At 44.7% G+C, this 72,089-nt stretch overlaps 1 protein-coding gene across 4 annotated transcripts; it reads right to left on the reverse strand.

Annotated features, from left to right (window-relative positions):
- Positions 1 to 853: 853 nt before the first annotated feature.
- LIPE (lipase E, hormone sensitive type) lies at positions 854 to 47,116 on the reverse strand. Of its 4 annotated transcripts, none has more exons than XM_066607160.1 (10): positions 46,994 to 47,116; positions 20,719 to 21,257; positions 16,485 to 16,575; positions 13,674 to 13,819; positions 11,672 to 11,857; positions 9,776 to 10,070; positions 7,436 to 7,663; positions 7,003 to 7,161; positions 6,359 to 6,915; positions 854 to 4,749 (listed from the first exon to the last, which is right to left on the reverse strand). In XM_066607160.1, exons 1-10 carry the CDS (start codon positions 47,043 to 47,045, stop codon positions 4,459 to 4,461), a joined length of 2,544 nt encoding a protein of 847 aa, XP_066463257.1. In that variant the 5' UTR covers positions 47,046 to 47,116; the 3' UTR covers positions 854 to 4,458. The 4 variants fall into 4 exon arrangements, with proteins under 4 accessions (XP_066463257.1, XP_066463258.1, XP_066463260.1 ...); XM_066607161.1 differs by lacking the exon at positions 46,994 to 47,116 and adding an exon at positions 44,351 to 44,501; XM_066607163.1 differs by lacking the exon at positions 46,994 to 47,116 and adding an exon at positions 34,141 to 34,153.
- Between the last annotated feature and the right edge of the window lie 24,973 nt (positions 47,117 to 72,089).

Raw genomic sequence — 72,089 nt, forward strand, 5'->3', positions numbered from 1 at the left:
CTTGTTATACCTTCTCCTGTGAAAAGAGAATTACTTCTGTATTTGTGTAGGAGACCAAGAATGGCGGTGTGGTTTTGCACAACAAATCAGTAGTAATTCAGTACAATACAAAGTGGATGGGGTTTTGAAAACATTGACACTTGTAGTGTAAATTGAGGAAAGGGATCCTTGTAATCTGATCCCTTTTCCTCACTGATGGTGCAGTTACTTCTACATTGTAATCATTGTGCTGCAATGGAAACTACCCTTCGCACCGACTAGAGGCTGCGCTTCTGAGCAATGTTGGTCAGTGGTGGAACTGCGGTGTAAAGCATTGGGAACATTCAGACTCCTGACAGACAACAATGTAGATAGGGTGGAGCCTCTGATCACAGTCCCATCTTAAAGGGAACCTGTCTGTAACTTCATGTTGCCCTCTTTGTAGGCAGCATAAAGTAGGGACAGACATGCTGATTTCAGCAGCCTGTCATTAATGGAGTGATGTGCAGTGTTTTTTAACGACTTACATGCATTTATTAGGTGCTGCTAGCGCTGCCCACCTGTCCCGGTTGGCACTTTTTATCAGTAAGGAGTCTAAAAGTTTTTAAAACCCCTTGCATCCCATCTGTGACAGGCAGCTGAATTCAGTGTCAGTCCCTACTTTACTGAATGCTGCCCTCAGTGACCATTTCTCTCTATAAATGCACTGAAGACTTAAAGGGGTGTTTTCATCTTGGCTTTTCAGAACAGAGATGGGAAACCATGCCGTGGTTACTGCCAACCCGGGTGGCACCTATAGAAAGAGCGGATGAGTTCTGTTCTTACCTGCTACTGCCCTTTATGTAATAAACCAATGAAGACGGTCCGGGACACATTCTGTACACATTAATTTTATTCACAGGTAAAAACCAACCACAGAAAAATAAGATTTTCCCCTTGGATAAGAGGCAGTGCCGGACCAGTGTACATGTTATATACACACATATATACGGTATCATACAGACATCCTATGTGGAGTGGTTAGAGGACATGTTCAGACAATGTGACTACTCACACGTCTTCATGTACAACTAGAAGGAAATGTACATGTACATAAAAATTGACAAGCACAGATATTTACACTGCTGCGTAAGCCTGTATATATACACGTAGAGGCTGCGTTTTACAGGAACTTATAAGAAAATTAGATTTTTCTGTAAGTATATACAAGGGAGTATGAATATACAAAATTACACATGTAGTATATACACTGACTATACAGTACGAGTACATAGCTGGTGAGTTACAGATCATATAAAACGGTGCTCGTGGGTTACAGTATTATACACCTGACCTTAAAGGGAAAGCGTCCCACTAGAACTATTTGTAAAGGAGTTCTTCAGCAGCGATCTCCAGTATGCAGCTCTACAAGCCTGTGCTGGCAGTCGGGGCATGCTAGGAGTTGTAATTCTGCAAAAAGCTGTATACTGAGGATTATTGCCCTAGAGGTATCATTTTTGCAAGTGCCAGAATTGGCTTGGGTGGTTGCCTACGCCTGTACAGGACATATACTAGGGATGCCCAATCCTTATTATTTCCTGTAATCTAGCAACAAATGGCAATGAAATACTGATAGGAACACAGATAAAAATAAGACGCTGCGTACTTACAACACGTAATCACTATGGGCAATTCCAGAGCACACTTCGTAATAGAAGCTGAGGTAAAAGGCCCTGTGAATTGCTGCATTGATTTTGTATTCTGCACCTAAAAAGTGAACGGGTCCTTAGATGTGCTTTAAAAAAAAAACTAAAAAAAAAAAAATGGAGGCGATCACATTGGTCTGGACCAACAAACGTGTAGACCATACAGAGAAATAGTCACTGTGCTGATGTGGAGTTCCAGCTTCCAGGTCCGACTGTATTCTGCTCACTAGCGTACAGGTGAGCTATAATAAACCATGATAATAAAAGCTCTCTGTGTGACATGACAGCAGACCAGAAACGCCTGCTCACCTCTGCGGATCCGACTCCTAACATTTTGCAACGAAAAGGCTGAGAACCCACATGAAGTTTGCTCACCTCCGAAACCCATGAAAACAGGACCAAATTGTTGTGTTCAGGCTGAGGCTACACCCAGACTGCAGTACAAGATGGCCCATAGGTGGAAATGTGGCAGAAGAATCTGTCCAGCCAAAGACCGCCTGCACTATAGAGTAGCACCTACAAAAAAGGAGGTATACATATATCCCTTTCTCTGTGGAATGGAGTGAGGGAGCTAGAAATTTGCAGCCATTGCAAGAAAAATGTGTTATCATGTAATTTGTTCACTTGCAACAAACACTTAAAGGGTTCCATACGGCGGGCACCGGGGCTGCAGCGATGGACGGGCAGTGGCTTGTATAGGCGAGTATTCAATTTTAAGCCCTTTTAAATTTTTAGGTCCCAGAAAACCCGCTTAAAGTGCTTGTCCGGGACTTTTTTTGATCTTCTGTCTATTGATCACCTGTACTCAGGTGATCAATAGACAGGATTACAGGGGTCTACTTCTTGGATCCCCACTGATCAGTTGATTACTGGCACTGCTGTCACTACAAACCGTGCCATGCTACTTGTGATGGTATTGTATGGTCATTCCCATTGAACTCAGTAAGAGGTGTGCCTGCAATACCAGCCCAGGGTGCTGCACTATGGTCAGCGTGATCTGCATCCTGCGCTGTCTGTAGTGACAGCAGCACCCATATTTAGCTGATCAGCAGGGATCCGAGCCGCAGACACCCATGGTCATCTATTAATGACATGTCCTAAAAACAGGTATTCAATAGAGAAAAAAAAAAGGATTGGACAAGCAGTTTTAAGTTACATGTAAATTGTGGTAACAGAGTGCCACCCCGGTGCCAAACACCAACAGGAATTATCAGACATAACAGCAGCATTTCCAGGTATATAAAACTATAGAATGACTTCTCTTCTAATAAGTAGTATGAAATGTATAAATCCACATAAGGAATGTAAAATGACATCTGCACAAAGCGGAGGTCGCCGCCCCTGTAATTAACCTCATTAAAAGCCTCGGACATGAACATCACTCTCCTGTAGTTTGCAATTAGTCATCCGTGCAGACAGTGCAAGTTAAGGGGGTATGCGCTCTACAGGGCTGCTACACTATAATACAACAGAGGCCCACAAACCGGGCCTAATACTTCCCACAACTGAAATCTGTTGCAGTTGGATGCAGTCTGGGTAATCCTCTGTGATACATTGTATCTGCAGTGCTACATTGTATAATAGGAGAGATTTGTGCTGGTGATATACTGTATGTATCTTACAGAAGATTGTCCAGATTGCTACACTGCAACAAATCCTGAGATGTGTGAGCAATAGGTTGCATCAAGGGGTTGGCCTACACCAAGGGCCCAACAGGTGTACTTAGCTATCTCCATCAGTACCATAGACTGTGAATGAATCAGCAGTACATGTATGAGACCATAGCTTCACTTAAATAGGAGCTCTAGTTGCCGTCAGCCATCCTAAATTTATCACCATGTGGCTATGTGATAAATGTTCTTCAGGTTTCATTTATTTTACATGGAGACAATGGAAAATGAAAATCACCACAGACAGTTCTGGAGGGGCTTATCTCCTGGGAGGGGGCCTCCAAAAGTTACGCTTGATCCATTTTTCTCCCACCTTCATGCGCATGGGGTCAAATCTGGGGAAAAGTGGTGGCCCCTGTAGACATACAAGAGTCATCCAGCCCCAATGCAATCAGATTTGGATGGTCTGTTATCTAATGCGTATGGGGGCCCTTGGACCGATGCATAGGAGATATCTGGTAAATCTAACAAACATGTTGCTGGACTCTTGCAGCTCCTTGATCCTGGATTTCTAGTAGAGCAGTAGCACCGATTTCTACTTCTTCATTTTAGGCAACAAGAAGAGCTGAAGAGTAAGGGGAAAGTCTAGAATACAAAGGTAGGCAGTATAAGAGAACACGTGATATAAGGGCTTGGTTTGTATGTTATATGAAATGGATGGAACCTTCAGACATTCTACAATACAATGTAACAATACGGAGGTAAATAGCGGTTTCTATAGTGATCCAGGGAGTGACCACTAATCTTATTGAAATGATAGGAATTCATTAGTAAAATGACTCCCAGGACGGTAAATTCTCTCATATAGCCATTGTGTCCATTGTAGCAGAAAACAGATTTTTACAATGAACGAATTGGGCCTTATATAAACATTATTGGTTATTTTGTACCTCTTTGGCCAAGGCCTGTAATGAGGATGTGTTGGTATAGAATACAGTGCAGTATCTTCTGCTCCCCTCATCTATATCTATTGCACACTTGGCATTACCCACTGGGCTCCATTGTGGTTTGGATGCTGTAGCCAATCCACACTTCACCCATGCTGCTGGTAATTCCGTATTACGATGGGAATGATGAGTGAAGCAGGTTAGTTATTTCACTTTATGAAGATGGGTATTATAGTTTCAAGCACCAATCTCTCGCTCGGTTACCGGGCTCTTCCCTAGGGTCCTCTCCAGTTTGCGGTGTTTTCTGGGAGCAGCCGCCGGTGGAGCTGGAGGCTCTTCTCGTAGGATTTGCCGGATGCGCTGTATGCACACGTTTGTGGCATTTCTTGTCTCTTGAGAAAGCTGTGCGAGGGTCAGGAAGCCATGAGGAAGGTCGTCAACAACTTTAAGTGTAACTGGACGGTTGAGGGAACGCAGCCTCTTGGCAAACATCACAGAGTCATCCAGCATTGGATCTAGGGCACAAGCCTGTGTAGAGAAAACAAGCGGGCTTAATTAGCGACATCGTGGGCTTATTAGGATGTTTTTGTAAAACAGGATTACAAGAAGCTGAGGCATATTCTACCACGCTACAGTGTTCTTGTTAGGCTACTTATTAGCTGGCATGAACTAATCGGCTTTTTATTATAGTGAGGGGCTTACAGCATCATTGTTCTAAGGGCTACAATGTTAGATCTACAGTACTGTGCCAACGTTTCAGACCGGCATGGGAAAAATGCTGCAAAGGATGCTTTCCAAACAAGAAGTGTTAATAGTTTATTTCTGTCAATTAATATAATGCAAAGTGAATGAACAAAAGAGAAATCTAAATCAAATCAATATTTGGTGTGACCACTCTGTCTTTAAGAGAGCAGCAATTCTAGGTAGACTTGCATAATGTCAGGGATCCTGTAGGACTATAGTCAGCTGTGTGATTAACTAGTTATAATAATCATCATTTTCATATATTAACTGAAGCAGAAACAGCTGTGTAGGAGGCTTATAACTGGGTGAGGAACAGCCAAACTCTGCTACAAAGGTGAGGTTGTGGAAGACAGTTTCATGTCACAGGTCATACACCATGGCAAGATAGAAGGTAGTTATACTGCATCAGCAATGTCTGTCACGGGTTAAGATTTCAAAGCAGTCTGAGATTTCAAGATGAGCCATTCAAGATCTTTAAAAAGAAAAAAACGGCAACATGGAGGACCACAGACGCAGTGGCTGACCAAGGAAACAGTGCAGCGGATGATGACATGTCATGTTTACTTCCCTTTGAAAACAAAGGCAAGTGACTCAACTATGCATAAAAACATAGTAAATAAAGTGCAGACAAATGGCAGCAGGGGCTTTGGAATATGGCTGTAACAGAAGGCAGTTTGTTCACCGAAGGGCTGCAGAGCGGTACAATAATGATGAGTGTCTGCAGGCAAGAGTGAAGCTTGGTGGAGTTTCCTTGCAAATCTGGGGCTGCATTTCAGCAATTGGTATTGGGAATTTGGTCAGGATTAATGATGTCCTTAATGCTGATCAATGCAGGCTGATACTAATTCATCATGTAATACCATCAGGGAGGCGTCTGATTGGCTCCAAATATATTCTGCAGCAAGACAACGACCACAAACATCCAGCCAATGTCAGTAAGAACTATCTTCAGCATAAACAAATACAAGGAGTCCTGGAAGCGATGATACGGCCCCATAGAGCTCTAATCTCAACATTATCAAGTCTATCTGGGATTATATGAAGAGACAGAAGGATTTGAGCGAGCCAACATCCACAGATCATCTGTAGTTAGTTCTCCAAGATGTTTGGAACAACCTGCTAAGTACCTTCAAAAACTGTGTGCAAGCGTACCTAGAAGAACTGATACTGTTTTGAAGGTAAAGGGCGGTCACACCAAATATTGATGCGATTTAGATTTCTCTTTTGTTTATTCACCTTGCATTCTGTTAATTAACAAAAATAAACTATTAACACTTCTATTTCTGAAAGCGTTCTTAATTTGCAGCACATTTTCCACACCTGCCTATAACTTTCGCACAGTATTCTATATGTGAATACAGGATCTGCAGATGCTATTGGTTGTCTTACTCACCACTATGTGAATGGGAGGGAGACCTTGCAGCATACTGTCGGGTGCCAGGAGTGGTGACATGTACGGATTGTGTACAATAGCAGAAGTCTGTAGAGTCATATTAGCCACCCCATTCTGGGAGCGCAGGGGCTGGAATCCTTCAGGGAACCCCAGTGAGTAAGGGTTGGAGAGCTGAGAGGGTTTATCCTCGGCTAAGGGCACAGGAGGAATGTTCTCCTTGGAGTGTGTTGCAGGTTCTCGGTCGCAGGAGTTCTCGCTTTCGCTCTCACTCTCGGTCAGAAAAAAATTGACCTGTTCCTGCTGGCTGGATGGAGACAGCAGCTCGTACGTGGACTGGAAAGAGCAGGAAGATGGCGACTGCGGAGTCCTTCCTGTGCAGCTGTCTGATCTGGCCTGTGCCCCTCCTTGTCCATTAGTCATGCTGTGCTGCCCTGTGCTCAGCTCACTGTACTGATGGCGGCTGAGATCCTTGAAGGTCTTGCTCTTCGTTGACACCCGTCTGTTTATCATTTCCTCGTCAGCCAGCGCTACCTCCGATACACTTTTCCTTATGGTTTCTGAAATATTGAGATTCAACAATACTTACATGCACAACTCAGCTTCCCTCAACCCAACGATGTCCCTCAACAGGTCAAATCACTTACCAGTACCAGACTTCTCCTTGCTACCCTCCATTAGATTACTTAGCCAGGAGGCGGCACCCTGTCGGATGTCTCTAAGGAACAATGCAGTTCCTCGCTTTACTTGACTGACAGCGCTCTGTTTTTCAAACGCTCGTTCCTCTACTGGGAACCGCTCAGTGCCTGTAGGAGACAAGATATTTAGGGGGAGCTCTGACATCCATGTATAAGAGGACCTTCAGTTCAGGTTGGTGATACGCACTTCCTCTCCTTGGGAGAGTGTGGAGAGAAAATGACACTATGAGGTTTTTGGACCCTTGAGGCTTTATGGTGATGTAAACCAATGGCTATGACAAAGGGGTCCATTTTGATTTTTGCTTTAGGGTCCTCTTATACCCTAACGCAGAGTACACTTTAAAAAAATGTATACTGTAACAGATTGGTAGTTGAGTAGTACCTGCATAGGCGCTTAGACACTTTGACAGGACACTGAGGGGCAGCAGCGGGTCCATCAGGGTAAGCAGACGGGAGGGCGATGCTGTAGCTTGCAGTAATGTGGCTGGGTAGGCAGCCATAATACCATCTGGTAATCTAATACCGACAGAGGCTGCGCGGAGCGACACCGTGATACACAGGTTACCACCAGCGCTGTCACCAGCCAGACATATTCTCTCTCCTGTAGAACCTAGAAGGAAAGATAAGACACATGTAAAACCAACAACCCTTGTCAAACCTTTCTCTTGACATTCTTTCTTTTTTATACTGCAGCATTGTACACTTATATGTGCATCAAGCAGTAACTCCAGGGAGGTATGAGAAGGTATCATGTTACTATTAGAGATGAGCGAGCGTACTCGCTAAGGCAAACTACTCGAGCGAGTAGTGCCTTATGCGAGTACCTGCCCGCTCATCTCAAAAGATTCGGGTGTTGGCGGGGGAGAGCAGGGTGGGTTGCGGGAGTGAACAGGGGGGGGAAGTGAGAGAGAGATCTTCCCCCGTTCCTCGTCGCTCCTGGCCGGCACCCGAATCTTTTGAGACGAGCAGGCAGGTACTCGCATAAGGCACTACTCACTCATCTCTAGTTACTATACATAGAGAGCAATGGTATAGTAGTTATCTTCTTGTACACAGGGGGCACTATTATAGTAGTTGTATTCTTCTACGTAGGGGTAATACTGACCCCTTAAGCAGAAGGGTGTTATAGTCCTAAAGGACCAGACACTTTAGGGATTTTGCCCAGGTTGTAGTTTTACTGCCCTATTTTTCTTTCTTCAGCTATCAAAATTATTTTTGCTGCGTTTTTTTCTCCCATGACACATCAGGGCTATTGTTTAATATCTTTTTGACTTTTTTTCCATTTTTTTTATTGGGGATAAAAAGCTAAAAAAGTAGTTTGTGTTTCTTTTACATTTATAGTTGTTTATTGTTAAAATTAGCATATTTATGCTAAAAAGTACAGGAATGGGTTCCTCGTTTTTTTTTTTTTTGGAGGTTTTGATATATAATTTGTATACTTTTGGATTACAGGGTGATGCTTCTGGTTGGCAGTGGGTTGTTTTTTTTTTCTATGTATATTTTATTCTGTCATTATTTTACCATCTATTATTTTACTATCCATGACGTCATATAAGACCTCTGGGGGTCATTCACATTGTCTTTTTTTTATTTCATACTTTTCTACTGTAGCTGGAGCATCCATAGAAACCCCAGTTACAGTGAAAAACCTCCCCCTAGTGTGAAAGTAGTCAATAACAGAGCTGATGGGGGTCTGCTAGGAGGGCACCCAGTGGTCATATGATTGCCGGGTCGCAAAGTGCAAGTAATACTTTCACTTTCAACCTTTAGTTCATAACACTTGTTGAGTGCTATGTAGCATGGAAAGGAGAAGGCAGAAGCGGTTAAAATCCGCTTCTCCCTTCTCCTCTGGGTCCTCAACTGTGTCTGACAGCTGAGAACCCAACCTGCTCCTGCTTGATTGCAGGAGCAGAGCCTTTAATGCCGCACTGTACTTCTGCTATCGGTTGGGATTAAAGACGTATATTTCCCACACTTGGTCCTTAAGGGGTTATGTTGCTGTACTCTTCTATATAAGCTACATTTTATGCACCAGGGGAGAGTAGTATATTAGTTATAGAATTGTCTATAGGGGACAGTATTATAGTAGTTATATTTTTGTACATATACGGGAGTAGTATAAGGCTATGTTCACACAGTGGAATCCGCTGCAGTATTTTGTGCGGACCTGCACATTAATTTAATCCTACTGACAGGCAAAATCTACATGCTGAATTCCGCCGGGTTTTCGTGTGAAAAAGTGCCATGTTACGGGTTGATGACAATCTGCACGGAAACACGTCAGATTTTGCCCAATGACAGAGGTAAGTCTGTGTGCAGAATAGCTACAGATTCCTATTGTGGTTTTACAGGCGGATTCCGTGTGAACATAACGGTGTAGTAGTTGTACACAGGGAACATATTATGAACTCGTTTAGGAAAGGAACTCAACTTCGCTTACAAGGACACAGGATGACTGTTCTTGAAGCATGACAACTTTTTTCTTGGGAAAGAAATTTAAAAAATAGATAAATGTCTTCATTTCACTGAGGAATGTTCATTACTGACAGAGCTCGTTAGTGACTGAAGTTGCATAGACAGACACTGTTTGAAGTGCTGCTATTTAAGCCACTGAAAAAGACAGGAACATCCACAGGCAACATATACGGTGTATGTCAGGGGTCTGAGATCTCTGTACCACTATGAACAAATATAACAAGCTAATAAAGAGGGTTATACCAACCCAGAAGTCGACAGTGTTTCAGTGCCCAACAGTAAGCGTAGAAGCATTCTTCTAGGGCCCTCGGGAAAGGAGCCTCAGGAGCAAGGGAGTAATCCACTGACAATATAGGTGCGTCCAGTTCCTGAGCCCATGTCCTCAGGTAGGGTTCATGAGACTTGGAGGTCTGAGCTACAAAGCCCCCACCATGGAAATGAATAATCAGGTCAGGGGACAGCGGGGCTGGGCGAGATCTGAGACGAAGGTCAAGGCTCAGCGGTCCCTCCGGTTTTGTGAAAGCATTCAGTTCTTCACTCTCCTGAAACAAAGATGGATATTTGTAATGGAAGGAAGCCGAGGAGAACACAACTAGACACTTATGCCTGACATCTCTTATAGGGGTTCTCTAAGATTTGTTTCTGCATTCATAATTTATTACTTTCAACTCTACCTTATGTACAACTGTTTCATGGGGTCTTATAAATGTTCACAGTATAAGCGTGCAATCACATGACTTGTGGTCTCAGAGCAATTGGTTATGTAAATAGGTGATGGGGGAGATATAGGATAGGTCATTAATAGTGTAGTCCCAGAAAACCCCTTTAAGAGAGAAAATGGCCTAGTCTAAACCTGGTAAAATAATATAGGCACAATGCAGGAGCGAATGTCAAGGACCTCTACAGTTTACAGAGCAAGTTTCTCTCATGTGAACAGATGAGTGATATAGAGTAGGTAATACTCAGCACGACTTACCTGCAGAATAGGAGAGAAGTAAAATTGTGAAGCACTCAAACAAATGAATGCATGAGTATAGATTAGTGTGCAACAACTTTTCTATTTGACCCAAATGCCTCTGACTAGAGACTTTCTTGCCAGATAAGTTCTACTGGTTGCAGAACTTTACCTTCACTGATTGGCAGCAACTCAACTAAAGCTGGTTATATATGCTACAAGAGTCATGAGGGGTGTTGTGCCTCCTTAAGGAGAGCACCCAAAAGGTATGTGGAAATACCTAGGGGGTGAGTGGGTTGGAATGGTATAGTCTCTCCCCAAGGAGAGACTATACCATGCAATTTCCGCTGGGTAATTTATGCAAATAAGGCAGATGAAAAAATACCTCTACAGCACCATCCATTGGATGGCAGAATTCCCTCAGATCAATGTGTCCTTTTAAGAGGTCTTAACAATGATTATGAATAGGTAATCAAGTCAGAAAATCATACACAGACAGCTGAGAGGCAAACCCCCCTGAAACAGCTGTCTGTGCATGGTTTTCTGTCTTGGTTTTCTATGCCCAATCATTGTTAAGACTTGTTAAAAAGTCACATTGATTTGAAGGAATGCTGCCATCCAATAGGTGGCACTACAGAGGTATTTGCATATATGCTACAATATACTACAGATTGGCTGAGGAATGCAATATTTATCACTGACCAATTTTAATTTGCTTTAAGTAGCCATTTTAGTCATTATTTTTCCTGTTGTATTGTTATCCACTTTGAAATGAGATCTGTCACCAGATTTCACAATTACTGTGACTCAAATAGAGCAGTCCTATCAGGTCCAAGAGAGCTAATTACATTTTAAGCAAGCAGTTCAGTATTGTGAAATCTGATATCAGATGTTCTAGGTTTCTGGCCTGACTCAAGAGATTATTATACAGATAAAATTCAAAGACCTGTAAGATTTTCATCAGTAGACTACCATACAATATTTGGCATATAAACTACAACTCCCATAGTGCTCCATTTCATAGCAGCCCGACTAAACAGTGTGCCCAAGTACAGCTGGAAGCCCGGAGAAAAGTTTAAAAAATATATATATATAAGAATAAGGCAGAAAAATCACTAAGTCACTTAAAATGTTATGTGTGTATTTTTCAGAAGGTTGCAATGCACACCAAGAGCAGCAGTCACATACCTGTCCTTCCCGCAGCTGATACGATATGAGGCGCATATGAACCGGGCCAGGTCCAGTGTGAGCTACAGGTGGGTTGATGGTAAGAATGCGCTGTGGATCAGCAGACAGTGGCATCTCCAATGCTATAGGGGGCACAGTGAAGGTCTTGTTGATGCGTACCGTGGTGGATGCTATGCCAACTATAGACTGCGTGGAAAGAGAACACAGAAGCAAGAATAAGAGTTTCTGGTTTTATGCAAATAAAACTGAACCATGGTATAATGAGAGAGTCTCTAACTTTCTAGTATACACTGCACTTTACCATTTTCAAGATCCCTGCTTGCTATCAGTGAATGAGAACCTTCTTGCTATACCCAGAGGTGAAGGGCACATTCACACTTGCGTCTAGGGTCCGGTGTAAATTCCACTGTTTGGCTCCATCCTCGGAGCTGAACAATGAAAATAACATCACCACCAGATCCGTGTAGGGCCTGACAGACTTCAGTGACTATAATAGCAGCAGTCACATAATAGTCTGGCTTCCAGCATGCGAGTCTAAATTTTCCTAGATGAAATGGTGCCATGCTATTTTGTCCATTACTTTTTGCCATATCTGTGTGAATGTAGCCTAAGACTTGAGCAGATTTAATATTTCTCACAACTGAAAGTTTGCTACGGTTCTATCCGGTCTATACATTTCTCTGGGAGCTGAACAATCTAAAAGCCCAGACTGATTCATGTTAAAGAAAGATGCAAGGATAAAAAGAGGGAGCGGAGCATAGATGTATGTGAGATTTTCAAAATCTATAAACCCATATTTTGGAATTTTATCTTTTTTCTCCTCCCTCTATTCCATATATGGGAGTGAGATTGCTCAAATCCTGATTAAATTTGAGAGGTGCAGCCAGGCCACAAAACATCACACCTTCCCAGGAGCACTAAACACAGAACACACTAGTGCTGGTTGTGTGTCCCCACCTAAAATACTGAGGAAAGGGCACAACAGCCCCGAGATGAATCTATTCTGTGCTGGATTTATTCTTAATAAAAACAGAGGAGTCAAGCTTAGAAATACGTCTTGTGCCTCTTTAAGAAAAGGGATTGCACCTAAAAACACTTTTTTCCTACGTGTATTCTATGATACATGTTAAAGGGCCACTCTGGTACAAATATATTTCTTCATCACTGTACCCTTTACCCGAATGCCTGTCTCCTATGTATACTGCAATCACTTCCATTAAGTCCAGCCACCTGTTTGATACTTATCAGACATCATCTTGACGCTAAGATTTCTCCCTGCTTTCTCTTTCATTATTCTGTGCTATCAATCCCATGATGCATCAGCACCACATCTGACGAACAGCTAGAGAGAGACTATACCAGCTCTACCTACTGGGTGGACACTGCCACTACCATCTGTATTCTGTATTTACTTAAATAAGCTATAGACCATAAGTACAAGGTCAGGAGGATGAGCTGTGATCTCCTTCATTATAACTGTGTGAGAAAAGCCTCTAATCATCAGCAGTAACTGTGAAAGGACTGTCTGTATCCCCCTCTGAAGAGCTTGTGTGGTAGGGTCTATCAGGTAGGGGTTATGCTGTTTGAAAAACTGACTAATTTGAGAGCACATAAACCCAAGTAAATCTGAGCTTGTCAGAATGAGACCACATGACCACATGAGGAGAAAAACTCCAGGAGTTTCAGATAGAAAGGAATAACTAACTAAGGTAATACTAGCCGACTTACCGACTGGAAAGCTAGCTACATAATGAATGAAAAAAAAAATTCACTGGTGGCCCTTTAATATTGTAGCAAACTACTTAGACAAGGAAGAGATTTATTATGTATAAAACTCAGGTCAGATTGTCTATTCTGGATACAATTGTTAAGAAGAACCCAGGAGGTTTAATTATGATGTGAATGGATGCGCTCTAATGAGTCTTATCATAAAAGGTCTCACCTTCCAGGCGGGGCAGATTTTTATTAAGGTACCCATGTAGAAACTTTGCTCATTACTTACCGTCAACATTTCCATCTCTGTGATGTTCCAGAACGTTTTCCAAAAGTTTACATCCAGGTTCTGTGTGATCCTCTCAAACTCCGCTCCTCGAAGCTCAGGATCGATGGCGTACCTCCCACTTACAAAGAAAGAGCTGGCGGCTACACCTGCAGGAGATGCGGAGAGGAGTCACTTGAAGTAACTACCATAAAGACAAAGAATCTAAAGCACCAGTTGAGTATGGCGGTAGCTGTGTACCGGTACGGACATACCACACTTACCGTAGTAGGTTGATAGTGCTCCCTCAGCTGTCAAGTGAGAGCATTACAAGGAGGAAGAGGGGAAACTGTCACATTACAGTAAAGACAAAGTGTCTCCTTACACAGGCATGCAACTAGTCAAAGCCACCACAAAGCCAACAGGTAAAAGAATGCAACCGCAGGGGCCAAAAATATGTTCCAGGGTGTAAAAAGCCCTTTTATTGTAAAACAAAAGAACAATAAGGCTGGACCGGCTGCCTTGTGCCTTTTTCTTACTTCAGTAACTGGAAAAATCGCTTTTGTCTATTAACCCATTGACATGAATGGCTTATTTCCAGTGTGAATTCCATCCATACTGCAATCAGACGGAACGCACTTGGGAATATTGCCGTGTGAATAGGCCCCTAAATGCATGCGTACAGGTGAGGTCCTCTAGAACCTGCCGAGCGGCAGTACTTGTCTGTACAAGTCCCTGTGTGGCAGTTTCAGGTCTATAGCTTTTTCTCTCAGCCAGATAGGCCGCCTGCAGAATTCTCACAGCGGGACCCGACCCGAGCGTCTGCAGAGAGCAGCGCGGGCACTCACCTCTCCCGCGGCCTCGGCTCTTTCATGTGCCGGCTGCCGGTGCATGTGCAGAGCGGAGCCGGTGAGTGACGTTTCTGTGCGGGGCTAGAGCATGCCGCGATTTGTTTGCCGCACGAGATTTCGCGCAGCCAAATCGCGGCCGTCTGCATAGGATTGCGTTTGTTAACGCAATCCTATGGCAGCTTCCAGCGGCGGAAATCCCGCCGCGGAATTTCCGCCCACCTGCAGGCGGCCATAGTCTGAGATAGAAAAATTGCAACATGTCCTATTTTTGGGCAATTATTGTTCAAGAATCATTTATTTATTTGCTATGGCAGCAAAAAAAAAAAAAAAAACAAAAAAAAACATCGCACTCACATGCCACGTGATTTGCATATGAGTGTGATGTGTTTTCTACCATTTTAACTATTACAATCACATGCAATTTTTTTCACACATGCAAAAAGAAGTGAAAAAAGCGTGCACATTGATGTAAATTGTGGATTTTTAAAATGCCAAAACGCATCATACATGCCTGAAAATCGCTGGTAAATGAGGATGATGTAGGTCAGATTTTCATTAGGCTACACTGCACTCACCTGTGTGAATGTAGCCTTAGTTTGTCCTCTGCAAAACACAGGCAGAGCTACGCTGATTGTGGTCGGCACCCGGACTCGTCACATTGATTGAACGGACGAGTCCAGGCACCATCTGCAATCAGCGTAACTCCGCTTGCATTTTGCTGTGAAGAGGCATTGTGTGTAATAGCAGTCTAATGCTTAATGCACCCAGGCGTTATGGTTTTCGGCCACCCGCATTGCGGGCGAAAATCGCATGAACGATACAAAGCCGTGACCAAGTCACAGCTGTATCTCATGTTTTCTCGCCCATTCACACAGTCGCGTGAGGCGTATATATGCCGCAGCCCATAATTCTGTCAGCTGGGGGGAGAGAGTTTATCGATGCTAAGCTATCTCCTTCTCAGTCCACCTCCCTTTGCCGGATGATTGAGACAATAGAAGCTCCCATAGAAGCCTGTGGGAGCTGCACTAGCCTCCCGCTCCCCATGCCGGCGGCTCCCATAAGCTTCAATGGGAGTAGCCGGCTGATTGCGATTTTTGCCCGCAATGCGGGTGGCCGAAAAGGATAGGACAAGACCCATCTTTTCGGCAGTGTATGCGCCGTCTTTTCTGGCCAGACGATTTTACGTGCCGGAAAATCAGCCATCTGAACAAATGCATTGGAATCCAATGCTTCAAATGGCCGTGATTATCGGCCAAGGTTTTATCACGACAAAATAGCCACGATAAAACGTTCGTGTGAATAAGGCTCAAACATCACTTTCTAAAATGTGCCCCGATATGATCAATGTAGAACACTGAATAACGATTATTTACCCCTCATTAAATTATGTCAATCAATTTTACATTAAGAATTTGGAGGTTCCTATTTGGAATACAGTGTAACAGAAACGGCAGACGTGGCCCTAACGCTGTCTGAACACACAAAATAGTGGGTCGAACAATCATTTAGGCCGCCTGCAGACGGCAGCGCCCCTGCAGAGAGCAGCGCGTCACTCACCTGCTCCTGCGGCCCCAGATCTTCCATGTGCCGGCTGCCAGGCAGCCGGCGCATGCACATATCGGAGCTGGTGGCCGGGGAGTGACATTTCTGTGCGGGGCTCGCGATTTGTCTTCTGCGTGGGATCTCACGCAGACAAATCGCGGCCGCCTGTATAGGATTGCGTGTTGTAATGCAATACTATGCAGGAGAGTACGGGCGGAAATTCTGCAGGGAATCCCGCAGCGGAATTTCCACCTGTGTGCAGGAGGCCATAGTCAAAAGCCATCTACACAACTTCACCAGGCAAAAACAGGTAAAGGTCACAACCTTACAAACACCACAAACATGAAACGTAATATGAAGAATTAGAAAGTTTCATGCCATGCGAGGACAACAACATCTGCGCAGAGATAGTTCTCCTCCCCCGTTCTACGCGGAGACTTACTTATTCCAGATTCATGACGCTTGTAATTCTCCCCAAACGACACAAGCCCAATGGAAATCGTCTGCAGAAATGGGCGGATGGATGGGGTGAACTGCAGGTAGAAGATAAAGAAGAACAATGAAAACATGAAGTAATGGGAGGAGGGGTAACAAAGAGGAAAAATCAGCAGATTGGAAACCAGGACAAAGGTTAGGGCAGGATATTGGAATCAGCTGAGGGTGTCAGGGGTCAAATACACAGGAAGCGGAGCAAAAGGTCCTGATATGTAACAAGTGGAGGGGAAGACTTTGGTCTGTTATTTTAGGATAAAGTTTGGCCTTGTATGCAGTAAGGACTGACATGGCCCAAGCACCGGCTCCTACAGCTCTGTAAGTGGGGCCAACCCTTTCTTGCTGCCCTATTTTGATGTCTATAAAAGTTTTTATAGTAGGTCTGATTATGTAACTTTACTAAAATGGTCTTTGGTGTGGTGATCCTGCCCCTAAGGCCGCTGTCACACAGGTGTAAGCGCTGTGTATTTACACAATGGGCGTTGCATATTTATGCACGAATGTGCATTTTACTGTACTTTTTGCGCAAACAAATAAGACATGCAAGAATGCCCCCATTAAAATGGGCAATTACTGTAATTAGTTCAATATGAAAGTAAAGCATGCTATGTATTTTTTGTGCAAGCAAAATGTGCGCATAAAATACTCTTATGTGAATGAACACATAAAAATCACCGAATCCTATTCCCTGCGTATTGCGCGTTTACATTTTTTGTGCATAATATGCTGCGCAAATCTGTTTGTGTGAATCCGACCTAAAGTGTAGGTTGTGTTAAGGTACTTGCGCAATTATCATTCAGTCGTTGAAGCGTACAAATAACAGTCATGTGTCTTTAGACGGAGGGCTTATTGTTCATTAGTTATTTGCCAACATATTGTTCGTAGAGCGATCTCCATGCAAAAGTACGGACGGCGGTGACTGTACACCTGACGATTTTAGATTAATAAGTAACTATATTTTAGGCGAGATGAAACGTAGCGACTAGTGAGCAAATAATGGCTTGTCACCCTGTTGGCGGCCGTGTTTGCATTCACTCTTCTGAGCGATTATTTGGACGCTAGTTGCCCCGTGTAACGCCATGTATAGAATCCGTTACGGCTCCAATGCATCTAAAATAAAACCTGAAACCCTCCCATACAGACCTGTCAGTCCATGGTCACAGATTACACGGTGTACTGTCTGACCCTGCAGACATAAGTTACCCGCTGCCTCCTCTTACTAGTCTACGGAGGGGAACGCATGGCTGCAGGCTCAGGCACCAGCTATCTGACACCTGGAGGGCCTTTCTAATTAAATCAATTTCCACTGCGTACATTTTAGGTCTTCATTACATCCATATGTTGTTGTTAGCCGTTTAGTCGTTCACGACCCTAAAGCCGAGCTTTCAGTTCATCCATATGTAATTTGCCAAAAAGAGATGATTCCATTAGAATAGAAATTTTAGGAAGGTTTTACTACCTTCCTTTTTTGGCAAGAAAACATGGAAATGGCACAGATTAGAAATACAGGCATGTGGATGCGCCCATATGACCGGAAAAGGTTTACACCCAGAAACTGCCAGCACACAGAACATACAAGGTATATACCTGCATTATATCTAAGGCAGATGGCACAAGTACGTGCCACCTACTTTAGCCCTGCGTGATGTCGATGGCTTCCAAGCATCTATTTCCCACTTGTAATGGCTTAGTTTAATAGGTAAACATAAAAGAACGCGTCCTTTCATTGACTTGTATATACTGTTCCCTACCACAGCAGGCATCATGAGGTCAGCAGAATACAGGCACATGGCCAGGGAGAATCCATGCAATGGCCATCATATCTTATCACTGGCACAGATAAGAGCGTGATGTCATCGTCACAGATGCCAAAAGGAGATGAAGGCTGTTATGAAGGTCATGGCCAAAACTACGCACCGAGCCGGGAAATACTGAGTGACCGAAAAGTACATAGTGGAGGATACCAGGAATGAAGAGAAGAGAGGTTATTGGAAATAAACCACAGGGAATTGGGATAGATAATTCAATATAACAAGAATACACGGTGGCTCAGTGGTTAGCACTACTATCTTGCAGCAAATCCCACCAAAGAAAACATCTACATGGAGTTTGTGTGTTCTCCCCATATATGTTTCCTCTGGGTACTCCAGTTATCCCCACACTCCTAAAACATACTAATAGGTATGGGGACAGCAAGTGATGTGAGATATAAATGTGTAAAAATAAGTAATACAGAAGTACAATAATCTACTGGACGTCAGCTTCTTATATTAATAATACTGTCCACTATATACAAGAACATAACCACTATAACCCCTTAAGGGCCAAGCGAGGTGAATATACGGCACTTGGTTCTGGGCTTTACTCCCAGCCGATAGCAGAAATACGGCACAAGATTAAAGCTTCTGCTCCTGCAATCAAGCAGGAGCAGGTTGGGTCTTCAGCTGTCAGACACAGCTGAGGACCTGGAGGAGAAGATAGAAGCGTTTTTAAATCTCCTTTCCTGGATACATAGCGCTTAATGAGCACTATGTACTAAAGAGTGAAAGTAAAAGTATTACTTCTACTATGCGATCTGGCAATCACGTGATCGCCAGGTGCCCCCTGCTACAGCAGAGCTGCAGAGTCCTAGCAGATCCCCCAAAAAACAGAAAAAACAGTCAGTGAACAAAGCTATAAAAATAAATAAAAATAAATCTTGTTATTTGTATAGAAATAACCCTATATGTCACAGAAAAGAGACCACAGCAAAAATAATTTGGGTAGCTGAAGGAAAAAAAATGGGGCAGTAAAACCACCACATGGATAAATTTCCTTTTAAGTGTCTGGTCTTTTAGGACCAAAACACCCAGGTACTTAAGGGGTTAAAAAGTAGATCTATTCTAGATGTCGCAGTAAAGGGAGGCTCAGCCCATGGCCAGTACTGTATAGTGTGTGCCAATACAGGCAGATCACCCCATCAGATCTGCAAAATAGGGGACCTCAATGTCATAAGAGTGGTCATACACATTAGATATAGAGCGGCTAAATTCATCTATTTTGGTGGGACTGGCTGATCATCTGATATGTATGGCCTCCTGACTCTGCTCTGACAGCAGATGTCAGGGATGTTGGAAACTGTCCGATTCTTTCATTCACATGAGAAAAGCTCCTGCAGCAGCTTTCTCCACTCCCTGTAGTACATTCCCACTCCTCCTGAGGCTGCCTGTCTACGGCCGTGATGGAATATCGCTAGCGATATTCCACTACGGGGGAGGAGGGGGGAGCACTGACAGGTCTTCCCGATGAGCCTATCAAATACATGGGGTCACCGCAGAGACTCGTGGCAAATTGCAACATGTCGCGATTTAAATCCCAAGAGTGGAGAATTGCTATGATTTTCCACTTGTAGACGTCGGGCTGTGCTTTCCATAGTTAGCCTATGGAAAGCGTTCACTGCGCTACCTGCGGCCAGATTATCGCCGCGGATAACGCAGTGACATATCGCCCGTGGACAGGCAACCTAAAAGTCCCAGATTTGGGACGCTGTACCGCAGTCCGCTCTCCACCCAACGGTGGATTGGACGGGGTTGCGGGACAAATGTCCCCATTAATAATCCTCTACTGCGATAAACAAATTGCTATATGTATCGCTCCTCCTGCTCCTGGCCTCTGCAGTCTGCAACACTGGTCTCCAGAGTGCTTCTGGGTAGACGAGACATGTGTTTGTCATGTGACCTGTCTACCCGGAAGCACGACGGGAACCAACAGCATGGACTGCAGAGGTCAGGAGAGGGATGAGCGATGCAGGTGAGTAGAGTCAGTTTTTTTAATTGTCTTTGGTACAAAAGGGCATTTTTCTTAATTAAACGGGCATTATTAATGAACAGGACCAAGTAGGAAATTATTACGAAATGGGGGATGAAGGCCACTATTAGTAGAGCGGACCAAGTGGAGCATTATTATTGAACGAAGCCATGAAGGGTACCATTGTGAGACACACAAGTCATGGCTTTGTGTAAAAGGGTCATGGTCCTGTAAATATTTGCTGCGGTGTACTACACCCATGCTACAGTTGTCTCTCATTGCATTGTTAGATAGTTGGGAGGTATACATGCACCACACATGCAAGCTCGGCTGAGTAATGGATGCTTAGACTAATGCCATAAGGAACATGGTGGCGTTTACATGGTTATTGCACTTACCTGAAATCCAAGACACCGTCCATAGAAGCAGCCTTTGTGCATAGTACTATACTCTTTCAGGAACTCCTCCGACAAGCCTCGCTCCTGGCGAAAGAACAGGTCGCCATGACGGTTGGCGGTGAGCAGACGCTGTGCAAAACAGAGCAAGGCGCGAAGCTGGGTGAGTGCCGCTCCGTAGGCCTCTAACTCAGAGCAGTTGTGTGCGGCCCTGAAGAATAGGCTGCGACGGCTGTCTGTGACATAACGGCACTTATGTAGGATATGCTGGGTGCAAGCTAACACAACCTTCAGCAGACTGCGGTACCCGTTGGCCGGTGTGTCGGGGTCCAGGTCAAACAGCGGGCACACGGCAGCTAGGGCACGCAGAGCAGGTTCCAGTCCCTGGGCTTGTTCTTTGATACGGGAAAATGCCAGTACCAGTCGGGAAGACACTTCAGAGCTAGACTCCTCAAAATGAAGGATGTTGTCCTGGCACAGGTCTTCCACGGCCTGGAACAGGGGCCGAGGATCCATCTGCTCGGGAGGCACAACCACCAAACCTAGAAAGACAAAGGATGCGATTACTTGAGATCCTTTCAGAGTATACAGAATTGATTATTTCTGATCATTGATCCCTATGGAAGAACATGGCAGCAACTACATGCAGCTGCGGTATTATAGTCTGTCCCACTAATAGAGTCCAAGTGCCACCCGCAGATCACAAGGCCCACGGAAGCTGTGACCACCAGCCCGGTGGGCACTATAACAGAAGTGCAGTTACGGATTGCTATTTAGGCATTTCCTTAGAGCTGACTGTAATTATGTTCCTAGAAAGCGATGCTTCACGAAAAGGTCGTCTGTGTACCTTGAACCCTGTCAATGTAAGCATAGTACAGCCTGATATGTCCCAAGGAGACCTTGCTTTATCCTCGGCATTTAAAGAGCCACTAAATGCACAGTCAGCAGCTTGCAGTCACCTTACGAATATCATCCAACCACATTAAAGGGACTAGATTGCCCAATTTTTTTGTATTAAGTTAAACCAGATAGTGGAACACATTACATTCTTCTAATCTGCTTTTTATTTTTTGATTGCAGAATTTTCTGTTCTGCTGCCTGACAACATTATGGCACGGCAAACCTTTCCTGATCCACATTTAATAGCAATAAGGGCATTTGGAGAGATGCTTTACAGCAGCCTCATGGGCTAGTCACACAATGGACAGGAGGGGACCCATTGACCTGTATGGGAGGCTGGTCTAGACATGTTTTGTGATCGGTGCGGAGGTCATTTTGCAGGAGGAAGAGCAGATGGTCACGGCTTATACCTCTTGTGAATGGTGTTTACCACCCAGTGTAAGGCTGGACTCACTCGGGCGGATTCCAATTGTGGAATCCACAATCGCCTTTCCATGGAGGATCCGTAAAGTATGTAGAATTGCTTTTCCGCTCACACTCGTGGATACGAATTGTGTATTGTGTAAAAATCGCAGCATGCTCTATTTAGCTGCAGATTCCCCATGGACGGCCTCCATTGAAGTCAATGGAGGCATTCTGACCCACAACCCATACGCAATTAACATGTGAAACTCTAAACGTTAAGTGCCAAAGCGTGAATGAGATTGCGATGATGTCACCAGCTCATTCAGTTGGGCAAACGAGAATCGTGAGATTTTCAGCCCGTGTAAAAGGGACATAAGATGACTGCTGCAAATTTTGTCAACAGATTAAGAAGTGACAGACTATTATTAGGCTCTGTGGTCAGCGGGTAAATGCGGGATTTTAGAATTAGAAAATATGATAGATATTATGATGGAAAATTTAACAAAAAAAAAAATCACCAAAAATTTCATTAAAAATATGTTTAACACAAACATGTGATTCATATAACAAGTCATTATCTGACGAAACACTCCCTTTAATGTAAACCTTCCCTGAGGTCCTCTGCACCAGAGATCACAGGGACAAGGAGTTTTCTACACTTCCTATCTTTTTTCTATCACTCAGCAGTTAGTCTTTCTTTTTAGTGTGAAATAGCTGATAACAGAGAACAACAGATTACAAAAACCAACAAGGCAATAGGGAGATAGGTTAAAGTTTAGGTTATGTGACGGCATGTAGAGACAAACAAGAGGAAGTTTCCCAATCTCCTCTGCCTCTGTATACTTACCATATATCAGCGATTCTCTGCTACAGCGCAGGATGCTTTTACGGACTGAAGTGTCCCTTTCTGCCCGGATCCCATTCATTACAGATTTACTAATAATCTTCAATAGGCATCACTGCGAGGAAGTCCAGAATCCCCCCACCCCCCAACTATAACTATATTATCTGCCGTATCTCCAGTGTCGAGAACCCCCAGAATCATTTCTATCTAGATGTGTGACTGTCAGCAGTCTGTCCCATAGTGCGGTGAATGGGAAGATTAGTGTCCCTTCTCCCATGAACCGGGGCCCCATCCTCCCCCACATCTGTGGAGCCGCTGGACTCTCCTAGTCCAATAAGCCTCTGCAGAAGAAGTGTCACAAGACAGGATAAGTCACCGCAACTAGGAGAAACCCATAGAGGTAAAGCATGAGCATGGCACCCGGGCATACATCATACCTGTGCTGGAGACTTCTTACCTGCTGCTAAGTATGGACTTTGCTTGTGCAGCCAGTAACATCTCAATGTCCAAGTGAACTCCTCTTCCTACAGCTATAAACCTTGGAGGGGAGGAGGGAGCTGCAGCTGGAGCAGCCCACTTGGATAGTCATGGGGATACTGCCCACCCCGTCATGACATATGGGCATCTCACCTGGCACTGCTCAATCAGTCATATGTCCTTGGCATAATAAAGCAATGACATAATCCATTCAATCCTGCTCCGTGTATTCATGCAAAATACCCACAAATAACAAATAGCAGCCAATCCCTACCATACATTCCTTGTTTTTCTCCTATCTTTTTAGAGTTATCTACACAGGTAAGTACCGCTAGTGGCCCCCACTGTAGTGACCACAGGGGTCAGCAGCACTGCCGGCTGCACAAGGGCGGATTTGCATTGTGGAAACCGAAGCGGGTGTCTGCCTCCAGATTCTGCAGCAAATACTGCCCTCATTGAAAAACGTTTTTCCTCTACATGAGCAGAAATCAATAGCGATTTTCCACTTACGGAGGATAAAAATCACAGCATGTTCTATTTTTGTGCGGATGGCTTCCATTGAAGTCAATGGAAGATGTCCGATTCGCGGCCCTTCCACAATGACATTACAGAAAGGTAATTCCGCATTCCGCATCAACACTAGACGATGACGCAGGAAGAGCAAGGGTTTCCAAAAATAATTAAATCTATACAGCGCATGTCCGACGGCTCGCTGTGCGGACCATCCGCAGTACAGAGAACATTAAAGAAAAACGAGTACACGCGGATGCCGGCTGGGCACAGGGTCGGATTCGGCATGTGGAGATACTGCAGGAGGTGAGCCGCGGGATCACAGCTCGCATCCCGCTGCGAGAATTCTCACATCGAGATCCGACCCGGCCGTCTGCTTGAGCCCTTATAGGATATTGTGTAGTAGCTAACCTTCTTTTCCCGTTTTTTAATTTTATTGGGATAAAAAGCTTAAAAAAAAAAAAAAAAAAAAGATGTGAATTTATAGTTAATTTTTAAAATTTGTATATTAACGCCTACAAAGTACAGAAATGAGTTCCTCCTTTTGTTTCAGATGTTTTGATATGTGATTTCTATAGTCTTGTATTACAAGTCACATATGGCGATAGTTTAGTTTGGCGTCGGGTCATTTTCTTTTTTATGTATTTTAATCTTATTCTGTAACTTTACTTATTTTTGTAACTATTTTTTTTTATGATCTATGACATAATATAAGACCTCTAAGGGTCATTCACATTTTCCACTGTAGCTGGGGCATCCATAAGAGCCCCAGTTACAGAAGAAAACATCCCCCTATAGTGTGACAGTAGTTACTGGCATAGCTGATCAGGGTCTGCTATGTTAGAGGGCACCCGATGATCACATGACCGCCAAGTCAAAAAGTGTAACTACAGTAACACTTCCATTTTGTAATCTTTAGTACATAGCACTATGTAGCTTGTAAAGGAGAAGACAGAAGCGGTTAAAAAGCACTTCTCCGTTCTTCTCCTGGGCCTGAGTTGTGTCGGACAGCTGAGGACCCAACCTGCTCCTGCTTGATTGCGAGAGCAGAAGCTCTGATCCTGCGCCGTACTTGTGCTATAGGCTGGGATTAAAGGCCAGGACCAAGCACCTAGGGGTTGCAAGTTTATGGGGTTAGATAACAGTGTGTGTGCACAGCAGACTTATCTCTGCAGGCTGCACAAGCACGCACTGTTCTCTATGGGAGTGTTCAATGGGTGACCGTGTAGGAATGGGCAGCCAGGTAGTATAAAACTACATCCATAACTCAGCTTATGGTGCTCACAGATGATGACAGGTGCCCTTAAGAAAGTACAGCTTGTCTCCGCAGCTCCCGCCAAGAGAGGAGTACAGTTTATTCATGTTGTACCTTTCCCAAAATCCCTGTACCTTTCCCAAAATATTAGTCAGTGAAATCAGCATGCCTGTCAGTACTGCCCTCATACAGCATAAAGTACGTGACAGGTTCCCTTTAAGAACAATAGGCCCCCTGTATCTGGCTTTGGTTTTTACTAGTTGGCTCGGCCTGGGACCACAGCATCACATGGCTGTAAATGACAGCTTCCCCCGCTGGTGGTACCCTCTGCTCCCAGTAGCCTCTGCACAGGGTGACAGCGCCGCGCCACCAGGAAAGCAGCCAGCACATTTCTGGACTTTTATCAAGAAAAGCAGGGCATTGTCCTTCCATCCCAAACAACAACAACATGCAACATAACGGGGGCACATACTTTCTAAGATGTCCTTTGTCATTTTTTAACTACACACAGTAGTGGTGGTCCCTTCTAAACACCTTACAGTAAACGCTCAGCTGTTGCTCCAAACTGCCCCGTTCACAAGTACACTCGGCCAAGAAGGAAAAAAGCAGCAGTCAAACACCTCCGACATCTACTTATTTGTGGGGGAAAAAAACGATTGGGCATATCGAAATCCAAGCCAGTTACCTGGGATGCAGCTGCAGGTCGTTGTGGATTTGTGCAGTGGAATCCACCTGCAGCTTTCCCTGGCGATAACAGGAGCCAGTTGACGGAATGGGACACCGTGTGGCACATGGTAGGGACAGGTCTGCTGAAGTGGGAGCTGCGTAATTGAAGGTGGAAGGGGGGCGGGGTGGAAGAATACACATTAGATGAATGTTGGCTCATCCGGACAACCATCTAATGCAGGGGTCTCCAAGCCTTTGTACCCTTTGAGTCACAGTCGGCTAGCTAGAGTAGTCGAAGACATCACAGCTAGAAGACTCTTAGAAGCGCTGGCTAGCCGCGAGTCATTCGGCACAAATCACTGAAGAGACGCTGACTCCATAAAAGAATCCTCTTTATTTATATCAAAAGGTAAAATGTCATAAGTAACCGTGTTTGACTGTGTCTACCTACATATCTGAGTCGGGGGACGCATTCAGCTCAATAATGGACGACAGACATATTCTATATGGAGAAAGTGTGAAATGTGGCACTCATACTATACAATCCAGATTGGAGGTATTCTGCGATAGGGCTAGGTCTTGAATCTTGACCATATGCACTGGCATTATTTCAGAGTCCTAGGCCGGTTTCACACGACTGAGAAAGTCACGCAAAATTATGCGTTGCGATGCGAGAGAAAAAAATTGCAGCATGTCCTATCTTTGGGTGTGCCCTCACATCACCCATTGTTCTAAATGAGGTCGGCAAAGGATCACACCATGTGCCAGGTGCAAGCGAGTGAGATGTGAGGTTTTCCACTGAACACAATGGGAAACACTGCGTGATCCTCCCCGCAAGCTGTCAGCCATGCCAGAGGATCGCTTTTAACAGGAAAACACCTTGCATCTGCTGGAATATCATATGTTGGCAGCCCGATATCGCACTCGCTGAGTGAAATTACCCTATGGAAAGCCTCACAGAAAGATGCCATGAGCCGCATGTGACGCACAAGCCTACTGCTCTAATGTGTATGCTGGTGACCCAACTCTCCCATGACAGCATACACTGAGGGGAAGAAGGATCGGGCATGTTGGAGTCCAACATGCCTGATCCTTGGTTCTCATGGGAGAAAAGTTGCTGCAGGAGAGTCTGGCAGCTTATCTCCCTGTCCCTACACATGCACGCTCAGTGAAGCCATGGATGCATCTGTGCGGAGGAATTGGAAGGAAATGCATTCAGCCAACTCCTATCTAAGGTATATTGTCACCTTTGGTACAACCCTATATAGCACATCCTATTGATCAGGGATGTGGAATCAGTAACCTCCACAACCCTGTAGGGAAAATACACTGGACTATTGCTTAATGCAAAGTCTATTGGAAGTTTAGGTATACTTTAACTTGCCTTAAAGGGGTTGTCCCGCGCCGAAACAGGTTTTTTTTTTTTTCAATAGCCCCCCCCCCCGTTCGGCGCGAGACAAACCCGATGCAGGGGTTAAAAAAGAAAACGGGATAGTGCTTACCTGAATCCCCGCGCTCCGGTGACTTCTTACTTACCTGGTGAAGATGGCCGCCGGGATCTTCTCCCTCGGTGGACCGCAGGTCTTCTGTGCGGTCCATTGCCGATTCCAGCCTCCTGATTGGCTGGAATCGGCACGTGACGGGGCGGAGCTACAAGGAGCCGCTCTCCGGCACGAGCGGCCCCATTCAGAAAAGAAGAAGACCGGACTGCGCAAGCGCGTCTAATCTGGCGATTAGACGCTGAAAATTAGACGGCACCATGGAGACGAGGACGCTAGCAACGGAACAGGTAAGTGAATAACTTCTGTATGGCTCATAATTAATGCACGATGTACATTACAAAGTGCATTAATATGGCCATACAGAAGTGTATAGACCCACTTGCTTTCGCGGGACAACCCCTTTAATATAAGGTGACCAGATTTTCCCAGGGTCAAAGAGGGAGAAAGGGGTGTGGTCATGGGCGGGGGGTTATTACAGTATATGATTTTACCTCCATTATTATAAAAAGGACAGGGCTGTTTAAAAAAAGACAGGGATCAAATTCCATAGCATTTCAACATCCAAAAAACAGTGAAAATCTGTACCATCGGTCCGGATTTTGACTGGAAATCAGTCGCATATCCGCAGGTGATTTCATGTGGCGCTCCCCCTCACCTCCTTCGAAGGCTTTCCTCTGTCAGCGTTCCCCGACTTCTGGTTTCCTGCAGCCTGTAGGGTCCTCACCTGACCAGCAGCATCACAACTGACCAGACTGCCGTTTAATGGATTCAGAAATGCTGCGTAATGTGGTGTGGAAATTTCTGCTGCAGACATTCAGCAGCATTTGAGCCACATGTAAACATAACCTAAGTCTAGGTTTGCTGCCACGTGCACAGTGGCCTCAGTAGTAATAGTGACCCCAAAAGTGGCCTCGGTTGTAATAGTGACGCCCACAGTGGCCCCAGTAGTAATAGTGACCCCCACAGTGGCCCCAGTAGTAAGTGACCCCAACAGCGGCCTCTGTTGTAATATTGACCCCCACAGTGGCCTCTGTTGTAATAGTGACCCCCACAGTGGTTTCTGTTGTAATAGTGACCCCCACAGTGGCCCCAGTAGTAATAATGTCCCCCACAGTGGCCCCAGTACGGTAGTGATAGTGTCCCCCACAGTGGCCCAAGTAGTAATACTATTACTCGTGGGGCTGATATAGGGGCCACTATTACTATCTCCTATATCAACCCCAGTAGTAATGGAACCCCCCTGAAACAGATATACTTACCTCCTGGTCTTCAGAGCACCGCAGTTCCTTCTGTCTGCGCTGCTGCGGGTGAAAGTGCGTTGCAAGAAGTAGAACCAAGGAGAGGTCAGAGGAGGAAGAACCTGGATGCACACACTGACGTCAGTGTGTGCATCCCGCAGCAGCACTGCTGAGTGATTACCAGCCAGGAAGCCACGGCTCCCCAACTGGTAATCATCTTCATGGTGACCCTGCATCCCAAAAGCGGGACGAACATCTCAAAAGCAGGACAAATGATTGTCTAGTTTGCGACCCTGGGGAAAGCGGGACACAGGATCCCAGAGCGAATTAGGTAGGAGAATTAGGTGCTGGCCTGGCTACATCTATACGGATTACTGCTTTTCTGATCCTAGGGTCTGGATCACCAACTGGGATCGTGCAGCATAGGCTGCTATAAGCCTGGATTTAAATTAACTGGTAGTGCTGCTTCTCCTAACTAACTCTCTGTTACAGGATCCCAGAGCGAGATTGTCCCGCCTAAGGACTAATGCCCACGGACGGATTTCTGCTGCGTTTCACGCGGCGGAAATCTGCGATGTGATACTGCAGCTATTAGGTTTTATTGAACCTAATAAACTCAGTGTTCACGCTGCCGAATTCCGCAGCGTGAAATAAACTGCGGCATGCTCTAATTGCCGGAGGAATATGCGCAGCCAGCTTCCATTGTAGTCAATGGAAGCCAGCTGTCACGCTATACTTTCACTGTAGGACAGTGGAAGTATCTAGTGATTACACGTCCCCGCCCACCAGGTGGGACGTGTGCACAGTGGATCCAGGGAGGTGAGTATGGGGTCTTTGGGGGGCGGCGTGACGGACTCCGCTGCAATATTCCGCTTGCGGAGTCTGTCACGACCATGGGTATGAGGCCTAAATCAGGAAATCTGGTCACCTTACTTAAAGGGGTTGTCCCAAGGCAAACATCAAAATTTTACATTAGCCCATTCCCCCTGTCACCTCCCCGGCATAAAATAGCAATTTAAAGCGGTTTTTAAACCGCTTGCTACTCACCGATGTGATGAAATGTGAAGTTATAAAAATCTCCCTAAGATGGCCGCCGGTCCTTTCCCAGGGATGCACTGCGGTTTTCACCCATGGTGCACCGCGAGTCTTCTCCCATGGTGCACCATGGGCTCTGTGCGGTCCATTGCAGATTCCAGCCTCCTGATTGGCTGGAATCGGCACACGTGACGGGGCGGAGCTACGATGACGACGCTGTGACCAGCTCTCAGGCACGAGCGGCCCCATTCACCAGGCAGAAGCACGGACTGCGCAAGCGCGTCTAAAAACGCCAGAAGACATCAGAATTAGACGGATCCATGGAGACGGGGACGCTAGCAACGGAGCAGGTAAGTGAATAACTTCTGTATGGCTCATATTTAATGCACGATGTACATTACAAAGTGCATTAATATGGCCATACAGAAGTGTATAACCCCACTTGCTGCCGCGAGACAACCCCTTTAATACTGTTCTCTGGCAGGTCTGAGATAAGTGCAGGCAAGTCCAGTGCTCTGGTCTGTAGAAGAGACTACTGAGCATGTGCACATCTCTACTGCTTCAACCAAAATAGAATGCTGACTCCAACTCTACAGCTACACGATTGATATGTCACTAGTGTATCCAGTGGAAAAGACCTTTAATTCCTAATTACTCCCAGATATTAGATACTAATGAAGCCAATGACTACAAACAGAAAAAAAACACTAATCTGCGCCAAGAGGAGAACCCAAACCCCTCAAATGAAACATAAAACCCAACTCAGATCCAGAAACTTGCAACTAAGGCAAGATAAGGATAACATCCCATGTGTTGCTTCAGACAAACACAATAACTAAACCTACACAGTATGTTCAGATAAGACATGCGGCATGTTGTGCTGATGTCATAGGGGATGTTCATGAAATGCTATCAGGTGAGCGGAGTGCACAGTGGCGTGAAGAAACCTTGGGTAATTCTACAGCAAGAAGACAGAAAGAGGTTGAAGTCTACATGGTGCAGGTCTAGATAGGCTGGCCATGAGAGTCAAATGACTCCGAATACCTCATAGATCAAGTCGTGCTATAAACAAAAAAATAAGAAAAAACAAAGAGAAAAGAGAGGAGAGAGAAGGGCAATGCATTTTTTAAAAATGGAGTCTAGGTGACTCTACGACTACTGAACCCAAAGACAAGATATTTTGAGCGTGCAGGAGACCTCAATGCTGAAGCTGTAGACCGTTTGGCCATCATGTCATGGTTTCCTTGAGTACTTCTACTAAAGTTACAGTTCCATAGTTAGATTTCATTGCCAGACTACAATATGGTGGTGAAGTAGTCATCCATTTTGCCTGTATCACAGCACAATAACGTTATTTGGAAGACGTTCTTTGCAAATGTCTAGCTAAGGGCCGGTGAACATTTTGCATACATCTCTGTATTGTAATCTTCTATGCCACAAATTCTCTGGCAGAACATTACAATTATTACTTGGAACCCAGGAGACCAAACAGAATTTCCCCAACTCCTGGAACAAGACATGTTTATGTTGATGTTCATATCATTCCCATTTCCAGCTGCTCCATGGGACATAGGCATTCAAAAACAAGCAGACCAAGGTGCCCTCTGTACACGGAGACCAAGCCAAAACTGGTGAAGACCATATGGGAAAAACATGTGCAGGCTTCGGGAACAACACAAACTCATGAGTCATTAGATGCCTCAACACCACGGGATCTCTTGGCAAGATGGCTGGGAATTACATAGAATAGGAGACTTTATCTCCACAAGAACATCACGCCATTCTCATGATGGAGCCAAAATAATAAAACACAGAAACAAGATAACTAATGAACCTTTAGAAGAACACCGATATTGTGATCATAACTAAAGATAAGTGAGCACCAAAATGCTCGGGTGCTCGTTATTCGAGCTGAGCTTTTTGTAATGCTCGAGAGCTCTGTTCGAGTAACAAACCCCATTGAAGTCAATGGGAGACTCGAGTATTTATCAATGGACCCGCCGGGCGTTGAGCATAACTCTCTCTCCTGAAATTTGATCGAGCATCAGAGCACAGCCTGCTGCTCGCTCGAGTAACGAGTAGTTTCAAGTATGCTAATACTCGGACGAGCATGCTCACTCATCTCTAATCATAACCAAACAATGAGACCAAAGCCACCTGCAGGTGGTAGACATTGACTTCCAGGTCTATCAATTCTTCAATGCGATCGGAAAATAATAAAATTAGACAGCATGGACTTTTCTCCATCAATCTCCACAGACGTAATTACCTATTAACAAATAAAGTTATGGATTTTGGAGGGTGGGGATGAAAAAGAAAAAAAAAAGTCGCTGCCAAAACTGGTCATGGCAGAAAGGAGCATTGTGGACTTTTTCCAACCAATGACCTATCTTCTGGATAGGGATGCATCGTTTGGAATCCATCAGTTGATCGCCCGGCCAGACATTGCCATCAGTGGTAAAGGCAGGAAGTGCTTCACAGTGATGGAAATCAATAGCAGTGCTGTGCTTCTGTTGCACTTCCTGCTCATCTCATAATGAGGAACAGGTAGTGTAATAGAAGCACGGTGCTCCCAGTGATATCAATGGGAATGAAGCCAGCGCTCCCACTTCCTTCCCTGCCCACTGATGACGATCAGCTGATGGACAGAGAGCCCGAGTGGGAGATCCCCATCCATTACCTACCGATGAGCTATTCAGAGCATATGGCATCAGTTCAAAAATGGCTAGAATACCATTTTCAGCTAACCAAAGGGTTGTTGACAACCGCTGTGTATCAAGAGGGTTCAGTACCTAAGGCCACTCTACACACTCTGAGCAACATTCTATGTTATTATGGCAAATCCCAGGAAAGGTTTAAAGAAACACTAAACATAGAAAATGCCCCAAACAGTAAAGAATAGCCTAGTATTTACTCACTTCCTTCTCTTTGATGCTATTTCATGTCATGCTACACTTAAAACTGAGAAATATATGTACATAAAAAACAAATCTCCAGATATCAGCCATGTCTACCCTCCTACTCCCTATCCTGTGCCTGGCTGTAATACAACTAGCTGCAGCAGGAGCCTCCCCCCTCTGCAGTAGAATACAAAGATAGTTAAGCCCTACCCTCTCAATTAAGCCCACCTTTCAGTCAGTGATTTCAAAGCATGTTAAATCACTTTTTCGCACACATTCGTTGATGTAATTTGCATATACCGTGAGTGGAGAAAAAAAAATACAGTCTGCAGTATTTTGGAGCAGATTCCAAAATCCATTGAAGTCAACGAAGGCTGTCCGACTCGCAGCCCATATGCAATGAACATAGCGTATGACCTGCGGGTACCCGCGTGATTGCTGATTCACAGCTCTGGAAGTACAACTGCACTGTACATGACGGACGGCGAGCTACCTCGGTCATTCGTAATACAAAAAAAATTCTGGTACACGGGGTCGCAGGATGGACTTACAGCCAGAATCACCAAATATGAAGGACTTAAAACTGAATAATTCCAATTGGGAAACAACTACTTTCCATTTCCAGCTGTCATGGGGACAAAGGCATTTAATACAAACATTAAGCACCAGTGTCTATATAGGTGCGATTCCATATACTAGTGCTCCCCTACTTCTAACAGCATGTCACATAAAGCTGCCGCCTATATATACACACATATACACACACACACAGTATATTACACATTAAGGCCGCCTGCAGACGAGCGGGTCGGATCCGGCGGCGAGAATTCTCGCCGCGGGACCCGACCCGAGCGCCTGCAGGGACGAGCGCGTACTCACCCGCGCCCGGCGGCCCCGGCTCTTTCATGTGCCGGCTGCCGGGCATCTGCAGGCGGCCGTATATATTACACATACATATTACACATATATTTATATAACACGCATTTCAAAGCATTTCCAGTTTCTTTTGCTGGCTTTTTGATTTTGCTACATTTCAAACATGTATTTTTTCATGTCTCATACCCCAAGCATGCAGAGTTTTGAAAATTATACCTCAAACCCACAAAATAGCAATATTGCCATATATTGTAGACTTTTACAATAACTTCGGCTAGACTGTAAAGTAAGGGCTTGTTCACGTCGGCGTTTGAAGTTCTGTTTGGAACGTCCATTGTTGAATTCTGTTAACAAAACAGGCCAAAATAACGCAGCTTGAATCTATTTCATCCTGAAGAAAGCCAGAAACCACACAGATCCCATCATACTCAATGGAATCCATTTGGTTTGGTCACTATAATGGAGCAGGAAAAAGAAACCGAAAACGCCAAAGTGAACTGCATAAACAAAACTGCATCAAAAGGGTACATGTGAAAGCATCCTCAGACAAACAGGCGGTCCGGCGAGGCTATGCTTGCATTGTGTAAACCTCCTCGTCACACAGAGGCACCTGAAAATCTTGATACGTTCAGACGTTTTCCCCCCTGTAATGGTTGTAAAGAAGTAAACCTCTAAATTATAGAAAAAACATACGTAAAAAACACAACCGGGGCTCTGAAGCTGTTCTAGGGAAGTTTAGACTTTGTGGAGTAAGAAGGGCGATCCGGAAATCCAGTACATGAAGGGACACTGACAACACGCACCACAGACTACTTACAGTGTAGGTGAAGATCTGCAGGCATACTCCTCTGCACACCTGGCTGCTGCATGCTACCAGTCAGTCAGAGTCAGCCAATGACCAGAGGGTCAGCGGTGGTGTGATGGGCCGGGCTGCTGGTCACTCCACAGCAGGGGGATGGGACATGTCTCCACAGCCCCCCTTATGGCTTTGTGCTTCCTTGTAGTCCAGGGACAATGACAGTTATCATTTCTGTAATGCTGCAGCTCTGATCAATGCAAGAACAGATGTGCAGAAGGCAACAGATGTGAACTGATCAAGCATGAAAGTCCAGCAGCGCCGTACATGAATGGCTGAACAATGTAACAATAATTGTTACTAGACATTCTGATTATGCAGCACTCGCTTTCACAACAGAATAGCAACATTATATCGAAATTCATACAAGCAGAAAGCTGAAAAGACTGAACTGATCTCTCATTCCAAGTGATGGGAACATATTAGAATCCATCCTCTGATCTGTCATGTCTGATAACCCAGAACAACCTGATTAGTACCAGCTGAATAGAAATCTACTGTAGGTCTCACAGTACTATTCTACCCATATAGATGTTCCCAAGGTGGTGGGGTATTGCACCCCAACTGCTGCCGGAAACAAGGGGTGACCAGCTCAGATATTTCCAAAACTTGACGTTTATCTGGTTTTAACCACAAAGCAAAATCCTATGTATGGGTTAATACGGCAAGAAAGATCAGTAATAGGATAAAAGGCTGAAAATTCCTCCACTCCCTGTTCGATGAGGACCACCAGAGCTGCTACATACACTGCACCCACAATTCCTATAACTGCCCCTGCCCATTATTTACCATCCTGAATCTCAATGCCCGACATGATGCTCTCTCAGCGTCTTCAGCTGTTTCCTCAGAAAAGCTTTCATCAATATTGTATGGAGGGCTGGAACTGAAGACTACAGATCGGGTGACTGCGGCCCGTTATCCTAAACCTCCTGCACGGCTTCTGACCGATACCGTGACCGTGATGCCTACATCCGAGAGCCTCCCTCATGCCAGCTGATGCCAATCTACTAGATGTAAAGTAACGACTGCGATTAGCTGCTAGTAAGGGCCCACACACAAAGATGGCAGAAAAATAACCAGCGGATGTTGGAAAGTATAGCGTATTACAGCAAAACCCTCTTCAGCAACCTGTCCTACATAGCTCTTCTGTGGGATCAGAGCAGACGGGCTTGTCTTCACTTCCCACGTGCATCAATGAGCCTCGGTCGCCATGATCCCTCTTGACGGCTTACCAGTTGTCCTTCTTTGGACCACTTCTGGTAGGTACCAACCACTGAACACCAGGAACAACTCACAAAACCTGCTATTTGGAAGATGTTCCAACCCCTCCAGTTGTCCGGCTGTCATAGGCGCCCATTCACACCAGCAGATAATCTGCACTGATCGATGATACAGCATGTCGAGCGGCACTCTACACTCATTAATCATTATGAATATGTAATCAATCATTAAGGCCTCATGTCCACGGGAAAAATGTGGCCCACGCGGATATGTAACGCGGATTTCACCAGCGGATGCAGTGTGGATGAACTTAAATTCCTTTTTTTTTTCATGCGGGAGATCAATTAAGCTATGAGCTCCTGCACACGTGATCCGCACTTAAATGGAGCATGTTGCGTTTTTTTTCACGCGCATGAAATTTTTAAATCACTTTAAAATACTGGCCGCGGCTATTTATATAACCGCGGGTAGTCAATGCATTCCTATGGGAAATTTTACATGCGGATCACGCGTGCGGGTGATCTGCTGCGGATTTGAAAATATATTTTCCCTGTGGACATGAAGCCTCAGGGTGGTTTTACATCCGTGGCATGGTGTTCGCTTTCCTGTTCCATTCAGAGAACAAGAAAGGGGAATCTCCACAACCAAACGGCTCAGTTTCCGGACGGACCCTACTGGCTATAATTAAGGAATGTCTGTTTTCCACCCAACTTTTGGACAGAAGGAAAAGCGCTGCATTCAGCGCTTTTTCTTCTAGCATTTTGAGCCGGATCTGTGACAGAACCTGAGCTTTTCATCAGCCCCTATAAATAGGCCTTAATTAGGCCTTTATAAAAAGTCGCTCAGAGCCTTACACTTGCCACGTTTTGCTGCTTCCAACACATCAACTTCAAGAACGGACTGTTCGCTTGAAGTCACTGAAAGTCCCAGAAAAATCAATTACAAATTCAAGACTAATGAACACAGTTTAATGAAATTTGGTCATAATATACCTTACTCGATGATAATCAGGAAGCCCCTTATAACGTGTGCTGGAAGAGGTTTTCTGGGCAAAACCTACTAATTACCCTGCCTAAGGGCTCTCTCACACGAACGATTTTCTCCTGTGTGCCACAAGCATATCTCCTGCGTGGCAGCATACACAAGTATGCTATACGTTGCGTACTTGCTGCTTGCATGTGCGAATACGTGCCAAGATAGTGCAAGCTGCAATATTTTTTATGTGCGAATTTCCCGTTTTGTGTGTGAGAGTCACAGGTGAAAGTAATGTAAGGTTTGTTCCTGTGTATTACGCAGTAAAGAAATGTCTTGCGAGAAAGCCCTAAGGATAAGTCATCAATAGTTAATCACCGGGTGCCCGTAGCGCGGGATCCTTGGTGAAGCGCCCAGCTCACTTCCAGCACATGTTATAAGGGGTCCCTGATCCTCATTGAGTAAGGTATGTTTTGACGAAATTTCATTAAAATATGCCCATTTCAATTATGCCAATTCTTCCGAACCTCCGGCGAGTGGGACACCCTGTATATCCTTGACCCTTCAGGGGTGCCACTATAGCCAGATAATCTAGGTCATTCCATTCACTTGTCAGTGGTTTAATGTTCTGGTTCATCAGTGTAGCTTCATGTTACATATATGTATATTACAGCAAGTTAATCCAATATGGTCTGCAGTTCTCAGAGCTCTTTAACTTTGGCAAACATATGGGCCTTCAGTCATCCTCTAACTTGCTGGGTTCTTGGCACTGAATCAATTCTGTGGGTTCAGGGAGTGTCCAGATCACACCCTTCACTACTGTGGGATCCTGGAACGGGGTTATGTCACAGGCGGTGAAGGCAACATTGTGATGAAACTAAGACAACCAGTCACTGTCATTAGTGAACCGGATGGCACGTTGGTGTCTGACAAGATTTCCATTCTCTTCTATTATATTAGACGTCTAGGACAGTGGTCCCCAACCTTTTTGGCACCAGGGACCGGCTTCAAGCAAGACCATTTTTACAAGGCCCGGCAGGGTTGGGCGGGACATGGGCGGGGCTTTGGTTATAGGGGGCGGGGTTATGAAGGGGGTTGGAGTTTAGTGCATTCTTATTTAGTTATGACATTAGAATGTCCTGGCAGTACACACATAGGGCAGCATATAATTTATCCCCCCCCCCCCCCAGTAATAGACAGCCCCCATCCCTCAGTAATAGACAGCCCCCACCTCTCAGTAATTAGCAGCCCCCCCCCTGTAATAAGCAGGTCCCCCCCCCAGTAATAAGCAGGTCCCCTCCCAGTAATAAGCAGGCCCCCCCCCCAGTAATAAGCAGGTCCCCCCCCCAGTAATAGGCAGCGCCCCACCCCCAGTAATAGGCAGCGCCCCCCCCCCCCAAGTAATAGGCAGCCCCCCCCCCCCAAGTACTAGGCGGCAGCCCCCCTCCCCAGTAATAGGCAGCCTCCCCAGTAATAGGCAGCCCCTTCCCCTGTAATAAGTAGCCCCCCCCCCCAGTAATAACCAGCCCCCCCAGTAATAAGCAGCCCCTTCCCCTGTAATAAGTAGCCCTCCCCCCCAGTAATAAGCACACCCCCTCCCCCCTCCCCAGTAAGCAACCCCCCAGTAATAAGCAGGTCCCCCCTGTAATAAGCAGGTCCCCCAGTAGTAAGTAGCCCCCCCCCCCAGTAATAGGCAGCCCCTTCCCCTGTAATAAGTAGCCCCCCCCAGTAATAAGCAGCCCCTTCCCCTGTAATAAGTAGCCCTCCCCCCAGTAATAAGCACACCCCCTCCCCCCTCCCCAGTAAGCAACCCCCCAGTAATAAGCAGGTCCCCCCTGTAATAAGCAGGTCCCCCAGTAGTAAGTAGCCCCCCCCCAGTAATAGGCAGCCCCTTCCCCTGTAATAAGTAGCCCCCACCCCCCAGTAATAACCAGCCCCCCAGTAATAGGCAGCCCCCTTCCCCTGTAATAAGTAGCCCCCAGTAATAGGCAGCCCCTTCCCCTGTAATAAGTAGCCCCCAGTAATAGGCAGCCCCTTCCCCTGTAATAAGTAGCCCCCAGTAATAACCAGCCCTCCCAGTAATTGGCAGCCCCTTCCCCTGTAATAAGTAGCCCCTCCCCCCGTAATAGGCAGCCCCCCAACCCATATACTTACCTCCTCCCTGCTGTCGCTCTCTGTCTGCTTGCCCTGACGTCACCTCGGAACGCTTCCTCCCCGAGTCCTCTCCTGCGGAACTAATGAGCAGGGGACTCGGGGAAGAGTATCCTGGCTGCACAGACGTCAGTGTGCGCCGGCATCAGCGCGATTACCAGCGGGGAGCTGCGGCGCCCTCGCTGGTAATCGCTTCGGTGGTCAGCGGCGTCGGCACGCCGCGGGCCACATAGCACAAGGCAGCGGGCCTTGTGTTTAGAGTAAAAGTTCCCGGCGGTGCCGCGGACCGGCGCTAAACACCCAACGGCCCGGCCCCGGTCCGCGGCCCGGCGGTTGGGGACCCCTGGTCTAGGATATATAGCGAAGCCAACTACATTACTCTATACTCCAAATAGAACGGAGACAAATGGAATCCTTGCCAAACGGACTCCAAAGTGCCATGCAGTACATTAATAACAGTAGGTAGTTCCATTTGTTTCCATGTGGTGGTGTTTTTGGCACCCATGGCAGAACCCGCTTATAGAATCCTACAACAAAGCGAAAACCGCTTCTTCAGGGCTCTTTCCCACGAGTGCATATACAGCGACTTTGTTTTTACGTTTTCACGCCTGCTCCATATAAGCACCTGAATGGGCTTTTTTCCGTGATCACGGACAGCATTTTCTTGTCCATTTACATGACCGCAAGCATAATTTTTAGCGAAAAGATACGCCGCACCCCTGAAAACCCTCGCTCTACCAAAATCCTTCAGAAGCCTCCCCAGTGCCTATATAGAGGCACCTGTAAGTTTTGCTCTGCGTTGGAAATAGCAAAAATGCCTCCCCCTCCCTTCTCTTTCCCTGCTCCCATAGGAGTCTATGGGACCCGCTCGCGTATATTGCCCAAAACATAGTTCCAGAACTATGTTTTGGCTGAGCGTATATGCGCCGGCTGTGAATATGATCTATTTATGTATGTTCTATCTTATTGTGTTCCTCAGAATGAATCGCCCATTGATTTCAATAGGACCTTTAAAGGGTGCGATGAGCATGCGAGGTTTCTCATTGAAATCAATGGGAAAACTTCCAATCTTCTATCACAAGAGGATTGGAACGTCACAGATTCAAGGCGTCCACGGGTAAACTGCACATTCACAAGCGTGATATTGGGCTGAGTTTCACGCCCAGATATCACGCTCGCTCATGTGTATGTAGCCTGATATGATTTTTCTGTTTTTACTATTGACAAAACATACGATTTTACAGCTCGTGAAAATCATACTCGCAGGCAGAAATTGCATTTTTAAGCGTGCGATATTGGTCTGGGTTTCTTGGCCACATATTGCACTTGCCCGTGTGAATACAGTCTGAAAGTGGCATTTTTCACTATTGTATATGTGGCTATTATAATGTTAGTATGTCACAAAAAGCATGTAAAAAACTGATGATCGCACCTTTAGACTGGGTTCACACAGGACTGAAATCCTGTGAAAATCTCACAGAATGACCGCACGAAAATACTGCAACATTTCCGCAGAAGAAACGCAGCTTCAAAACCAGCGGCCTTTCACCGCGGCTTTTAGAGCGGCTTCGCCACCTGCATTCTGCTGCGGCTATCTGTCCCCATAGAGAGGAGGAGAGAGGCCGCCGCGGAAACGGGGAAATAATTGACATGTCGTGGATTTGAATTCCACGCTGCATGTCAATTTCAGCGTGGCTTGGCCACAGTGTGTGGATGAGATTTTTGCAAATCTCGTCCACTTTGCTGGCTAATCCTGGGATTAACCCTTTCCAATCCACTGTCTGACGTCTAAAGACATTCTGTTTGAAGGCTGTACAGCTCCGATGTCAGAAGAAGTCCAGCAGGGTATTCTTACTGTAGATTACTGGCCGCTCTGTTGTCGGGGGGGGGGGGGGGGCCTCTCCAGCATGTCACATACCGCAGTACTGACTCTAACCAGCAGATGGCGCCATTGTATAATGGCAGAAAGAGAAGATCCCTTAGGAAACACTGAATCCAAAATTGGATTGCAAAGGGTTAATATCACAGACGAAATATCCATGCAGAAAGTCGGCACGGACATTTCGCGGCAATTACGCCCTGTGTGAACCCAGCCTTATTCTGCACTAATATAAAGAATTCCGATTATACCCTTACACACTTCATATCTGTACAGATAGCGGCTCATACAGCTCTATGTATACTACTCTAGTTATATGAAAGATGGCTGGACTAGTACTGGTACCTCTTGTGTCACCCCCACGCTCCTGTGAGCAGGATTCTCACCCCGATTCTTCAAATGGTTTATTGGTCTAGTACTGTATGTCATTTCTACTTTTGTCTGTTCATGTTCTCTCCGCTTTGTAAAATGCTGCGGAATATGTAATACTAACGATTATGTCAGACATCTGGGTCTATTGGTAATCAGTATATATATATCCTCTACCACTAGACAGCATGGTAAAACCCCTTATGAGATGTTGCCATCTAACTGCAGGAACATGCGTCAAACCTGGAGGACAACTATTTAATGAGGAGACGTGATGAGACATGACAGGCACATAGCTGCTACATTACAGATGTGCTCCATGTCACAATCACGTTTTCTCGCTCTCACATGAGCAGCACTGATAAGACCTGGATCCAGAGCTGCAGCTCGCTGAGGTCCCGGTGATTGCTGTGACATATTATGACACAGGAAATCAGGTGATGCTCCAGCGTCACCGCTTGTTCTCCTGGCATTGGTGTTCCTGTCCTGGGCATCATAATGCCAGCAATTCAAGAACGTGATGCTGCAGCAGTCATGTGATTACCCATTACATCATATGTCACATCAATCACTGGGACTGCAGTCAGGGAGGTATTTTAATGCAGGCAGGGCTATTGATAAGGGGTCGTCCAGTAACCAGACAACTCATTAGGTAGACCCCTTTACACTTGGCTTCCTACACACAACAAAGCTAGTCAGTACAGCACCTCACAGCCCAACATTACAACCCGGCGGACTGTATTGTGCATCAATGCCGCACCGTATTTTACCCTACAGGCAATGTTGTGGGAAAAACAACTTTGCAAGTTCTATGGTTAAGTTTCCATACAAGCCCCATGTGTAACACGGTCGTGATTATGAACCCTAATGGTATGTGTGCGGCCAATTTTGACGCATAATCTGTGTCAAAACGTCCACCAAAATCTAACATTTCACACCAAAATAATGTGACATGTTAGTTCTTAATGCGGATCCATAACGGAAATTCTACATGTGGATTATGCCCATTGACAAGGGATGAACCTGTGTGACGATCCGCAGCAAAATCCAAGGTACAAATATGCAAATAACTGGGGATTTCTAATACGTTTTAGAGGCAAAATCCACAAGGAAAAATCAGCGTTTGATTGCGTCATGTGAATATACCCTTAAGGCCCATTTAGACACGATTATCGCTCAAAAGATGTCTTTTGAGCGACTTTTCGAGCGATAATCGTTGGGTCATTTACAGCACAAGATTATCGCTCAAACATTGAGGGATCACCTTGCGCTCCGGAGGATGCAGAGAACAAGCAGGGGGAAGCTTGTTCTCTGCATCCAACTCTTTCCTGCTGGAAGCGCCCAGCTGTCATACAGCTGAGCGCTCCCAGCAGAGGATGTAGAAGACAAGCGGGGTGTCCCCGTTTGCCTTTTGCATCCAGCTGTTTCCCGCTCTGAGCGCCCAGCTGTCATACAACCGAGCGCTCCCAGCGGAGGATACAGAAGACAAGCAGGGTGTCCCCGCTTGCCTTCTGCATCCAGCTGTTCCCTGCTCTGAGGGCCCCGCTGTTATAAAGCTGAGCGCTCTGAGCGGGGTGGCCCCGCTTGTCTTTTGCATTCAGCTGTTTTCTGCATACAGCGCCCGGCTGTTATAAAGCCGAGCGCTCCATGCGGGTTGTAGAGAACGCAGCGTTCTTCATACCCAGCCCGTTATCGGGGAGCGGGATACAGTTTAAACAATAGTATCAGCTGTATCCCGCTGTGAATCCCTGATGAGACTCATTGTCTTTCAGCATGCTGAGAGACAACGATGAGCAACGGGGTAATGAAAACTATATGATGTCAGTGCAGTTACACACAACGATTATCACTCAAAAATGGCTTTGAGCGATTTTTGAGCGATAATCGTTGTGTCTAAATGGGCCTTTAGGCTAGGTTCACACAGGGCGGATTTGCTGCAGAATTTCGCTGCGACAAATCCGCCTGCGGACGATAATCCCATGATTAGCCAGCCATGTGGATGAGATTTGTCAAAAATCTCGTCCACACGGGGCGGACAATCAGTCACGGCAAAACCAGCATTAGCCGGCGCTGCAGCACGGATTCCCGGAAAGCAGCAAGTCAATTCTGTTTTTTTTCTATGTGGCTTTGCTCCCCTCTATGGGAGAGCCAGCGGCAATGGGAAAGCATGCGGCGAGGCCACTCCAAAACTTGCGGCTAAGTGCTGCGGGTTTTGAAGCTGCACTTATCCTGCAGAAATTTCGCGTTTTTTTTGCTTCGGCAAAACAGCAAGATTTCTGCGGTGAAACATCCCGTGGGAACCCAGCATAAAAGGGGTTGTATATCAACAAGCACCCGTTGAGCATTTTTGGTGGACACAATTGCACTTTAGCTTAATATTATCAGGGGTCAAGAAAAAACATGGCAGCTTTCTTCCAGACATAGCGCCCCACCGGTCCATATGCTGTGGATTGCATTGTAGGGAATAGGGCTGAGCTGCATTACCACACTCAACGTATGGACGATTGGGGCGCTGATTGGGAAGAAAGTATCCATGTTTTTTGCGCATTGTGAAACGCTCGAATATGAACTCTATTCTTTTGAATGGACTTATTCACAGCATGTTGTATCTTTTGGCTTTGCCTCAGAAAGCCTCGCCCTTTGTTTTCAATGGGACCTTTAAAGACATCGCATGGCACTCGCATACCGTACGCTGTGCATGCAAGTGAGATGCGATGTTTCCCATTGAAATCAATAGAAACCCTTGCGATCCTCTGACACGTGTGAAACAAGCGCCTGAGGATCGCAATTTTACAGAAGAGATGCCAGGCTTTTTTGAATGAAAACCGCTTTGCATCCGCGTGAAAAAAATCTCATGTTGGCAAGCGCGATATCAGGCCTTGTATTTTGGCCTGATATTGCGCTTGCCCATGTGAATCCGGCCTTGGGCTGCTTTCACACCGGCGTTAGGACTCAGTTCAGGGTTTTCATGTCTTTGCTCCATTTTTGCAGGAGAGAAACTGAAATAAAACGATCTTTTTTTCCCCATTTCCAGTTTCAAAAAAATGGAAAGCAAACAGAAAGGCTGCAGTTTTCTTTTGTTCTGTTAGATTTCCGTCTTTTGGATGGGAAGATAGCACAGAGTCTGCACCATTATTCTCCATCCAAAACAAACGGAAACCTGCGGTGTGGAAAAGAAAAAAAATAATTTAAAAAAAATAAAAAAAAATCGCTCATGTCTATGAATGGAGTTCATATTCCCATGAGTTTTGTGCCGCTTGTAACGCACCAAACTCAGGGGAGCGTCTTCAGCTGTGAGATTCCCAGAGCCGTTCTGCTGTGCCTACGGTCAGATCCCTCATCTAGCCTAATGATCAATGCCCTTTAATAAGACCTAATAATAGTTGTCCCGGGTCAGCCATGGCTACAGTATCCCTCTAACAAACCTTTATCCCCCATATCCTGCAGATCAGCCAAAGTCCAAGGACAAACATTTCCTGAAAGGATATCTTGGCTGTTGTGAAACGGTGACATTCAGCCTTGAGGCGGCACATGACCCCACAACGGATGGAAAGTAGTAGTATATAATCAGTGACTTACGTCTCAGCGCTGTGTACATGATGGCGAAATCTCCAGCTCTCAGCTCGGCATACTAACAGACAATCTATTGTGTAATCTGCTTCCTAGATCTCATCTGAACAAGTCTGAGCCAATGAGAGGAAACATCTGACGGCTGTCACACATCTTCCCATAAATGTCAGCGTACGCAGGAGTTCTGGGAGGACGGAGGCTTTCCTACCGCGATCACATATTGGGGTACGGCGGCGATCTTATCAGTCGTGCGTCAAATTCACGTCTATTCTAAAATATCCTCTGCAATATTGTTGCTTATGTGCCCATTTGTCTACGTGTAGACTTGGCCGCGTAAGTCCAGCTAAGATATGAACAAACATGAGTGTGGCAGCGCCCGCCTGGGGAACACAAAGTGAGAAGTGGTGCCAGATCGCTGCGTCTGCTGTCTAGGACCAGAGACAGTGCAAATCTATGGAGACTATGGCGCGATATGCAGCACATATACCCGGAGCGTGCGTCCTCCTCCCAATAGGGGCACAATGAGATCAGCCAAATCATTTTCAAGATCTGCTTGTTTTACAGTCACTAGTCATAATTGCTGCACTAATTATCATTCTATCGATGCTGAAATAGCGCACCAGTAGCGGCGGCGTCACCCAGCCAGTAATTCCAGGGCATTTGTTTTTTCAGTGTCTGGAAAATATTAGATGCGCCATGAATATTTTGAGTCTGATGGAATCTGACCGATGACAAAAACAGGGGTCCTGAAGGTCTGAAAATGAATGGAGTAGCGGTCATGCATGCGTACTACTGCTATATATCAGTGGGACTGCCGGAGATAGTAGAGCACCTGTATTCCGCTATCTCCAGCAGGCCTACGGACATGAATGGAGCTGTAGTGCACGTGTATGACCACTGCTCCATTCATCCGAGGAGCTTCAAGATCAATGGGGTTCCCAGAGGATGAATCAGGCCGATTTCACATCTGCATGGGAAGCTCGTTAGAGGCTCCGTCATAGACCTGGCTCAAAATACAGGAAGAAAAAGACAGGCACCTGAGCGGAAACTGAACCAAACCCATTATAGTCCGTTCGGCACAGTTCGGTTCCGTCCAGAGACAGAGCCGTTCGCCGCAGAGATTCCCCTTTGCTGCTCCCCGAAAGGAGAAGAACCCCGAGCGCAGCCTTATATCACCATCCAATCATGCCGGCACCTGGGATAGAAGAATGTGTGCTACTACTATAATGAGGCACCGTTGCTATGGGGGGCAGTGTAGATATTATTAGGGGGCACAGAAGCTGCCAGTGTTATGGGGGTCTTGTGACTGTCACAGGACATTGCGAGAGGACTATTATGGGGGCACTGTCAATATTAAGGCTTCTTCACACGGGAGTATTTGCGTGCGCAACATTTGCATGTGCGATACACAGAGAATAGGACCCACTGATTCCAATCTGTTTGTCCTCATCTCTTTTTTTCTTCATGAAAACAAAATCGCAGCACGCTCTACTTTTGTTCACATTTGCGAATAAAAGGTCTCCATAGAAGTCTATGGGGGGGTGGAAAAAATGCACACGCAATATAAAATGGGATGCGCAACTCTGTGGAAAAATTCTGTGCGATAGCGCTGCGTTTTCTCGTGACGATATCTTGACTTTGTAGCACTCTTTTGCTGGGATTTTTTTTTTTGATGGGGGTGCAGCCTTAAATCATGACCTGGTTGTGTCCCGTGTGCAAAAAAAAACACGTCCTGAGAACGCAAAAAGTGCAGTAAAATGCACCGATACGTACGCAAAAAAGCCTCGCTCACAGCGCAAGTATATTACACAGAGGCGTGCGCAAAAACGGAAATTCCGCCAGCATTCTAAAGCCAATCAGCAAAGTGGACGAGACCTGCAGACAAGCTGCGCGGAAACTAACAGGCGGCGAGGAATTTAAATCCGCAGCATGACAATTGCATCGCCGTTTCCACTGCCGACTCCCGTGTCCCTATGGGGAGAGATTCCCACAGCAGACTACAGGCGGACAAGCTACTTTAAACCTGCGGCGAAGCAGAAATCTTGCGAATTTCCGTGCAGTCCTGCTGCATACATTCCGCAAGATTTCCACTGAATTTCTGTCCCGTGTAACCGCGACCTAATAGGTGTCACACCAGCGACAGCACTCGCGTTTTCCCCACAATCACAGGACTGAACGTGCGGGCACAGGTGCAGCCCTGCAATAAATGTTATTGCGTGAGCGTTAACGGCGCTTGTATAATAGCCCCCGCACACCCGTTTAATGAGGATTCCGTGTCAGGACTCCCATCCAATCCGCCCGCACTCCTCACGAAGGGGGTCTTTATAAACCCGCGCACTGGAAAGAAACGCACAGAACTTTTTGGGTGTGCAACGAAAAATAAACTAAAGCTAATCCTTTCGTGCGTCCGCAGCGCATCAAACCGCACGGTCACCGCAGAAATACCAGTGTCTACTTATCTAACTTTATGGGGGCTGCTGAGTAGTGGGAGCCCTGCGGTACTTGCAGAATACAACTGTGGGGCACTGGCATATATGAGAAGGGGCTTATATGTGAGGTACTTTATATATGAAGCCCTTGTGAGGAGGCTATAATATGTCCGCACAGTACATGGCACATTATAGGAGCGGCGGCTCCCACATTCCAACTTACTTGCATATCTATTTCTTTCCGCTACTTCCTCCCCCTCCCCGGCCGGCGCCATCTTGCTATGACGTCATCAATCGACTGACAACACGAACCCGCCCCATTCTGTCAGCTCGCTGGTGGTCACATGACCTGAAGTGTCAGCGGGCGTCAAGCTGTGCTAGGTGTTACGATTACCTCCCGTGTCCGGCGGGGGTGACAAGAGGCCGCCGCTGCCGTGCAGGGCCCGGGAGAGCCGCGCCACAGAGAATGTTGTATCAACCAATCAGAGTTCAGCTTTCAGTTATCCAGAGCAGGTCTGGAAATGGAAACTGAAACCTGATTGGTTGCTATGGGCAACAAGCTCGTTGTTTCTGAGGGGTTTATGGCGGGAAATAAAAATGGGCAAAGACGACTTATTGAATATGTGTGAGGGGCAAAACTGCAACACTTGTGTGAAAAACATCATGGTTCTACTGCAAATATCAAAATTGCAGCAAAAAAAAAAAAAAAAACACACATAAAAAGATATTTCGTTTTTTCCAACATTTCAACATAACCTTTTTATCCTCGCTGTAAAGCTGGATTCACACATGGCGGATTTGCCGCGGAAATTCCGTCCACAATTTTGCTGCGGCAAGTCCGCCTGCGGCCGCTAATCCCAGGTTTAGCCAGCCTTGTGGACGAGATTTGTCAAAAATCTCGTGCACACGGAATGGCCAATCCATCACGGCAGAGAGTCGGGAAAAGAAGCCGGCGCTGCGGCACGGATTCCCCGGCTGCAGCATGTTGGGTTTTTTTTATGTTGCGGCTGCGCTCTCCTCTATGGAGCACCAGCTGCAACGGGAAGGCATGCGGCCAAGCCACTCCTAAACCCGCGGCTAATTGCCGCAGGTTTTGAAGCAGCGCTTTAATGGCAGAAATCTTGCCGTGTTTTTTTGCTGCGACCAAACCACAAGATTTCCGTCAGAATCCTGCCCTGTGGGAGCCCAGTCTAAGGGATAATTCATACAATCGTGATTTTGGCGCATATTACTCATGCGAAGTACAGAAGCATGACATGCAGTGAATGGAATCCATGAAAGTACATGGGCTTTAATTGGCCGTTCACCCCAACGTGTAAGCACGCAGTGTGCGCCGTATTCTTTTCTATGGGCAGCGTCTGCAATGCTGTCCGTACGCAATACGTTCTGTATGGGAGACGATACCTGTAAAAAAGCGGCGGATAAAAAAAAAAATCACACTGCGCGTGACCGCCTGCGTTAGATACGTGGACATGCGCAGTACACCCACTGCCCATACGTGGTCTGTGCCGCTTCACACAGACCGGTAAAACGCGGCGTGACCCATGCCGCGTTTTACGCACATGATCATGTGAATCATCCCTAACTATATGAAACCTTGATGACCCTTATGTGTGATATCTGACCGATTGCGATATGGTCAGATATCACACCTGAAGAGAACATGTGGCTTACAGTAAAAAGTCTTCACCTGCATATACAGTAGATGCGATTTTCATGCAGGTGCGATATTTCTGTTTATGCTATTGAACAACTTGCGATTTTCAAGCCCATGAAAACCGCATGTTGCAGCGATGCGATGCGTGTTTCTCACAAAGCACATCACGATAGAAATCGCAGGTTTAGGCGTGCGATAGCGGTCTGAGTTTCCTACCAAGAAGTGGAATACCCCTTTAAGAGGATCTGTCAGCTCTCCTAACATGAGTCACACAAACGTATTTTTACACAAAACCTTTGCGCGTGCGATATGCAGGAAATAGAAGCCATTGATTTCAATAGGTTCGTTCACAAGCACGTATTACGCAGCACACTCTATTCGCAGGAAAAGAACGCATTTTGAACTCATTGCGCTAATTGGCCATTTCGATGGCTGAGAGCATCGGCGTGGGTTTTTTTGCGCATGCAAAAAGTACAGTAAAAAGTGTTTTGCGCAAAAATGTAGCGCAAATCCACATGCAAATACTGATACGTTCATGTGTCACAGGCCTTGGTAAATAGCTGTAATGACAATGCTAGACATTACTTAAAGGGGTTGTCCCGCGGCAGCAAGTGGGTCTATACACTTCTGCATGGCCATAATAATGCACTTTGTAATGTACATTGTGCATTAATTATGAGCCATACAGAAGTTATCAAAAGTTTTTCACTTACCTGCTCCGTTGCTGGCGTCCTCGTCTCCATGGTTGCCGTCTAATTTTCGCCGTCTAATGGCCAAATTAGACGCGCTTGCGCAGTCCAGGTCTTCTTATCTTCTCAATGGGGCTCCGTGTAGCTCCGTGTAGCTCCGCCCCGTCATGTGCCGATTCCAGCCAATCAGGAGGCTGGAATCGGCAATGGACCGCACAGAAGCCCTGCGGTCCACGGAGGGAGAAGATGCCGGCGGCCATCTTCACCGGGTAAGTAAGAAGTCACCGGAGCGTGATGATTCAGGTAAGCGCTGTCCGGTGATCTTTTTTAACCCCTGCATCGGGGTTGTCTCGCGCCGAACAGGGGGGGGGGGGGTTGAAAAAAAAAAAAACCCGTTTCGGCGCGGGACAACCCCTTTAACGCAGTGTGTTCCCCAACTCCAGCCCTCAGGGACCCCAACAGGTCATGTTTTCAGGATATCGTATAGTAGGAACACCTGTGGTAATGCCTGAGTCATTCACAAGAATTACATCACCTGTGCAATACTGGGGAAATCCAGAAAATATGACCTGTTGGGGTCCCTGAGGACCGGAGTTAGAGAACACTGACGTAATGAATGCACCTTCAGGCTGCATTCCCACGAACGTATATCAGCTCGGTTTTTACGCCGAGCCGATATACGTTGTCCTCGTGTGCAGGGGGGGCAGGATGGAAGAGCCAGGAGCAGGACCTGAGCTCCCGCCCCCTCTCTGCCTCCTCTCCACCCCTCTGCACTATTTGCATTGGGGAGAGGAGGGGTGGGGCGGGGCTAATTCGTGGAACTTAGCCCCGCCCCACCCCGCCTGCTTTAATTGCAAATAGTCTAGAGGCGCGGAGAGGGGGTGGGAACTCAGGTCCTGCTCCTGGCTCTTCCAGGCTCCCCCCTGCAGATGAGGACGACGTATATCGGCTCAGCGTGAAAACCAAACCGATATACGTTCATGTGAATGCACCCTAAGGCCTTGTTTACGTAGGTCTTTAGTCTCATTAAAAAATCGCCCAACAATCACAACCATCTGAACCATTGGATTCCAATTAGAGATGAGCGAGCATATTCAGTAAGGCGATATACTCGAGAGAGCATCGCCTTTTTTAAGTACCTGCTGGCTCGTCCCTGAAGATTCGGGGGGGCCACAGGGTCTTGGGCGGCGCGGTCAGCGAGGGGGAGCGGGGAGGAGAGTGAGAGAGATCCTCTCTGCAACCCCCCCCCCCCCGCTCACCCCCAGCAGGTACTCGAAAAAGGCGATACTCTCTTGAGTATATCGCCTTACCAAGTATGTTCGCTCATCTCTAATTCCAATGTATTCAATCACATGAGTGATTTTTGGGCGTGTAAAAAAAATTGCTGCGGGAAAAATAGCCCATCGGCGACCGATTTTACACATCATGTCAAAAGATAGGTCTTGCCCTATCTTTTGCCGAAATACACAGAAAGCTCACATTGACGTCTATGGAAGCTGAAAAAAAGGGGGGAGGAGGGAGTTTCCCTGCATGCAATGCTGGGAAAAGAAGACAGCTGGCCCTAATTAAGAATTATTAGTCATTCTGAGCATTTGAAAGCGATCAATGGATTTCACCACTTTAGCGTATTTTTTTGTCGATACACAGCACGTGGGAGTGGCATGAAATACGCTGATTAAGATCGGGACTCAATCGTGGAAATTCTTCATTCATGCGATTATGCGGCACGTACGGGGGAATGTATAAATGCATACTGTCGTGTGAATAAGGCCTTAAGGCGATGTATGCATCAAAAAAAATTCCACCTATTAGAACCAATGGTTTCCTATGGAAACATGTAGTCGAAGGAATTTTAGCTGCGCCCTAAAAAAAGCTCCGCCAAGAAAAACGACCTCAGCGGTTGAACTTCAGCAGCTCCAAATTCCTGCTGCGCGAAAAGATAGGACATGATATGACCTATGGAAGAATGGCAAAGGGAGAACAAAGGATTCCCTGTAGTGGGGAAAGAAGGGATACCCTGCAGGAGGTAATTACACTGACTGTCATTATGCCTTTTAGGACTTAAACTACCCAGTAGCTGCACAGACGTTAATAGGTAGTTTAAGGGTTAAAAGGCATAAAGACAGTCCTTCTGCTGGGTATTCCTTCCCTCCCCGCTGCAAGGGAATTCCCTCACAGCAGGGAGAGAGAGAGCAAGAGCGGGGCAGGAGGTAACTCCCCAAGGGAATCCCCCATAGCAGGGAAAGAGGGGCAGGGCTAGAGAGAGGTCGGAGCTATCAGAGAGAGAGACAGTGAGGCTTGAGGGAACTTTCAGAGGGATTCCCCCACAGCAAGGGGAGAGAGGGGGCGAGGCACACCTCTAGCCTCGCCTTCTCTCTCCCTGCTATGGTGAAGTCCCCTCTACCCCCGCAGGTATTAAAAGGAGCGTACAATGGGATATTTAAAACTTGCTGATCGGGACTTCTGGGCTGCCGCAATCTCTCTGCAGTTGTGCATTTCCCCGGGATGGACATCATCACATTCCTCATTATAATTATAAGTGTTGTGCATCAGTAATTAAGGAGATCATTATCAGAAAAGAATGCCATGTAAGAACTGACATACCTGACTACTTCATTGTCCCCACGTGTCATCAGAGCACCTCTAATAACGGTAAGAACACCTGGTGCGCAGAAAATATTCTGATGTCATCCAGGTCTGAAGCATAGCAAAGGCTTCGCATGAAATAGTTCTGGTTCATATTTGATTGCTCCATTAAAGAGATCTTATCATAATAAAACTCCTCATCTCTGTCCTGCACATTTGACAACAAAGAGCTGCTGTTTATGGTAGCCAAAGAGTAAACTCCATACTATTGTTAGCGAAATATCACTGATTGGTATGTTTTCAGGTATCCAAATTCAGTACGTCCATGCTCGAGCTTCGATGAAGCTTACAGATCACACACATTGGATGTAATTGGAAGTCTTCTGTTTATTCAATTAAGAAGCAGAAGTATATATACAAAGGCATTTGATATTAGGCTAGAACACGCCTCACTTGTAAGAATTATAATTTATTATAATTCATTTATTATCATTGGTTATTAAAGTTCATCAAAACAATCTTAGGGCTTATTCAGACGACCGTATATCGGCCAGGTATTCACGCCGGCCGATATACGGCATCTCTCTCTGCAGGGGGAGAAGGCTGGAAGAGCCAGCTCTTTGCCTCCTTTCCACCCCCTCTCCGCCCCTCTACACTATTTGCAATGAGAGGAGGCGGGGCAGGGGCGGGGCTAAGTGGGAAGAATTAGCTCCGCCCCGCCCCACCTCCCCTTATTGCAAATAGTGCAGAGGGGGTGGAGAGTTGGCGGAGAGGGGGTGGGAGCTCAGAGCACTGCTCCTGGCTTTTCCAGCCTCCTCCCCCTGCAGAGAGCGCTGTATATTGGCCGGCGTGAATACCCGGCCGATATACGGTCGTCTGAATAAGCCCTTAGTTTAAGTTCGGACTTCTCTTAGGCCGATTGGAACTATTTCTCTGTAAAATAGCCTTGCATTCTTATAAGAGAACAGTAATATGAGAAAGACAGTGAATAGCTGTAAGAAGAGCCGGTTACAAAACATAAATGGAGGGCAGGAAATCTTAAAGCTTCCCTCACACTTTTAAATGCAGTGAAGCAGCATTTATCCACTTGACAGATTTATTGAGAGCCTCAGGGTTGTCACCACTGTTGTGGAAACTTCACTGCAATCCATCTCTTTTTGAGCATAAATAGCACAACTTTACACATGGCAGGATTTTTCACAACTTCATTCTCTCAATGCAGAAAAATCTGAGTAGCAAACTCTGCAGTCGTCAGGACTAGTTATCATGGTGGTCTGAGTTGGATGGAGATGAAAAGATAATATCTACAATCAGAAAAGATGCCACCAGTGAGTTACTGTACACATGTATTATGTGGCAGCACCTGTTTATTACTGCATTGTGCAATGTGATAATACTCTGCAGAGAGCTTGTATGGACCTCATGTATCAGATTACTTTATGGTCACTATATGGCAGTATTAGTTATTTCTAGCATACAAATATCCCAGACTGCAAGTGTAATTGCATGTCTGTGCCTGAGTGTGTGGATTGGTGCTTCTATGTTCCACTTTTATTTTACATATTTAAAGGGATGGTCTAAGTTATACAATTGTAATGTAAACAGGCTCTCCATGGCTTAAAACAGCAAATCAGCTTATACTCATCTTTCCTAGCTCCTTGCTGTGCCAGCGCCATAATAGCGGATAATGCAGCCATAATGAAAACCATATAGAGATCAGATGTACATTGTTGGTGTATGCTTCTCCTTTATGTGGTACTGCACAGCAATTCGTCAGTTTCAGGCAGCCATGATGTGGTCACATGTTAACATCCATGTAATGAGTGCAAGACCTGGATTGTCATCCATCCTGTTAGAGGTAAATCCACAATTATAACCTAGTGGACGCCAATTTTGTTGCAGAAGGGCTGTGGATTGGATGGCTTCCATTGACTTCAATGGAAGCCGTTTGAGCAAAATCCGCTCAAAAATAGAGCATGCTGTGATGTTTTTTCAGGAAAAAAAAAAAAATCGCAATAAATTTCTGCTCGTTTACAGGAAAAAAAGCACTTTTCCATTGCATGCTATGGGCTGTATTTGCTGTGGAATCCGGAAGCGGACACCCCCAATGCAAATATGCTCGTGTGCAGCTGGCCTAAAGGGTTCGCATATGAATATTCAATTCTATGCGTGAAAAACTGTGCGAAAATCCACGATACCTGAGATAGTTGTTTTCTCAGAAACCATAAAGCCTAGGGAAATTATTTGTATACTGAGGAGAATCTAACGCTCCTCTATGTGTATATACTAAGGAGAATCTACCTGACCTCTCTGTGTATATACTGAGGAGAATCTGTAGTGACCTGGACTGGCACTACAAAATAGAAGTACTTTACCTGCAAGTTAAGAGCAACTGTTCTTACTACCAGTTAATTTAACAAAGGGTAGTTATGCTTGAAGTCATTTAATAAGAGGGAGTCAGGATAGGAACTAAAGAGTTAAAGGGGTTGTCCCGCGCCGAAACAGGTTTTTTTTTTTTCAACCCCCCCCCCCCTGTTCGGCGCGAGACAACCCCGATGCAGGGGTTAAAAAAGAACACCGCACAGCGCTTACCTGAATCCCCGCGCTCCGGTGACTTCTTACTTACCTGCTGAAGATGTCCGCCGGGATCTTCTCCCTCGGTGGACCGCAGGGCTTCTGTGCGGTCCATTGCCGATTCCAGCCTCCTGATTGGCTGGAATCGGCACGTGACGGGGCAGAGCTACACGGAGCTACACGGAGCTCCATTGAGAAAAGAAGAAGGCCCGGACTGCGCAAGCGCGTCTAATTTGGCGATTAGACGCTGAAAATTAGACGGCTCCATGGAAACGAGGACGCTAGCAACGGAGCAGGTAAGTGAAAAACTTCTGATAACTTCTGTATGGCTCATAATTAATGCACAATGTACATTACAAAGTGCATTAATATGGCCATACAGAAGTGTATAGACCCACTTGCTTTCGCGGGACAACCCCTTTAAGTCATCGTAACTCACATAGCTGCTGGGCTGTAACAAGCCCCTAGTGCACAGGTGTCAAACACATGGCTCGTGGGCCGAATCCAGCCCGCTACCTTATTTTATGTGGCTTGTGGCATGCCGATGGCCGCTCACCACTGAAGCGATTACCAGCTGGGGTGCCACAGTTCCCCGCTGGTAATCGCGCTGTTACCGCTAATCCCCGCACACACTCTGATGTCAGTGTGCAGCCGGGATCCTCCTCCCCTGAGTCCACTGCTCCTCAGTTCCGCAGGAGAGGACTCAGGGAGGAAGCGTGCTGGGCGCACACAATGATGTCAGTGTGCATCTGGGCTCAGCGCGAGCAGAGGTGGAGCAGCACTGACAGCAAGTAGGGGGTATGTATATGGGTTGGGGGGGGAACTATTATCACTGAGGGGTTAATATTACTATTGGGGGTTAATATTACTGAGGGGTGGTTATTAGAGATAAGTCAGTTACTCGAGCGAGCCTCCATCTCTAGTCCGAGCATGCTCGGGGGGACGGCGGGGGGTAGCGGGGGGGAAAGAGAGGGAGATCTCTCTCACTCTCTCCCCTGCTACCCCCAACCCCCCCCCCCCCCCCCCCCGGCCCACCCGAGCACTCTCGGATAAGAATGCAGTTACTCGAGAAGATCGAGGCTCGCTCGAGTAACTGAATTATCCGAGCGTGCTCGCTTATCTCTAGTGGTTATGTACTAAGTCAGGGAGTTAATATTACTGGGGGGGGGGTTAATATTACTGAGGGGGCGGTTATTATTACTGATGGGTGGTTAATAGAGATGAGCGAACTTACTCGGTTCGGGTGTTTTTGCACTCGAGCACCGCATTTTCCGAGTAACTGACTACTCGGACGAAAAGATTCGGGGGGCGTCGGGGGGGGGGGGGGCGGGAGGTAGCAGTGGGGAACAGGGGGGAGCTCTTCCCACCCCACCCCACTTCCCTCTGCAACCCCCCGCTCACCCCCGGCGCCCCCCGAATCTTTTCGCCCGAGTAGTCAGTTACTCGGAAAATGCGGTGCTCGCGTGCAAAAACACCCGAACTGAGTACGTTCGCTCATCTCTAGTGGTTAATAGTGTGGGGGTTAATATTACTGGGGGGTAATATTGCTATGGGGTTAATATTACTGACGGGGATAATATTATTACTGAGGGGAGTTAATATTACTGACGGGGATAATACTACTATGGGGGGTTAATATTGCTGAGGGGTATAAAATTACTGTGGGGTTATTACTACTAAGGGGGTTAATATTATTGTGGGGGTCACTATTACTACTGGGGCCATTGTGGGGTACCCTCTTACTACTGGGGCTACTGTGGGATACCCAGTTACTGCTGGGGCCACTGTGGGGGTTGCTATTACTACTGGGGCCACTGTGGAAGTCGCTATCACTACTGGGGCCACTGTGGGGGTCGTTATTACTACAGGGGCCACTGTGGGGGTTGCTATTACTACTGGGGCCACTGTGGGGGTCGCTATTACTTATTGGGCCACTTTGGGGGTCGCTATTACTAATTGGCCCACTATGGGGGTCAATATTATTACTGGAGCCAATATGAGGGCCACTATGAGAGTCACTATTTTCACTGGGGCCACTATTAGAGTCACTATGACTACTGCGACCACTATAGGGAACACTATTACTACTGCGACCACTATATTAGGGCTCGTTCACACGGGCGTAATTATATTTCGGTTGCACAAATACGCTGTGTATTTGCGCAATCGAAAATCGCTTATGCCTGCATATTTGGGTACGCAAAAAAGAATACAGATGGGCCCACTGAAATGGTGCGCAAATCAGCAGTGAATACGCAGGTTTTCTGCGCTCCACCACGTATTTTGTGCTGCACATTTCCTTTAATGGCCTATTGGGGTGTGTAGTACGCAACAAAATAGGTCATGCTGTGTGAAAATATACATCATGTGAATGAACTCATTGAAATCAATGGCTTCTGTTCACTGCATATTATGTACGCAAATACACTTGTGCGAACAAGCCCTTACTGTACTGTCTTAGAATTACAATCGGCCCTTTGAAGGTCACCCTAAGCCTGATTTGGCCCTTGGTGAAAATGAGTTTCACACCCCTGCCCTAGAGTGAGGAAAAAAGGAGCGGGCTTCCGGCTCATTTCATGTTGCGCAATTAGAAATGATAAACAGGGGAGAAGGCGGAAGTCAAGGGAGAGTATGGAGTGAGTAGGTGAGGAGAGCAGTCTGAGAGGAGAGGAGCCAATATGGATATGGAGGAAGCTGACAGCCATTTAAAAACCCAGCTTCTCTCTCTCCTGTCCTGCTGTAATTAAAGATGCATTATGTAAACGTTCAAGAAATCCAGCTCTGCTTTCTACCAGACAGCAACACAGACACATGCATCAAACAAGTAGTAGAGAATCTTCATAGGAATTTCGTGAGTACTAGAGCACAGTGTTTCATGGTGGGCAATTTACTTTTAGTTGGAAGAAAGGTGTATTTTCTCATCAGTTCTCTCTCTATAGCTCTCTTAGCTCAGATGCTGCCTCCTCAAAGTTTGTTGATCCTTGTATAAAGTGTTAAACTGTATATCTGCAAGTTGTATATGCAATTTCTGGTGCTTAATATTAATGCAGACAACCACGTGCCTGAAAGTAAATGGTGTGCCTGTCATTTACCTACATACATGTGTCTTATTTCGCTACCAAGCGCCTTAAATCCAGGCACTGATGTCACGATCACCTAATTCCATTAGTCGTCCAGATCCTGTTTCATACCTTTAACGATGTGCAAGATTTCAAAGATCGTGCTGCACTCATGGCTACCGCGACACAGCTCCACAGCAACATCTTAGAAACCACTCAGAAATGGCAGGCCTCTTCCTGCTTGTCGCACATTAAAATCTACTTCATATGTATGTGTATATACTGAGGAAAATCTACCTCAACTCTATGTGCATATACTAAAGAGAATCTACCACACCTCTATGTGCATATACTGAAGAGAATCTACCTCAACTCTGTGTACATACTGAGGAGAATATAACGGACCTCTGTGTGTATATGCTGAAAAGCTGTAAAGTACATAAGAAAATAGCTATTGACTGCAGGGATGGAGTATGCCTTTAAGACTAAGTGGAGGCTGCAACCTCCAGGTTGGGGGTAAATTTGAATAAAAAGGGGCATTACCTTTAAAAGTAAAAAGTGAGGAGAATGGGGTGAGGGGTGGGACATTGTGCAGAGGGACATTTGTACATGCAGTCTGAGAGGAATCTAATGCTCATCTATGTGTTTACATATTTTATTTCTCGGTTCCTCTGTAGTAACCATGACTTCATAAAATTTTCCATGCAAACAACAGGTAAACACCTGTACCAAATTACCTGATGCGAAGCTGGGTATATCAGCTAGTCCTAAATATAGAGGCATCGACCATGCTGGTATAACCTGGCCCAAGTTATACCAACGTGGGTGATAGGAGACATGCATCCTGTATATAGTGATAACAGTTATAAATATATAATTATATACAGTAAATATCCAGGATAGCATGGTTTCACACCTGCTTTGAGGATTCCTACTCCATTCAGGGAGCAGGAAAAGGTAATCCCTACAGCTGAATGCATCAGACCTCATTGCCTATAATGGGGTCCGCCCGCTTTCCATCCTGCTGCCCGGCTTGTGGACAGAAGTAAAAGCACTCCATGCAGAACTTTTACTTCCGGTATTTTGAGCCAGATCTGTGACAGAACCTCCAACTGGAGGTTCTAACACAGATGTGAAACCAGCCTTACACAAGCATTGTTAATTACTATATACAAGAGTTGTAAATACATCTCCCTGTATATAGTGATATCAACCATGTATATAGTGATATGGACCATGCTTGTATAGCATGGGTATCTTCTATATATATTTATATATGTACAGCTGGTATATGTTTATAATCTCCCTGTATATAGTGATATTAACCATGCATATAGTGATATGGACCATGCTGGTATATCCTGGATATCTCCTGTATATAATTATATATATACAGCTAGTATAAGTTATACATTCTGTATATAGTGATCTAAACCATGCTGGTATAGCCTGGGTATCTTTTGTATATAATTATAAATGTACAGCTGGTTTAGGTTGTACATCAAAAACCAGCATGTGGTTTAAGAAAACACATGTATTGTAAAAATCAACATGCAGTTTTTAATAGTGTTTGTGTTTTTTTAATGTGATTTTAATTGTGGTTCAAAACTACAACAAAAAACATGAACAGGGGCTACAAACACTGTCACGGGGAGAGAAAGGGGGCCTGATTGCTCCCACCTCAATCACCAATTTGTTACGGATCGACTAATCCGAGTGCTCTCACTGCTATGACTACTTGTCAAGGCAGAGCCTCGATTGATCACTAGCAGGATTGCAAGTGCAGGGTCGTTAGAATACAGGTGGATTTGTACCCAGGTTTCCAAGGCTTTTGCACACATGCAGAACAAAAGCTCAAATCCCCCCCTGATCCGGTCTAATGCCTCCAGCACTCCACAACACACACTCGCTGACACCACAAGCATTTGTTTCCCAGGTAAGCTGAAACCCAGACTATGAATTATTAACACAATCTAAGGAGTTCTGGTTCGTTTTAAAACAGACAAGGTTTGACTAATAACTTGCAGATTTATTCTAAAAACGACTAGCAGTACTAAATTATATATACACAAAAATATACAGAAAAAGATGGAAATAAGGTTTACAGGTATACACAATAGACAGTACTTAAAATAAAACAAAGAGGAAATAAAAGAAAGATACTAGATTTGGGATGTTTGGCTCAAGGTTCTGCTTGTGCGGAGTCACTGGAAACAAGCGGGAAAGTCCATACGCCATAGCAAAATTTTCGCCAGAACACACCTCCTCCTGCCCCCTCTGAGGCCATTCAGAGAGGGGTGGGGTAACTGCGTACAGGTGGGGTAAAAGCGCTACAGGATAAGTTGCCGCTCTACAACTAAAGATTTTTATTATTACGTACCTGTGAAAAACCATATTTCCCCATTTTGGCCATAGGTGATCCTCCGTCATGATTTTATCTACTCAGCGATACCAAAAAAATGTTAAAAAAACCTTTTTAGGTGCTTTTTCTCATTTTAACATAAAAAAGGTTAAAACAATTAAAATCCCACAATTAAAATATTTTGTATCGTTGCGTCCGAAACGACGCGTACAATAGGTTGCACATGCTTTTTATTCTTTACGGCAAAAAGCGTAAAAAACAGGCAAAATGCTAATTTTTAGCATTTTGCCTCCCAAAAAACGCAATAAAAGTGATCAAAAAAGCCGTTTGTACCCCAAAATGGTACCAATAAAAAATACAGCTCGTCTCGCAAAAAATAAGCCCTCACAGTGCTCCATACATAATAAAACAGTTACAGGACTTTGAATGCAGCAATTTAGAAGAAAAAAAAAGATTTCCAAAAAAGGTTTTTTATTGCAGAAAAGTGGAAAAACCTAAAAAAAATAAGAATTTTGGTATCGTTGTAATCGTACCGGCCTGCAAAAATATGGATTGTCTCATTTATGTTGCATGATTAACGCTGTAAAAAAAATCTATGGCAGAATTGATGCGTTTTCTCTTCCTGTGATCATTAAAAAAATAATAATAAAAGTTTTACCATATAGTCTATGTACCAAAAAATAATGCTATCAAAAACTACAGTTCACCACGCAAAAAACAAGCCCTTATACGGCCGTGTCGACAGAAAATTAAAAAAGTTATAGCTTTTGAAAAATGGAGATGACAATCTGGCAAAAGTCGTTGCGTCCTTAAGCCCAAAATAGGCCATGTCCTTAAGGGGTTAAACAGTGTCATCATCATCATCATCAGAATCCAGCAAATTCTTTACGATATCCCTTTACAATAGCTGCTCGGTCCTTCGTGTCAGGTGTTGGTTAACAGGCTGCAGTCAGCCAATGTACTGGATGAGCGTTAAAACACTGAGCTCTGTCATTGGTTGCAGTAGTCTGACATCTCATAAACAGGCTGCTGCAGTCATAAGCATGGCATCACATGGAAAACCGAGATAAGTGGCGCTGGCACAGCAGGGAGCCAGGAGAGGTGAGTATAAGCTGATTTGTTGTTTTAAACCATGGAGAGACTGTTTACATTACAATTGTATAACTTAGACCATCCCTTTAAATATGTAAAATGAAAGTGGAACATAGAAGCACCAATCCACACACTCAGGCACAGACATACAATTGCACTTACAGTCTGGGATAATTGTACACTAGGACTATACAAAGAAAGAAATAACTAATACTGCCATGCAGTAACCATAAAGTGATCTGATAACAAGTCCATACAAGCACTCTGCAGAGTTTTATCGCACTGCACAATGTAGTAATAATCAGTCACAGTCACATAATACATAACTATTATGTCCAGTGACTGACTGGTGATGTCTCCTTTGAAGGTAGATATTCTCTTTTCTTTTCATCTCCATACAGCCCAGACCACCATGATGACTTCAGAGTTTGCTGCCCAGACAAATTTTGCCCCTTGCTTCTGCAGTCTATCCCCAGCTTCTATAGGAACATAAATAAATTCAGACATCACACTCTAAAATTTATTCTGACTCAAGTCAGACTCCAAAGTAGACACAGACCCTAGACCAATCCCCAAAAGTGATTCAGACCTCATACAAGACCCTAAAATTAATTAACACCCTAGATCAAATGAATAAAAGAATATTTAGAACCCAAACCAACCAGACAAGTTTTGAAGTTGGACAGTGTCAGGACCCAGAGCTGCTGAGCAGATAACTGAAGCGTAACCTTGGATTTAGGGAGGGTTAGTATTACTGGCCATGTTTGATTGGATTAAAAAAATAAATGAATGACACACTGGTTTTGAGGAAGGAGGGGTGGAGGGGTGATATTTTCCTATTACCCCCTAAATCCACTCCCGCACCAAACTCTCCTGTGGTTGTACAGAGTAAGTTTACTAAAGAGTTCTATGATGATCTAGGTTTATTCCAGTAGGGGGTGGGATTTCTACAACTGTATGGATGTTAAAAGTTTACATAGTTAATATTTTTGCGGTGCACGACTTTTGAAGAGGTTGATTAAAAAAAACCCAGAAAACAAATATATCATTAGGAAATTCTGAGTTAATAAAGCAGGGCTCTTTGTTTATGATGTCCATCAATTAGCCAGAGAAGAGTGCGGCTACAAAGAACGTCAGTGCGTTACATCAGCAACCTGTTGAGGTCAATAAGCACCATGTTATGCTTCATTTATCCTGTAGTGGCACTCAAGTGGCACTTACCACCTGCCTGCACATTGTCTCAGACCAAGTACTTCCCTCCAGGACAATGCTATTCCCTGATGAATTTCTGCAGAATTGACAGATTTCAGAACCCGCATTTACAATATTTTATTATAACACTGCAGTAATATAATTGTACAGTGAGTATATACATAAGGAATATAAACAATGACAGTGAACGTAAAAAATCCATCAAATAACTGAGACAATAATGGTGTGTAGCTTGTCTTCTTGGATCCACCACACTAATGAAGCGGTTACACTTATGTGCTTCCAGATGCAGAACCTGTAAGATGTGAAGTAAAGACCATGAATTATATATGCAGCAAATATGGAAGAAAGAGTGCCAACAAAGATATTGTATCAATACAGTGATACCTTGGGTTAAGAGTGCCTCAGTTTACAAGCTTTTTGACTTGAGAGCAGACTCTCTCCTGAATTTTTGCTCTAATTTAAGAGTAAAAACTTTGGGTTAGAAGCCTTGCTGTAAATGCGGCTGCCACTGCTGCCGGTGGCCCCATTGAGAGCAATGGCTTGCCGGCAACCCTTGCAGTGATTTTCGTGGAAGGGCTTTAAATATAAGCCCTTCCCTAAAAATCATCCCTAGCTGTAGTAAAAAATATATCCTCACAGGTCCGTCGCTGCCGGGGCTCAGGTGTGTTTAGCCGCCGCTTGTTCTCCCTGCATTTTTATTCCTTGCTTTCTGAAGAACTTCAGAGCAGTGCAGGGAGAACAAGCAATGGATAGACGCGCCTGAGCCCCGGCAGACAGGTGAGTGTATATATTTTTTTACTACAGCTAGGGATGATTTCAGGGAAGGGCTTATATTTAAAGCCCTTTCCAGAAAATCACTGCGGGGGTGCTGGCGTCCTATTGCTTTCAATGGGGCAACATCATCCCCATTGAAATCAGTGGGAGAGCTTCACAATCCAGAATGGATTAATAGTTTTTCCATTCATTTCAATGGGGAAAATTGATTTGACTTACGAGTGTTTTGAGTTAAGAGTTCCGTCACGGAACGAATTACACTCTTAACCCAAGTAGTATTTTATTATTGTTAGCAATTTGTTTTTTTATCAAACTACTAACGACCACTTGTCCATTATATGTATGTATGTGTATGGGTGTTTCTCATGCTCTACCTTTGGTGACATCATCGCTCCGCCCCTGGGGACGTCATCGCAGGTCCTACAACATATATAAAACAGAAGTCCTGAACAACAGAAGAACAACAAAAGGTGGGGCTCTTGGAAGGGGAGGACAAAAATAACAAATGAGAATACAACAAAGCCGTTATTATCCCAGACACAACTCAGTGGTCCTGACAGAAGACAATGACCTACTGCCACCACAGAGATCGGGTGGGCTGAAGGACTAGCGGTAACATCACTTCTGTGGGAGGAGCCATTGTGCAGGTTGGTAGAAAGTAAAGTACACTGGATAAGCCAACAGCAGCCACCAGGACCTGTGATGATATCACTGTCATGTGGTCATCTGTGTGGGTGGAGTCACATGACCAGAGGCTGATCAGTGTATCTAGGAGTCTGCTGAACTGGTGATGTCTGGAAATCAGCATGGATGTACCACAGCTGTGTGTGTGTGATGTGTGGGGTCAGGATGGATGTAGTGGAGCTGTGTGTGTGATGTGTGGGGATCATAATGGATGTACCATGCAGCAGAGCTGTGTGGAGCAATGTGCCACCAGAAACACTGGTACTATTAATTTCCTAATAATTACCAGTAGTGTTCATATATGCCAATTGGCTAGTTTATTAGAGACACCATCTAGTAGTGTATTTGGCCCACTTTGGTCTTCCAAAGCGCAGTAATTTGCTGTGGCAGTTTTCACAAGGCGGTGAAATCATTTTACAGGAATAGTGGCCCATGCAGACAGGATAGCTTTGGTGACCAGATTTTCTCAGAGTCAAACTGGAGCAGAGAGTTGTGGTCAGAGGTCGGGCTTATCACAACGTATGATTTTATCTCCGTTGTTATAAAAAAAAATACAGGTCCATTTAAAAAAAGACAGGGAACAAATTCTGCAGCCAAAAAACTGTTAAAATCCGTATCAATGGTATGGATTTTGACTGGAAATACTATGCGGCGCTACCCCTCATCTCCTCTGAAGGCTTCATGTTGTCAGCGCTCCCCAGCTTCTGGTTCCCAGCAGCCAGTAGTGGCCTCACCTGACCAGTGGTGCTGTACCTGACCAGGCCACTGGGAACTGGAAGTCGGGGAGCATTGACTGTGGGAAGCCTTCGGAGGAGGTGAGGGGAGTGCCGCATAGTATGAAATCAGCCTGGGATACGGGACTAATTTCAAGTCAAAATCCACACCAATGGTTTTTGGATGTAGAAATTCAGCTTTAGGTACACCGTGTAGAGTGGCCCTAGCAGTAATAGTGTCCATTATATTGGCCCCAGTTGTAATAATAACCTTCCCCCAGTAGCCTCAGTAGTAATGGTGTCCCCTATATCAACCGCAGTAGTAATAGTGTCCCCCACAGCAGTCTCAGTAGTAATAGTGACCCCCACAGTGGCCTCAATAGTAATTGCATCCCCCACAGCAGTCTCAGTAGTGATAGTGACCCCCACAGTGGCCTCAGTAGTAATAGTGAGCCCTATATCAGCCTGAGTATTAATAATATCCCCCACAGTGGCCTTAGTAGTAATAGTGTCCCCTATATCGGCCCCAGTAGTATTAGTGACCCCTACCGTGGTCTCAGTAGTAATACTACTAGATATCCCGAAAGTGGGACAAAAGCGGGACAGGCGGCCTGAAAGTGGAAGAAAAGGCTATCCTGCCTAGGGACCCTGGGGACAGCATGACGCAGGGTCCCAGAGCAGGACCGTCCCGCCCAAATCATGATGTTTGGTCACCTTAGGAAAGAGTCTTTCAGTTTTTGAAAATTTGAGGGAGGTACTGACATGCTATGAACAGCTGACAGGAAGCATTATGCTGCTTGTGCCTGAGGGCCCCTTCACATGAGCCTATGTGCATTTACACGCACCACAGCGCTGCGTTTTTGTAGAACAAAAATGCTTTTTTTGTGAGCAGGTCAGTGTACAATACTGTACCTTCCCGACGCATTGCATTCACATAAATTTCACATGCAAATTGTAGAAGAATCGCACGAAAATAGGATATGCAGCGATTTTTCAAACTTCAGCATTTACCGTGACTTGTTAGGTCTCCTTCACACGATTGTATGCGATTTGCTTGCATATCAATGTTACACTTTTGCTTAAAGAAAAATGCTTTTTTGCGTGCATATCAGCGTATTTTACTATACTATATAGGGCATGTTCATCGCAAGTTGGTGCTTTGCAATTTTTGTGCGCTGCGTTTTTAACATTTGAAAGTCCCATTGACAATCGCGTGAAAAGAAAACGCAGCAATATCGCGTAAATAAAACGTGCAAGAAAAACGCAAGTGTGCAGGAGCCCTCACAATAACCAGCACAAGCTCCACCAACTTCAAAAAATTCACAGACACATCAAATTTACTTTTCTGACAGTAGAAAAAAGGTCCCCTATTTTTATGGTGTTTATTATTATTTTGGCGTCACACCGGTTTTGTCTACAGATGACAGCGTGCAGTTTATAGCAGTTGCATCAGGTAAATGTGATATACACCTTCACAGAATGTCTCTTACTCAGTACAATATTTGTTAGGATAAAGAGATCTTACTTTTAGTGGATGTTGGCATAGTTATTCTCAGAAGGCTCAATGTCCACTGGTTTCTAGGGGTAAAATGCAAAGCAAAGCCTATGCTTACATATAATAAGTCAGTCTTCAATCAAACCTCTAAGACTTGTGGGATACAGTACTTAGGATTTACAATCTAATAGGAGGCAGTATTATAATAGTTATATTCTTGTACATAGGAGGCAGTATTATAATAGTTATATTCTTGTACATAGGGGGCAGTATTATAGTAGTTATATTCTTGTACATAGGAAGCCGTATTCTAGTAGTTATATTCTTGTACATAGGGGGCAGTATTATAGTAGTTATATTCTTGTACATAGGAGGCAGTATTATAGTCGTTATATTCTTGTACATAGGAGCAGTATTATATTGTTATATTCTTGTACATAGGAGGCAGTATTATAGTAGTTATAGTCTTGTACATAGGAGGCAGTATTATAGTAGTTATATTCTTGTACATGAGGGGCAGTATTATAGTAGTTATATTATTGTACATAGGAGGCAGTATTATAGTCGTTATATTCTTGTACATAGGAGCAGTATTATAGTAGTTATATTCTTGTACATAGGGGGCAGTATTATAGTAGTTATATTCTTGTACACAAGGTAGTATTATAGTACTTATTTATTTTCTTGTACATAGGAGCAGTATTAAAGTAGTTATATTCTTGTACTTAGGAGGCAGTATTATAGTACTTATATTCTTGTCCATAGGAGGCAGTATTATAGTAGTTAGAGTCTTTTCCATAGGAGGCAGTATTATAGTAGTTATATTCTTGTACATAGGAGCAGTATTATAGTAGTTATATTCTTATACATAGGGAGCAGTATTATAGTAGTTATATTCTTGTACATAGGGGCAGTATTATAGTAGTTATATTCTTGTACATAGGGGGCAGTATTATAGTAGTTATAATCTTGTACATGGGGGCAGTATTATAGTAGTTATACTATTGTACATAGGAGGCAGTATTATAGAAGTTATATTCTTGTACATAGGAGGCAGTATTATAGTAGTTATATTCTTGTACATAGGGGCAGTATTATAGTAGTTATATTCTAGTACATAAGAGGCAGTGTTATAGTAGTTATATTCTTGTACATAGGAGCAGTATTATAGTAGTTATATTCTTGTACATAGGAGGCAGTATTATAGTAGTTATATTCTTGTACGTAGGGGCAGTATTATAGTAGTTATATTCTTGTACATAGGGGCAGTATTATAGTAGTTAAATTCTTGTACATAGGGGCAGTATTATAGTACTTATACTCTTTTACACAAGGTAGTATTATAGTACTTATATTCTTGTACATAGGGGGCAGTATTATAGTACTTATATTCTTGTCCATAGGAGGCAGTATTATAGTAGTTATATTCTTGTCCATAGGAGGCAGTATTATAGTAGTTATATTCTTGTACATAGGGGCAGTATTATAGTAGTTATATTCTGGTACATAGGGGGCAGTATTATAGTAGTTATATTCTTGTACATAGGAGGCAGTATTATAGTAGTTATATTCTTGTAGATAGGGGGCAGTAGTATAGTAGTTATATTCTTGTACATAGGGGACAGTATTACAGTAGTTATATTCCTGTACATAGGGGGCAGTATTATAGTAGTTATATTCTTGTACATAGAGGGCAGTATTATAGTAGTTATATTCTTGTACATATAGGGCAGTATTATAGTAGTTATATTCTTGTACATAGGGGGTAGTATTATAGTAGTTATATTATTGTACACAGGAGGCAGTATTATAATAGATATATTCTTGTACATTGAAACAGTATTATAGTAGTTATATGCTTGTTCATAGGGGCAGTATTATAGTAGTTATATTCTAGTACATAGGAGGCAGTATTATAGTATTTATGTTCTTGTACATAGGAGCAGTATTATAGTAGTTATATACTTGTACATAGAGGACAGAATTATAGTAGTTATATTCTTGTTCATAGGAGGCAGTATTATAGTAGTTATATTCTTGTACTTAGGAGGCAGTATTATAGTACTTATATTCTTGTCCATAGGAGGCAGTATTATAGTAGTTATATTCTTGTACATAGGGGGCAATATTCTAGTATTTCTATTCCTGTACATAGGAGCAGTATTATAGTAGTTATATTCTTGTACATAGGGGCAGTATTATAGTATTTATATTCTTGCACATAGGGGCAGTATTATAGTAGTTATATTCTTGTACATAGGAGCAGTATTATAGTAGTTATATTCTTGTACATAGAGGACAGTATTATAGTAGTTATATTCTTGTACATAGGGGGCAGTATTATAGTAGTTATATTCTTGCACATAGGAGGCAGTATTATATTAGTTATATTCTTGTACATAGGGGCAGTATTATAGTAGTTATATACTGGTACATAGGGGGCAGTATTATAGTAGTTATATTTTTGTACATAGGAGGCAGTATTATAGTAGTTATATTCTTGTAGATAGGGGGCGGTATTATAGTAGTTATATTCTTGTACATAGAGGGAAGTATTATAGTAGTTCTATTCTTGTACATAGGGGCAGTATTATAGTAGTTATATTCTTGTACATAGGGGGCAGTATTATAGTAGTTATATTATTGTACATAGGGGCAGTATTATAGCAGATATATTCTTGTACATAGGAGCAGTATTGTAGTACTTATATTCTTGTACATAGAGGACAGTATTATAGTAGTTATATTCTTGTACAGAGGAGGCAGTATTATAGTAATTATATTCTTGTACATAGGAGGCAGTATTATAGTAGTTATATTCTTGTACATAGCGGGCAGTATTATACTTGCTATATTGTTGTACATAGGAGGCAGTATTATAGTAGTTATATTCTTGTACATAGGGAGTAGTATTATAGAAGTTATATTCCTGTACATAGGGGCAGTATTATAGTAGTTATATTCTTGTACATAGGAGGCAGTATTAGAGTTTTTATATTCTTGTACACAGGAGGCAGTATTATAGTAGTTATATTCCTGTACATAGGAGCAGTGTTATAGTAGTTATATTCTTGTACATAGGAGGCAGTATTATAGTAGTTATATTCTTGTACATAGGAGGCAGTATTATAGTAGTTATATTCTTGTACAAAGAGGGCAGTATTATAGTAGTTATATTCTTGTACATAGGGGGCAGTATTATAGTAGTTATATTCTTGTACATTGGAGCAGTATTGTAGTACTTATATTCTTGTACATAGGAGCAGTATTATAGTAGTTATATTCTTGTACATAGGGGTCAGTATTATAGTAGTTATATTCTTGTACATGGGGGGCAGTATTATAGAAGTTATATTCTTGTACATAGGAGGCAGTATTATAGTAGTTATATTCTTGTACATAGGGGCAGTATTATAGTAGTTATATTCTAGTACAAAGGAGGCAGTATTATAGTAGTTATATTCTTGTACATAGGGGTCAGTATTATAGTAGTTATATTCTTGTACATGGGGGGCAGTATTATAGAAGTTATATTCTTGTACATAGGAGGCAGTATTATAGTAGTTATATTCTTGTACATAGGGGCAGTATTATAGTAGTTATATTCTAGTACAAAGGAGGCAGTATTATAGTAGTTATATTCTTGTACGTAGGGGCAGTATTATAGTAGTTATATTCTTGTACATAGGGGCAGTATTATAGTACTTATATTCTTGTACATAGGGGCAGTATTATAGTACTTATATTCTTGTACATTGGAGCAGTAATATAGTACTTATATTCTTGTACTTAGCAGGCAGTATTATAGTACTTATATTCTTGTCCATAGGAGGCAGTATTATAGTAGTTATATTCTTGTACATAGGGGGCAGTATTATAGTAGTTATATTCTTGTACATAGGGTGCAGTTTTATAGTAGTTATATTCTTGTACATAGGGGCTGTATTATAGTAGTTATATTCTTGTACATAGGAGCAGTATTATAGTAGTTATATTCTTGTACATAGAGGACAGTATTATAGTAGTTATATTCTGGTACATAGGTGGCAGTATTATAGTAGTTATATTCTTGTACATATTGGGACTGCGCCTGTTAGGCGATGTATTGTTGTTTTTTTTAATGCAGATAGGGCTTATTTTCGGGGTAGGGCTTATATTTTAAGCCCCCCCAAAGAATCCTGGCAAACATGTGCTACAAGGACACATAACTGTGTAGTGCCACAAAATGTCTATATCACCGCGAAAAAACACAGCAATATCGCACAGAACACAGCTGAGTGACAGAGGCCTTATAGACAAGTTACAGATGACATTACAACTTTATGTCAGCAGTATTTTCCTCCACATTTACTGTCATTGCTTTTATTTTCTACTGGGCGAATACTGATCCATATTTTTGCAATAGAAAATAATTCTAATATGGAGGCAAAACCAGAAAACAGGTCATGCAGTGTTTTTTAAATGGCTGTGAAATACAGCCATGTGAATAGATAAGTAGAACAACATCAGCTCCGTATTGCAGGCCACAAAACAATTAAAATACATTTGTTTGAAATTAGCCTAAGGGCTTATTCACACGAGCGTTTATCGGCTGGCGTTTTCACGGCCGGACAATATACACTACCGTGTGATGCACGGCGTATATTAGCTCTGCTAAGCTGTCTCCTCCTTACTCCCCCCCTTCCTCGCCGGCTCACCTCTTCTCTCCTCCATGCTGGCATGGATGGGGGCGGGGTGGAGCTAAGCCCCACTCCTTTGTCTGCAGCCATCAATGGGATGGGGCGGAGCTTAGCTTTACCACTCCCATTGCAAACAGCGGCAAGGAGAGGAGAAGGGGGAGGGAGTTTAGCAGTTATGCTGCTGAACTTCCTCCTACCTCCCTTCTCCAGCCGCTGTCATTGGCTCCCAAAGGAGTTTATGATAGCGGCCGTAGTCCGGCCAGGAAGATAGTTCGAGGACTATCTTTTCTGCCCGGCCAGGCGCTTTTACGGCACGGGAATACGCCTGTGTGATCTGAGGCATTGGAATCCAATGCATCATATGGTAGCATATATCATCCGGATGTGAAAATGCCGGCCAATATACGCTCGTGTGAATAAGCCCTAGGGCTGCATACACACGAGCCTGCATCTCGCATGAGTTTTGTGTTTTGCGAGACGCACAAAACTTGTGTGAATATGAACACTATTCTTTTGAACGGAATCATACACATGAGCGAATTGTTTCCCTCACCGCGATGCAGCGAGGTAAAAAAAAATCACGGCGTGTCATCTTTTTTTGCGTCCCTCAGAAAGCTTTACAAATTGTTTTCAATGGGACGGTCAAACATATGACATGCCGTGCGATGTGAACGTGAGTGCGATGTGAACGTGATGCGATGTGAACGTGACTGCGATGTGAACGTGAGTGCGATGTGAACGTGATGCGATGTGAACGTGACTGCGATGTGAACGTGATGCGATGTGAATGTGAGTGCGATGTGAACGTGAGTGCGATGTGAACGTGATGCGATGTGAACGTGAGTGCGATGTGAACGTGAGTGCGATGTGAACGTGAGTGCGATGTGAACGTGAGTGCGATGTGAACGTGAGTGCGATGTGAACGGGAGTGCGATGTGAACGGGAGTGCGATGTGAACGTGATGCGATGTGATGTTTCCCTTTGAAATCAATGGGAAAGAATTGCCTATCCTCCGATGTGCGTGAAATAATCGGCGGAGGATCAGAATTTCAGGAGTGGCGTGAGGTGTTTTAGACGTCTTGCATCTGCGGGTAAAATGCACATTGACAAGCGCAATATTGGGCTGGGTTTCTCGGCCCGATACTGCCCTTGCCCGTGGGGAGATTCATCAGAACTGGTGGAGTAATTGTCCGCAGCCAGTAATCAGCTCTTATTTTTCATATTTGAAAGTAAAAGCACCACTTTAATCTCTCCTATTATATGTCTGGTTCCAAACACAGAATGATGTAATTATTTAGTAGGTGAAGTGCTTGTATGAGGTATATATGATAATTAATATAACAATAATACTCACCTCGTAAACTGCACTCTGGGAGCTACCAACACTAGACTGCAAATAAAAAAGATATTAAAGGGAATGTGTCATCAGAAAATGATCTCTTGTATTTTTGTGATCATGTGTTCACATGTAGCAGAAATGCTGCAGATCCACAGCAAAATACGCACCTTTGTTGCAGATTGTGACTGGTATGCGGCTGTGGATCCTCAGCTGAACTGAACCTGTAACCCTGCTCCTCTCACCTCATACTGAGCCCTCACTGCAGCATACATCCCTCACTCAGCAAGCGCTATTAAGCGCTGCCGCCGCAGATCAGGTGATGTGGAGGTAGGCAATGGTGCAGATTGTGATGCAGAAATGCTGCAGGTTTTTCCTCTGCCAAAGATCTGCAACATTGCTGC

Source organism: Eleutherodactylus coqui, chromosome 6, assembly GCF_035609145.1.
Source record: "Eleutherodactylus coqui strain aEleCoq1 chromosome 6, aEleCoq1.hap1, whole genome shotgun sequence".
Classification (NCBI taxonomy): domain Eukaryota; kingdom Metazoa; phylum Chordata; class Amphibia; order Anura; family Eleutherodactylidae; genus Eleutherodactylus; species Eleutherodactylus coqui.

Excerpts from the sequence above, each read along its gene's own strand:
- LIPE (XM_066607160.1), bottom strand. The coding sequence starts at position 47,045 with ATGGCGCCGGCCGGGGAGGGGGAGGAAGTAGCGGAAAGAAATAGATAT. Across the intron at positions 13,820-16,484 it reads GCGTCATGAATCTGGAATAA|GTGTAGCCGCCAGCTCTTTC; the intron begins GTAAGTCTCCGC and ends CATCTCCTGCAG. Across the intron at positions 7,664-9,775 it reads GAAACACTGTCGACTTCTGG|GTTCTACAGGAGAGAGAATA; the intron begins GTTGGTATAACC and ends CTTTCCTTCTAG.